Here is a 71,048-nt window from a genome sequence, read left to right on the forward strand (position 1 = left end):
GAGTCCGAGCCCTGGGTCGGGCGGAGCGGAGTTCGCCGTCTTCAAGGGCTTAGCCCAAGTCCGAGCCCTGGGTCGGGCGGAGCGGAGTTCGCCGTCTTCAGGGGCTTAGCCCAAGTCCGAGCCCTGGGTCAGGCGGAGCGGAGTTCGCCGTCTTCAGGGGCTTAGCCCGAGTCCGAGCCCTGGGTCGGGCGGAGCGGAGTTCGTCGTCTTCAGGGGCTTAGCCCAAGTCCAAGCCCTGGGTCGGGCGGAGCGGAGTTTCCAATGGTGCTTGAGGCCGGGCCTGACTGCCTGTCAGCCTCACTCTGTCTAGTGGCACTGCAGCCGGTGCGGCGCAGGCAGCGCTGTCCCTCTATCAGGTCGGTCAGTGGAGCGGCGAAGTGACTGCGGTCACTTCGGCTCTGTCGACTGAAGGGTGCGCGTCAGGATAAAGGTGTCAGGCCACCTTTGCATTAAATGCTCCTGCAATCTGGTCGGTTGGCGCAGCGATTTGGTCAGGGTTGCTTCTTGGCGAAGACAGGGCCTCAGGCGAGCCGAAAATGTGTTCGTTGCTGGAGGGGGGCCTCGGGCGAGACGGAGATCCTCCGGGGCCGTCTGCCCTTGTCCGAGGCTAGGCTCGGGCGAGGCGTGATCGAGTCCCTCGAATGGACTGATCCCTAACTTGACCGCACCCATCAGGCCTTTGCAGCTTTGTGCTGATGGGGGTTACCAGCTGAGAATTAGGAGCCTTGAGGGTACCCCTAATTATGGTCCCCGACAGTAGCCCCCGAGCCTCGAAGGGAGTGTTAAAACTCGCTTGGAGGCTTTTGTCGCACTTTTTTGCAAGGGGACCAGCCTTTCTCGGTTGCGTTTTGTTCCAGTGGGTGCACGCGAGCGCACCCACCGGGTGTAGCCCCCGAGGCCTCGGAGGAGTGGTTTGACTCCTCCAAGGTCTTAATGCCTCGCGCAATACTTTGGCTGGTCTGGTCGTCCCCTCATGCGAGCTGGCCGTAGCCCGGGTGCACGGTCGGGTCCCAAATTCTCGGGCTGGTATGTTGACGCTGTCAACGGTTTGGCCGGGGCCGGGTTTGCGAGAGCAGCCCCCGAGCCTCTGCACAGGGCGAGAGGACGATCAGGAACAGACTCGACTTTTTTACATACGCCCCTGCGTCGCCTTTCCGCAAGGAGGAGGGGGGAAAGCGCCATGTTGCCCTCGGTGGGCGCCGAACATGGTGTCTCCGGTGAGCTGCTGGCGGGTAATCCGAGCGGACGTCCGTGCCCCATTTGCTAGGGGTCGGCTAAAGGCCTAGAGGCACGCCCAAAAGTACCTGCGGGTGATCTGCCGGACCCGGTCCCCTGTCGACGGGGTCCGAGGGCTCGATGCCTCCCTCTGATGGGATTCCGTTACAAGATCGTTCCCGCTGGTCTCGGAAATGTCCTAGGGTACCTCGGGAGCGCAGCCCGAGCCTTGGTTATGTATCAAACGTACCCATGGTCATCCCTCGCTCTGCGTCTGAGGCGGCTGTGAACCCTTCGAGGGCCAGCCTTCGAACCCCTAATCAGTAGTGGGCGCGGAGCCCGAGTAGCCCGAGGCAGTCGTTGAACCCTTCCGAGGGGCCGGCCTTCGAACCTCTGACTAGTAGTGGGTGTGGAGCCCACGCGCTCTCAGGCGGCTGTTGAACCCCCCCGAGGGGCCAGCCTTCGAACCTCTGATCAGTAGGGAGGCTCGGAGCCTGGTTCCTTCACGGGGAAGGATCCTTTTCGGGGTATCCCCCTTTCTCGGTCCCTGTTGTAAGAGAGAGAAAGAGGAAAAGGAAAAGGATACGAAATTGAACGACGTGGCGTACCTTTTTTGACGCGGTCATTATGGCGAAGGAGAAGCGTCGCTCGCTCCCCCTGCCAGAGGCGCCGCCTTTCCCGCCGCGGAGTTAATGCGACGGGGCGTGCGGTTCGCGGGGCGGCCGTTGCGCGCGCGCGAGCCGTTCGAGGAACGGTCGTTTCGCTTTGGGTTTTTTGAATCCCGCGGCGGGTCCTGACGAAACGTTGAACGGGTCTCGTCTTGGCCTTTATATACTCGGAGGAGGGTCTGGCGACGGTTCTTTGCTCCGCTTCCCCCTTAGGTTTTCGCAACCTGAGAGGTTTAACCAGAGAAAAGGGAACCGCTTACCCAGTCCTTTCCGCCGCCACCCCTTTTGCTCGGTGATGGCCGACCGGGTGACCATCATCTCGCCGCGCGATCCATGGCCTTTCTCCACGGTCACGGCGGGTGACCTGGAGGATCTTGTTGCCGAGGGTTTACTTTGCCCTCTCTCTGATGAGAAGCGGCCGGAGTGGATTCCCCCTGCGAGCGGAGCTGCTCCGTCCCCGCCGCCGGGGTACGTCGTGAGCTTTGTCTCCTTTCATGAGCGGGGATTCAATGTGCCGGCGAGCCGCTTTATGCGGGCGATCCTGCACAACTATGGGGTGGAGTTGCTGTCACACCCGGTTTTAGAAGGCAAACCGAATGCAAACCATGTACGTGCCAGGATCAGTTATTCACGTACACAGCAGTTACATAATATGGACATCATCACACAGTGCTCAAAATAGTATTAAAAGGGAATAATAGTCGATTACATCGTACGTCTGAGACGTCCATATAGTTCTTACAATAAATCAAAGTGCGGAAAAGAAACGTAGATAACCGCGGCCTTCACAGGCAGCCGACTGGGGGTTGCCGCTAACCCACACCTAGAACTCGTCGTAGTCTTGGAACTCCTGGAAGTCTCCTTCCACAGCTTCATCTTCGCCTGAGCAGTGGTTGCAATGCTGACAACCTGGGGGGGGTTTGGTGTGTAGAGCAAGGGTGAGTACACATCAACATACTCAGCAAGTATCCTGTTTGGCTGTAGTGGACTAGCTTTATGTGGGGATAAGTCAAGCAGTTGCTTTTAGTTGGTCAGATTATTATTTACTAGTAGAAAGCCAAGTTTTAGCATTAACCCAAGTTATTAACCCGATGTACCCTTTCCAAACGGAAAGAATACCACTTACCAGCACCATAGTCATAACCAAAACCATCAATCTCATAACCACCTGTACCAAAGTATCTCTGATCAAGTACCACTAATCACTGGAGCTCCCTTGGCCGCTCATAACCGCGAGCACGGCTGATATATCAGTTTTCAAACACTCTGCAGAGGTTGTGCACTTTACCCACAAGCCGTGATTCCCATTCTGCCCGGAGATCATGACTCTCCATTGATCACTACCAAGGTGACCCAGCAGGGCATCACTACGTAGCCTTTACAAAGATTCCCCGGGGCTGTAGCCACCCGTTAGGTTTCCTAAATGTACCGCACTCCTCCCCAAGGGACAAATCAACCTTGGCAGAGCGAGCCGCATACACCGAGCCCCATTGACGGCACGACGGCTAAGTGAACTACACCCCGGATCCTCTAATTATTCAGCTAAGGGCACCCCATTCTACCCTCATGGTTGCACTGTTTTCCCGGGCGGTCATCCATAGAACAGGTCCTTACGGAGAGGCACTCGAGAAACCGCTCGAGCCCCCTTGAAGGTCACAAGTACAACATCATAATAAGAGAAGGGAAAACAGCGTATCATATATAATCTCATCATGTTCATTGATTAGAGTTTGAGCAATAGCATAAAGCTAAACAATAATAATCCAACCCAAGTAGGTGAACAAGGACATGGATCACAAAAGCTAGTCAATCCTTAGGCATAAATGTGTAAAGCGGGAGGTGAATTAAAGAATGAATAGGACAGAGATAGGTCAAAGGACACTTGCCTCCACCAACCGACTGCTGCTCAGGGGCTTCTCCCGCGAGTTCCTCGGGCTCTTCAACCGGATCGTTCTCTATGCGAGCGCAAACATACATACATCCACATATTTAATACAAAAGAACAGTACACCATACAATAGAATGCAATAAGTAAACAGACGTTCTACGCGGGCTCGCGAGTACGGTTAAGAGAGAAAGAGGAAAAGACAGTCGAGAAACGATCACGTTACATGATTATAAATTAACCACTCGCTTAATGGAAGGAAATTTAATGTAGACACTATGTTTAGCGTAAAGTAAAGTCATGTTTCATGTCTAATTATTATCAGCAGGTGGAGATAAATAAAAAGGTGGTCGCGCGGCGAGACGCGCGACAAAGCTCTCTAAAACAAATTAAGAAGTTAACGACTCGTCGTGCGACCGAGCACGCAACGAGACACTTCGCCTTAGTTACGAGGAGACGTTAAACGTCGCGCGACGAAGCGCACGACGGCATACGTCGACTAAACTGAGTCCAAAGTGGAACGTCGCGTGAATACACACGCGGCGTTACACCTTAAACAACCTGAAACAAAAATGGATCATCGCGCGACGAAGCGCACGACGCAACACAAGATAGAATCTGAATTTAGACAAATCCGTCGCGCGGCGAAGCGCGCGACGCAACACGCTAATTAACGAATAATCACCACGAGCGCGGGCGAGCGAAGATACGGTCGGGCGAGGCCGGGACGGGAACGGGCGGCCGAACGGGGGGGGGAGGGCGGTTGAACCGGTCCAGGGGCGGTTGAACCGGCCGGGGCCGCGCCGGGGGCCGGAGGCCGCGCCGGGGTCGCGCCGGCGAGCAGGGGCCACCGGGGCCGCGCCGGGGCCGCGCTGCACGCGAGCAGGGGAGGGACAGGGGCGGGCGGACGCCGCCACGGGGCCGGGACGGGCGGGCGCCGCCGCAGGGCCGAGACGGGCGGGCGCCGCCGCGGGGAGGGGCGGGGAGCGCCGCCGCGGGAGGGGGCGGGCGGGCGAGGCCGGCCGCGGGCCGGGGGAGGGCGGGCGCCGCCGCCGCGGGCGGGGAGGGGCGGGGAGCGCCGCCGGGGCCGGGGAGGGGGCGGGCGAGGCCGCCGCGGCCGGGCAGGGGCGGGGGGCACCGCGCCGCCGGCGAGCAGGGGCGGGCAGGGGGCGCGCGCGAGCAGGGGAAGAAGGGGGCGCGCGCGTGGGGAAGAAGAGGAGGGAGAGGGAGAGAGAGAAGAGAAGGGGAGGGGAGCTCACCTCGGGGTCCAAAATCCGGTGATCGCCGTCTCCAAACCCTAGGGCACCACGGGGAGAGAGAGGTGGGAGAGGGAGAGGGAAGTTGTTGCGCGGGAGATCCAAATGAGGGAGAGAGAGAGGATGGGGGGCGCAGGGGGGGGGTTGGGCGCTAGGGGCGCGCAGGCCGGGGCAGGCCGGGCCGGCTGAGCTGGGCTGGGCTAAGTTGGGCTGGGCCGAGCCACTTCGCGGATTGAAAACCCACGACGCGCGCGGACCACTAAACGGACTTAAAACGCGAATCAAAATCCGGAACGGAATGAGACGAACACTCAACCTCAGACAAAGGAATGTGCTTCGGCATGATGCAACACCCATGACACTTAGGTTTTGGTTTATACATGACACGGACACCTGCCGCTATACTGGTTTGAAATTGGGAAGAAGGAGCAAACGGGGAAAGATAAGAGAGAGTAACGCCCGAATTTGGTGAGAGAAAAGAAGAAAAAATTCTACCCCCAAATTCAGGGCGTTACAAACCTATCCCCCTTAAAAGAATCTCGCCCTCGAGATTCAGGGTTGGCTAGCAAAGAGCTCAGGGTATTTAGCCATCAGATCATCTTCACGCTCCCAGGTTGCTTCTTCTTCAGAGTGGTGATTCCATTTGACTTTGCACATTCTGATGGTCTTCCTTCGGGTGACTCTGTCTGCAACCTCAAGGATTTGCACTGGCTTCTCAACGTAGGTCAAGTCCTCCTGGACTTCAAGACCTTCCACTGGCAACTGCTCTTCTGGCACACGCAAGCACTTCTTCAACTGAGACACATGAAAGACATCATGCACAGCAGACAATTTCTCGGGCAAACTGAGCTGATAGGCCACTTCTCCACGTCTTGCAAGAATCTGATACGGACCAATGTAGCGGGGTGCTAGCTTGCCTTTCACTCCGAATCTTCTGACTCCTCTGATCGGTGACACTTTCAGATAGACAAAGTCTCCGACTTCAAAACTCAGCTCCCTTCTTCTTATGTCTGCATAGCTTCGCTGCCTCGATTGTGCTATCTTCAGATTCTCTCGAACCATCTTGATGTTCTCTTCGGCTTCAAGCAAAATGTCTGGCCCAAACACTTGCTTCTCTCCAGGCTGATCCCATTGCAACGGAGTTCTGCAACTCCTTCCATAGAGCGCCTGAAATGGTGACATCTTCAAACTGGCCTGGTAACTGTTGTTATAGGAAAACTCTGCATAAGGCAATCTCTTATCCCATCCGGACTGATCTTGCAACGCACAGGCTCTCAACATATCTTCAAGAATTTGATTGGTCCTTTCGGTCTGGCCATCTGTCTGCGGATGATAAGCTGAACTGAAATTCAGATGCGTGCCCAAGGCTTCATGCAACTGCTGCCAGAAATGAGAGGTGAACTGCGTTCCTCTGTCTGACACTATCTTCTTTGGCACACCATGAAGACAAACGATCCGAGACATATACAATTCTGCCAATACGGCACTGCTATAGTTGGTCTTGACAGGTATGAAGTGGGCTGACTTGGTCAAGCGGTCCACTACTACCCAAATGGAATCGTAGCCGGCTCGAGTGCGAGGCAATCCGACTATGAAATCCATACCAATTTCATCCCATTTCCACTAAGGGATCTGCAATGGTTGCAACAATCCAGCAGGTCTCTGGTGCTCTGCCTTAATTCTTCGACAACTATCGCACATAGCCACATGCTCTGCGATTTCCCTCTTCATTCCGTACCACCAGAATTTCTTCTTCAGATCCTGATACATCTTCTCACTGCCAGGGTGAATCGAATAGGCTGTCTCATGAGCTTCCTTAAGGATCAACTCCCGAATGGACTGGACATTGGGAACACACAAGCGGTCTTTGAACCATATCACGCTTTCTGCATCTTCTCGAAAATCTTTGCCTCTGCCATCTAGAATCAGTCGCCGGATCTCATTGATCTTCTCATCATTCTTCTGCGCTTCTTTGATTTCGCGCTCCAAGGTAGGTTCCAACTCGACTGTGACTCCTCGTGAATTGTTCAGAAATCCGAGACTCAACCTGTCAAACTCCTTGGCCAACTCATAAGGCATCGGACGAGCAACCATCAGATTGACTTGACTCTTTCTGCTCAAAGCATCTGCCACTACGTTTGCTTTGCCTGGATGGTAATGAATCTCCAACTCATAATCTTTGATCAACTCCAACCATCTTCGTTGCCTCATGTTCAACTCTGACTGAGTGAATATGTACTTCAGACTCTTGTGATCTGTGTAAACATCGCATTTCTGTCCATACAAATAGTGCCTCCATGTCTTCAGTGCGTGAACCACTGCTGCCAACTCTAGATCATGGATTGGGTAATTCTTCTCATGAACCTTCAACTGTCGGGACGAGTAAGCCACAACTCTTTCCTCTTGCATCAACACACATCCCAAACATGTGTAACAAGCATCACAATACACCGAGAAGGGCTTGTGCACATCAGGCAAGACTAGGACAGGCGCTGTAGTCAACTTCTCTTTCAGCGCTTCAAAGGCCTCTTGACATTTCTGGGTCCACTTGAACTCAACCTTGTTGCCTAGCAACGCTGTCATTGGTTTCGCAATCTTCGAAAACCCTTCAATGAATCACCGATAATATCCGGCCATTCCAATGAAGCTCTTGATTCCTCGAGCATCTGTTGGCGCTTTCTAGTTCAAAATGTCTGCCACTTTCTTCGGATCCACAGCCAATCCTTCTTTGTTGATTATATGACCCAAGAACAGGACTTCACTGATCCAGAACTCACACTTGCTCAACTTTGCATACAACTGGTGCTCTCGCAATCTCTGCAATACCATCTTCAAATGATCTGCATGCTCTTCTTCGCTTTGAGAATAAACCAGAATGTCATCAATGAATACTACCACAAACTTATCAAGGTAATCCATGAATACACTGTTCATCAAGTTCATAAAAAACGCTGGCGCATTGGTCAAACCAAAAGACATCACTGTGAACTCATACAAACCATACTTGGAAATGAATGCCGTCTTCGGAATGTCCGAAGGTCGGATCCTGAGCTGATGATAACCTGACCTCAGATCAATCTTGGAGAACACACTGGCTCCTCTCAACTGGTCGAACAGATCTTCTATTCTGGGCAAGGGATACTTGTTCTTGATCGTGACCTCATTCAAAGCTCGATAATCGATACACATCCTCTTGGTGCCATCTTTCTTCTCCACAAATAGGACAGGGGCGGCCCAAGGCGAGGTGCTTGGCCGAATGTAACCTTTCTCTGACAGCTCATCAATTTGCTTCTTAAGCTCAACCAACTCTGGTCCAGATATTCTGTAAGCTCTCTTGAAGATAGGGGCGGTTCCAGGAAGAAGCTCTATGGCAAACTCAACTTTCCGTTCTGGTGGCATACCCGGTAAGTCCTTTGGAAACACATCCGGGAACTCGGACACAACCTTGATCCTCTCGATTGGGTCTGCTTTACTGCTATCAATAGCTATCTGATAACAACTTCCTTTCTTTGGCTCAGGCGGGACTAACTTGGTCACCACTTCCTCTCCTAGTGGGGACACCAACTTGATTGTCCTCTTATCACAACTGATAACTGCCTGATACTTATCTAGCCAATTCATCCCTAGGATGACATCTATTCCCTGAGTACCCATTACTATAAGGTTGGCGGGAAACGCTATCCCCCTTATTTCCACACTTATATTCAAACAAATGCTATCGGCTCGAATTCTACCACCGGCTGAGTCAATTTGAATGGGGTTTGACATGGTAGTAATTGGAAGATTATGTGCTTCTACCCATGATGCAGTAATGAAAGAATGCGTTGCTCCGGTATCAAATAACACTTCTGCAATATGGGAGTCGACTGGGAACATACCTACTATCATGTCGGGGGTCTCCTGAACTGCTTCCGCCTCCAAGTGATTCAGCCTTCCATGATTATAGCGCGGCTGAGAGCGATTGCCTGCTCCAGGCTGAGGCACATTCTGCTTTGCTGGGGCATTGGGGCCTGACTGCTGCTGGGCTGCCTTCTTCGGACATTGCATCACCCAATGGCCTTGCTCTCCACAGTGGAAACATGCTCTGTTTCCAACCTGAGCTGGTGCTGCTTGACTGTTCTGCTGATTTGCTGGGGCAAGAAGACGAGGTGCTTGCTGATTCTGCCTCTGAAACTGACCTCCTGACTGATTGCTCTAACGGTTCTGGTACTGATGCTGAGGATACTGCCTTTGGAACTGCTGATGCTGAGGTGGACGCTGGTTCTGCCTGAACTGCTGAGGTTGATTGCCTGAGAAACGAGGACGACTGCTGCTTCCAGGCTGGGGTCCACTGATCTTGCGCTTACGATCTTCCATCTCCTTACGCTTCCTTTCTGTCATGATTGCTCTATCAATCAGGTGCTGGAATGTTGGGAAGGTGTGATTCATCAGTTGGTACTGCAGAGGGTCAACCAAGCCTCTCAGGAAACGGTACTGCCGCTTGGCGTCGGTGTTGACATCTTCAGGAGCATAGCGAGACAGCTGCAGAAATCTGTCTCGGTACTCACTGACAGACAATGGCCCTTGCTTGAGAGCCAGGAACTCCTCCTTCTTCACTGTCATCAGACCTGCAGGAACATGGTACTGACGAAAGCTTCCTCTGAACTCTTCCCAAGTGATAGCGTCAGGGTGGGCATGGATGGCGAGGTAAGACTCCCACCATGACTAGGCTGCTCCTCTCAACAGACGGGGACCATACAGAACTTTCTCCCTGTCATCGCACTGAGCGGTATGCAACTCCCGCTCCACAGTGCGCAGCCAATCTTCAGCATCCATAGGGTCAGAAGAATGAGCGAACGTTGGTGGATGACCTCTCATGAATTCAGCACGCTTGTCTCTGGGCATCTGGGGCATCTGAGGTTGAGGTGGGGCCTGCTGTTGTTGCTGCTGCTGCTGCTGAATGGCGGCCAAAGTCTGACCGATGGCTTGAACTGCCTGAGTCTGCATCAGAAACATCTGCTCGATGGACATCGGGGGCGGGGGCGGCAGGTGCTGCTTCTGGGGCACCTCATCCTGCTGAGCGGCTCGCTCCTGTTGAGCACGCCTTCCTCCTCTACGCCTGTTCTCTGACATCTGCAGAATACAACTACACATCAGAACTGATCTGGCAAATCTTGCAGCATAAGAAAAGAGTATAGAATTCTTCAACAGCACTGAACAGATGAGCATCTTCACTGATCTCCAACACAGACCACACAGCTTCTCAGATAAAGAGGAAAGTGGAATAAAAGGTTTCCCAATTATATAACTAACTCCATTAACATAATAGACAAACCAAAATGCAGGGGATACCCACACTCTGGTGACAGTCATTACAAAGATCCAAACCAAACATAGTTCATCATGACAAACATAAATGCACAGGATATAGCAAACTACCCTGTCTAACTAAGACTAACTAAGACCGAGACTAACGCTAAGACTGTAGCTTCTTTGTATATATATTTCGTATTAATTACAAGATCCAACTCTAACGATCTATGGTTCTAGAGTTATCTTGGTCTTGCAGGCGGGATTGCCATAAGACTGGTGTCCACGCTGAGGTGAGCGGTACGGGTGCTGAGTCCCGACGGGAGCGGGGGAACCACCATCCAAGTGACGACGTTCCGCGCGCTCAGCCCGCAGCAGGGCGATCTCAGCACGAGCCCTACTCAGCTCGTCTAATGCATGGTCCAACTCCGTGTTTAGCACGGCGGCTAGGTTGACTGTGCTGCTCAACCTAGGATTGCCCTCACCGACAGGTGAGACAATCACGCCTCCTGTGCTGCCGGATGGACGGCGGGGGTAATACTTCAGGTCAAGACCGTCAGCTGCCCCACCGAAAACCGAGCAGTAGTGCGAAAGCGCACGCCGTGCAGCATCTTGCATGGCTGCCTCAGCTGAGTCCCGCTCAGAAATAGAATAGTGCTCTGAGCAGACCTCAGCACCCTGGAGACTGTTCTCCGGGCAGCGCACCAAGCAGGTTGCCTCCCAGCGGTCCGGGTAGACCCCGCGACTGTGCTGGTAGACCACACAGCGATACTCGACGGACCAAGTATGTCGGTCAAATGCCCGACGTAGCAGGGTGTCGAGCGCATCGTGGAAGTGACACCCGCGAGCAGCGTCGAGAGTGATGGGTCGAGCAACCCATCCTTCCGGCTCAGGGTTAGCAGAGAAGTCGGTGTCGTGGCTCGAGCTGTCGTCGCCACCTCCGTCGTCTGGATCTCCTCCAGCAGCTGCTCCGGAGGCTGGGGCGCCCAGTGGTGGTGCAGGGGGCGCCTCTAGAGGAAGCACAGGGGAGCAGCTCCTCACAGACTCTATCTCCTGGTGGAGCGAGAAAGAAGAGCCCTGCTGCTCCTGTCGTCGACGTTCCTGCTCCTCACGCAGGCGGTGGTGTAGTCTCTCCAAGTGGCTGGACTGTCCGGCCACGGGACGGCGAAGCAGACGCTCAGCAAGGCGGGAGGGTAAGAAGGGGATGACTGACTTTCGTGCAGTGTGTCTAAGTCGAGCCATCTACAAAAGACATCGCAAGCAAAAGGGTGAGAACAGAATTAATAGGACCAGCAAATAATGAATCATGAGTGAATGAAGGATTAGAATAAAACATGATTTTCAGCAAGGTATAATGTATAGTAGAACATAGGTTTGGTCGGTATGACCAACTTTTGAAGGGATATCAAAGTCAAGGCAGGGACAGAGGTCTGTAGTCCTTAGAACGACCATTCTATTCTAGGTTAGCGGTCCTACAGTCAGCACGGCTTTGATACCACTTATGTCACACCCGGTTTTAGAAGGCAAACCGAATGCAAACCATGTACGTGCCAGGATCAGTTATTCACGTACACAGCAGTTACATAATATGGACATCATCACACAGTGCTCAAAATAGTATTAAAAGGGAATAATAGTCGATTACATCGTACGTCTGAGACGTCCATATAGTTCTTACAATAAATCAAAGTGCGGAAAAGAAACGTAGATAACCGCGGCCTTCACAGGCAGCCGACTGGGGGTTGCCGCTAACCCACACCTAGAACTCGTCGTAGTCTTGGAACTCCTGGAAGTCTCCTTCCACAGCTTCATCTTCGCCTGAGCAGTGGTTGCAATGCTGACAACCTGGGGGGGGGGGGGGGTTTGGTGTGTAGAGCAAGGGTGAGTACACATCAACATACTCATCAAGTATCCTGTTTGGCTGTAGTGGACTAGCTTTATGTGGGGATAAGTCAAGCAGTTGCTTTTAGTTGGTCAGATTATTATTTACTAGTAGAAAGCCAAGTTTTAGCATTAACCCAAGTTATTAACCCGATGTACCCTTTCCAAACGGAAAGAATACCACTTACCAGCACCATAGTCATAACCAAAACCATCAATCTCATAACCACCTGTACCAAAGTATCTCTGATCAAGTACCACTAATCACTGGAGCTCCCTTGGCCGCTCATAACCGCGAGCACGGCTGATATATCAGTTTTCGAACACTCTGCAGAGGTTGTGCACTTTACCCACAAGCCGTGATTCCCATTCTGCCCGGAGATCATGACTCTCCATTGATCACTACCAAGGTGACCCAGCAGGGCATCACTACGTAGCCTTTACAAAGATTCCCCGGGGCTGTAGCCACCCGTTAGGTTTCCTAAATGTACCGCACTCCTCCCCAACGGACAAATCAACCTTGGCAGAGCGAGCCGCATACACCGAGCCCCATTGACGGCACGGCGGCTAAGTGAACTACACCCCGGATCCTCTAATTATTCAGCTAAGGGCACCCCATTCTACCCTCATGGTTGCACTGTTTTCCCGGGCGGTCATCCATAGAACAGGTCCTTACGGAGAGGCACTCGAGAAACCGCTCGAGCCCCCTTGAAGGTCACAAGTACAACATCATAATAAGAGAAGGGAAAACAGCGTATCATAGATAATCTCATCATGTTCATTGATTAGAGTTTGAGCAATAGCATAAAGCTAAACAATAATAATCCAACCCAAGTAGGTGAACAAGGACATGGATCACAAAAGCTAGTCAATCCTTAGGCATAAATGTGTAAAGCGGGAGGTGAATTAAAGAATGAATAGGACAGAGATAGGTCAAAGGACACTTGCCTCCACCAACCGACTGCTGCTCAGGGGCTTCTCCCGCGAGTTCCTCGGGCTCTTCAACTGGATCGTTCTCTATGCGAGCGCAAACATACATACATCCACATATTTAATACAAAAGAACAGTACACCATACAATAGAATGCAATAAGTAAACAGACGTTCTACGCGGGCTCGCGAGTACGGTTAAGAGAGAAAGAGGAAAAGACAGTCGAGAAACGATCACGTTACATGATTATAAATTAACCACTCGCTTAATGGAAGGAAATTTAATGTAGACACTATGTTTAGCGTAAAGTAAAGTCATGTTTCATGTCTAATTATTATCAGCAGGTGGAGATAAATAAAAAGGTGGTCGCGCGGCGAGACGCGCGACAAAGCTCTCTAAAACAAATTAAGAAGTTAACGACTCGTCGTGCGACCGAGCACGCAACGAGACACTTCGCCTTAGTTACGAGGAGACGTTAAACGTCGCGCGACGAAGCGCACGACGGCATACGTCGACTAAACTGAGTCCAAAGTGGAACGTCGCGTGAATACACACGCGGCGTTACACCTTAAACAACCTGAAACAAAAATGGATCGTCGCGCGACGAAGCGCACGACGCAACACAAGATAGAATCTGAATTTAGACAAATCCGTCGCGCGGCGAAGCGCGCGACGCAACACGCTAATTAACGAATAATCACCGCGAGCGCGGGCGAGCGAAGATACGGTCGGGCGAGGCCGGGACGGGAACGGGCGGCCGAACGGGGGGGGGGAGGGCGGTTGAACCGGTCCAGGGGCGGTTGAACCGGCCGGGGCCGCGCCGGGGGCCGGAGGCCGCGCCGGGGTCGCGCCGGCGAGCAGGGGCCACCGGGGCCGCGCCGGGGCCGCGCTGCACGCGAGCAGGGGAGGGACAGGGGCGGGCGGACGCCGCCACGGGGCCGGGACGGGCGGGCGCCGCCTCGGGGCCGAGACGGGCGGGCGCCGCCGCGGGGAGGGGCGCAGCGGGAGGGGGCGGGCGGGCGAGGCCGGCCGCAGGCCGGGGGAGGGCGGGCGCCGCCGCCGCGGGCGGGGAAGGGGCGGGCGCTGCCGCGCGCGCGAGGGGAGGGGCGGGGAGCGCCGCCGGGGCCGGGGAGGGGGCGGGCAAGCCCGCCGCGGCCGGGCAGGGGCGGGGGGGGCGCCGCGCCGCCGGCGAGCAGGGGCGGGCAGGGGGCGCGCGCGAGCAGGGGAAGAAGGGGGCGCACGCGTGGGGAAGAAGAGGAGGGAGAGGGAGAGAGAGAAGAGAAGGGGAGGGGAGGGGAGCTCACCTCGGGGTCCAAAATCCGGTGATCGCCGTCTCCAAACCCTAGGGCACCACGGGGAGAGAGAGGTGGGAGAGGGAGAGGGAAGTTGTTGCGCGGGAGATCCAAATGAGGGAGAGAGAGGATGGGGGGCGCAGGGGGGGTTGGGCGCCAGGGGCGCGCAGGCCGGGGCGGGCCGGGCCGGCTGAGCTGGGCTGGGCTAAGTTGGGCTGGGCCGAGCCACTTCGCGGATTGAAAACCCACGACGCGCGCGGACCACTAAACGGTCTTAAAACGCGAATCAAAATCCGGAACGGAACGAGACGAACACTCAACCTTAGACAAAGGAATGTGCTTCGGCATGATGCAACACCCATGACACTTAGGTTTTGGTTTATACATGACACGGACACCTGCCGCTATACTGGTTTGAAATTGGGAAGAAGGAGCAAACGGGGAAAGAGAAGAGAGAGTAACGCCCGAATTTGGTGAGAGAAAAGAAGAAAAAATTCTACCCCCAAATTCAGGGCGTTACAGTTGCACAACCTCAGCCCCAACTCCATCTCGCAAGCCGCCATCTTCGTAGCGGTGTGCGAAGGGTATTTGGGGATCGCCCCCCACTGGGACTTGTGGACTCATCTCTTTTCCGCAGAGCTTTTTGCTTCGCCGACGGGGGAGAGAAGGGTCCGCGCGGCAGTGCGGGCCGGCGGCTGCATCCTCCAGCTGAGGCAGTCGCGAGCGTTGCTGTACATTCCCGCCATCCTTGCGTCCTCGAATAAAGGGTGGCAGCGCAGGTGGTTCTACCTCCGGAACAACGGCGAGATGCTCCCGCCGTTTTCCCAGCGAGTGGTTACTGTCGCCGCTGATGCTTGGCGCCACGGGACCCCGCACGACAGACAGAAGAACCTCGAGCCCCTTCTCAAGGCCCTGGAGGCGCTGCAGAAAGGGGGACTCACCGCCGCGGGAGTGATTGCCGCCATCCACCGCCGGAGGGTGCTTCCCTTGGCGGAGCGGCGGTTGCTGCTTTGGGAGATGATGCCGGAGGGTGACTTGGAGGGCTCGCGGATGTCCTCGGATCCTCTTCCCGTCGACGTTCTCCACGGGCGGGTGGTCGTCGCGTTGGGGAAACCGGACGCTAGCGCCCTTTCCCAGCCCTTGATGCGCCCTGACCAAGGGTGCGTGACTCTGGTGAGTGTCCGCTCCTTCCTTCTTCTTGTGTCGGGTTGCCCCTGGTTCTTACGGTCAGGATTTCCATCCGTCTCCAGGAGGTAGGGTGGCACAAGCCTTCCCTGCCACGGGTCCCGGAGGATGCGGTGGACCGAGCAGCGCGGCGGGTTGCCGCGGAGGAGAAGAAGAAAAAGAAGGACACGGAGAAGGCCCGGGCCCGCGAGCGGATGCGGGCTCGAGACGCCTTGGAAAAGCTCCGTCGTCGGCAGGAGAGGGAGGGGCTCCCGAGGGAGCCGTCGCCGGAAACGCCTGATGACGACGACGATGATGAAGATGATGACGAGGAAGACGACATGGCTGCCCGCCTCGGCTTCAGCCCTGGCTTGAGGTTAGGCCAGGAGCCGTCAAGCCAGCCCCCGAGTGGGCTGGTGCCGTCAGTCCTCGGAGTCGGGACACCGAGGTCCCGGCCCGAAGAGTGGGGGCAGACCGAGAGGGTACTTGACCCCTCGGCCGGGGGAGTTGAGGTGACCCCGGGGAGCCAGGCCGAGGCGTCTGTTCCCCGAGAGTCGTCGCCCACGCCGGCAGCGCAGGAGAGCGACCCTCAGGTCGCCGTGGCAGTGCCTGGGCAGTCCGTCTCCCGGGCATCCAAGGCGCCCAAAGCAAGGGTGGTGCCGAAGCTACCGGCGAGGCGGACCTCGGCGGCGCCTTCGGGGGTCGAGATCCGAGAGACCTCCCCTCAGGCACGGTTGATCATGGCCCGGAGCGGGTAAGTATCTTGGAACGTCTTCGTCCTGGCTTTTCATTCGTATGTCCCGACCGCGATTTTTCTTTCCTCCTCAGCAAGCGAAGCCATGGCCTGACCGACCTAGCTCCCCGAAAGGCCCTTAAGACAGCGTCGGCTTCCGCAGCCGGCGCCGCTCCGGGCCTTGCCGTTCAGCTGACCTTCTCGCAAGGCGCTCCACAGCAGAGGGCTCAGGCGGCACCAGTCGCCATGGAGCGAGTTCCCGAGGTCGGCTCTTCTGCCGAAGCGGCCATTGTGCTAGAGGAGGCGGCTGACGCGGACGTGGCCCCGGCCCCACCGGACGTGCCGGTGGTGCTGGCACCTGTTGCTACTGAAGCCGCTGCCATCCCAGTCGGGGAGCGACCTGTTGCTGCCGACGCTGAGATGGCCGAGGCGTCGGCGCTCGGTGCCTCGGAGGAGGGGGCGTGGAGACACTATCCGTCCCGCCGAGCGGCAGCCTTGTCGCTGTGCGGCGGAGCTCCGAGGGTCGGCGCCAGTTGCTCCGGTTCCGGACCCGTGAGACCTCGGATCCCTTCTTCGTTCTTGACGATGAATGGGAGGAGCAGTCTTGGGACGAGCTCCGCGAGTGTGCCGAAGCAACGGTGGGGTCGCTCCGGTCATCGCTGGAGGTTTTCTGCAGGGACGTCCCCAAAATCCTCCAGGTAACAGTTTCAGGCATACCTTTTTTTGTGACCAAGGCGTCTTTTGTGACGCCCCGCTTCCTTCCCTCAGGATCTGACGGATCTGAGCGCCGCTAAGTCGTTGTTCATCCGCCACGAGGTCGACGTTTGGGGCTCGCTGTGATCCCTGAGGACCTCGCTCGCCGGGGCTACTGCGCGCCTCTCTCAGCAGGGCGCCGAGGTGGCGGACCTTCGGTTGCTCTGCACCGATCTAAGAGCCGAGGCAGCAGCGGCACGCGTAGAGGCGGCAGCGGCACGCGCAGAAGTGCGACGACAGCAGTCGGAGTTCGACCAGGTCGTCAATGAGCGGGACCAATCTCGGGGCCGGGCTGCCGAGGCCGAAAGCCGGGCTGGAGCCCTTGCAGCCGACCTAGTCGTAACCCATGTCGCAGCCTCAGAGCAGCGTGCCCGAGCCGGAGGTACGCCCTGGCCATTTTCGGTTTTCGTTTCAGCTTGTTTCCTCCACTTGTGTTTGAGATCTTTCGTTCTGGCTGTTCGCAGAGCTCGAGTCCGCCCTTGATGAGTCCGCCAAGGCGCTTGCCGAGGCGCTTGCCGGGGCGGCCGAGCAGAGGGAGGCCGACCACGCGGCCATGTCTGAGGCCGTCTCAGACTTTTGCCGGGTCCTTGGCTTCGGCGACGTCCCCTCGGGAAGCTCCCCTCAAAGTCGCCTGCAGGCCTTGGGCGATCATGTGCGCGGCAGACTCCGCGAGGCGCTACACCACGGCGTCAGGCGGGCCTTCGCCGTGCTCGCTTCCCACTACGTCGTGGACCTGGAGCGGGTCAGCGAGGGGTATTGCCTTCCTGACGAAGATGAAGCCGCCCTAGCAGAAATCCAGAGGCTCGACGCGGGCGCCGCGGGTCCGAGCGCAGTGCTGGCGACCACCTTCGAGGCAGAGATCCTCCCGCCTGCGCCGTCGTCTGAAGCCGGGATGGACTTTGCCGAAGGCGGGGACGAAGCCGAAGGCGCGGCTCCTTCCCCGGGCGACGCCTAACTCTGTCGGAGCAGTTTCTGTTGGATGCACGTGTGTCTTTCTGCGGCCGCTGAGGCCTGAACACTTTATTACCGTTGCATAAAGTCGGGCTCCTTTCCCTTTCATTTTGCGTGTCCGGCCCCGCCCGTCAGTAGCAGGGTGGCTTCCCCAAGTAGGAGTCACTTTTCATGGTGGGTGACGAGTGAGGTGTCCATAACCCAGAGGCGTAGGAGTCCCTCGGCTCAGTCAGCCTTGCCACTTACATGCACCCGCGTTCGCTCCTTGGGGTCCTGCTTCCGACATAGCCGGGGGAACGCAAAAGCCTTTTCGATTGAAAATTTTGACGCAGAGGGGTTCCCCCCTTTTTAGCCCCCGAGGGAGGGTCGGGCTCTGCCGAGGCAAGGCTGACCCTTCCTTGATGACTAAAACTTGCGTGGGGGCGAGGTATGCGAACAACTTGAAAGCATCTTAAGGGTAGAGGCGACGTAGCTGTTAGACGTTCCAAGTGTTGGTGCAGACCTCGCCTTGACTGTCGGCCAGTTTGTTTGTTCTGGGCTTCAGAACTTTGGTGATGACGAGCGGCCCTTCCTAGGGGTGCGTGTAGCCCCTGGGTGTCTCCAACAAGGGCTCGGGGTGCTGCGCGATGGTCGCAAGCCCCCGAGTGTACCTCTCGTAGGGGCTCCTGGCCTTTGGCGATGGAAACGCATCACTGGAGGAAGCCTGAGGGGCTGCGATGGTGGAGCTCCTTCCCATCTCCCAGCAAGACGAATGACTTGGCGCACCGCGCCAGCCGCCGAGCTTTGGCTCGGTCGAGGGGTAGCTCTCCTCGGTGGAGATATTGCAGGTACGGGGTCTGCCAGTTTCGATTAGGCGTGACCCCGTTTCGCTCCTCCTCGACGCGCAGTGCCTCACCCTCGAGGGCCGAGGGTACCTCGGGCCGAACCGTGGGTACCTCGGACCGAGCCAAGGGTACCTCGGGCTGGGCCGAAGGTGACTCGGGCTCGGACGTGTCGTCGATCTTGACGGAGGGTTGATGCAGGTCTCGGGAGAAGGCTTCCGGGGGAACCGTTATTCGCCCCGAGGCGGTACAGAGGCAGGCCTCTTTCCCCGAGGTGCGAGATGGAACGGCTCAGGGCCGCAAGACATCCCATGACTCTCTGTACGCCTTTCAAGTCCTTGATGGGCCCCATGCTGGTGATGGTTGCGATCTTCTCCGGGTTGGCTTCGATGCCCCGCTCGGAGACGATGAACCCCAAGAGCATGCCTCGGGGTACCCCGAAGACACACTTTTCGGGATTGAGCTTCACGCCTTTCGCCTTGAGACATCGGAATGTCACTTCAAGGTCAGAAAGGAGGTCGGAGGCTTTCCTCGTCTTGACTACGATGTCATCGACGTAGGCCTCGACCGTCCGGCCAATGTGTTCGCCGAACACATGGTTCATGCACCGCTGGTACGTCGCGCCCGCATTCCTCAAGCCGAACGACATGGTGACATAGCAGTACATGCCGAAGGGTGTGATGAAAGAAGTCGCGAGCTGGTCAGACTCTTTCATCCTGATTTGGTGATACCCTGAGTAGGCATCGAGGAAAGACAGGGTTTCGCACCCAGCAGTGGAATCCACGATTTGATCGATGCGAGGCAGAGGGTAGGGAACCTTCGGACATGCTTTGTTCAGACCAGTGTAGTCTACACACATCCGCCATTTCCCTCCTTTCTTTCTCACAATCACAGGGTTGGCAAGCCATTCGGGATGGAATACCTCTTTGATGAACCATGTCGCCATTAGCTTGTGGATCTCCTCGTCTATGGCTCTGCGCTTCTCTTCGTCGAATCGGCGCAGAGGCTGCTTGACGGGTCGGGCTCCGGCTCGGATGTCCAGCGAGTGCTCGGCGACATCCCTCGGTATGCCGGGCATGTCCGAGGGACTCCACGCGAAGACGTCGGCATTCGCGCGGAGAAAGTCAACGAGCACTGCTTCCTATTTGGGATCGAGCTCGGAGCCGATCCGGATCTGCTTGGAGGCGTCGCTGCTGGGGTCGAGGGGGACGGACTTAACCGTCTCCGCTGGCTCGAAGTTGCCGGCGTGACGCTTCACGTCTGGCACCTCCTTAGAGAGGCTCTCCAGGTCGGCGATGAGGGCCTCGGACTCGGCGAGGGCCTCGGCGTACTCCACGCACTCCATGTGGCATTCGAACGCGTGTTTGTACGTGGGGCCGACGGTGATGACGCCGTTGGGGGCCCGGCATCTTGAGCTTGAGGTAGGTGTAGTTGGGGACGACCATGAACTTCGCGTAGCATGGCCTCCCTAGTACCGCGTGGTAGGTTCCTCGGAACCCGACCACCTCGAACGTAAGGGTCTCCCTTCGGAAGTTGGAGGGCGTTCCGAAGCAGACGGGAAGGTCGAGTTGTCCGAGGGGCTGGACGCGCTTCCCGGGGATGATCCCGTGGAAAGGCGCAGCGCCTACCCGGACCGAGGACAGATCGACACGCAGGAGCCCGAGGGTCTCGGCGTAGATGATGTTGAGGCTGCTGCCTCCGTCCATGAGGACCTTGGTGAGCCTGACGTCGCCGATGACGGGGTCGACAACGAGCGGGTATTTCCCCGGGCTTGGCACGTGGTCGGGGTGGTCGGCTTGGTCGAAAGTGATGGGCTTGTCGGACCAGTCAAGGTAGACTGGCGTCGCCACCTTCACCGAACAGACCTCCCAACGCTCTTGCTTGCGGTGCCGAGCCGAGGCGTTCGCCGCTTGCCCACCATATATCATGAAGCAGTCGCGGACCTCGGGGAACTCTCCTGTCTGGTGATCTTCCTTTTTGTCGTCGTCACGAGCCCTGCCACCCTCCGTGGGTGGCCCGACCCTGTGGAAGAGGCGCCGAAGCATAGCGCACTCCTCAAGGGTGTGCTTGACGGGCCCCTGATGATAGGGGCACGACTCCTTGAGCATCTTGTCGAAGAGGTTGGCACCTCCGGGGGGTTTCCGAGGGTTCTTTGTACTCGGCGGCGGCGACAAGGTCCACGTCGGCGGCGGCGCGTTTCGCTTGCGACTTCTTCTTGCCCTTCTTCTTGGCGCCGTGCTGAGTTGACGCCTCGGGGGCATCTTCCGGTGGGCGGCCCTGGGGCTGCTTGTCCTTCCGGAAGATAGCCTCGACCGCCTCCTGACCAGAGGCGAACTTGGTGGCGATGTCCATCAGCTCGCTCGCCCTGGTGGGGGTCTTGCGACCCAGCTTGCTCACCAGGTCGCGGCAGGTGGTGCCGGCGAGGAACGCGCCGATGACATCCGAGTCGGTGACGTTGGGCAGCTCGGTGCGCTGCTTCGAGAATCGCCGGATGTAGTCCCGGAGAGACTCTCCCGGCTCCTGTCGGCAGCTTCGGAGGTCCCAGGAATTCCCAGGGCGCACATACGTGCCCTGGAAATTGCCGGCGAAGGCTTGGACCAGGTCGTCCCAGTTGGAGATCTGCCCCGGAGGCAGGTGCTCCAACCAGGCGCGAGCGGTGTCAGAGAGAAACAGGGGGAGGTTGCGGATGATGAGGTTGTCATCGTCCATTCCACCCAGTTGGCAGGCCAGCCGGTAGTCCGCGAGCCACAGCTCCGGTCTCGTCTCCCCCGAGTACTTTGTGATAGTAGTCGGGGGTCGGAACCGGGTCGGGAACGGCGCCCGTCGTATGGCCCGGCTGAAAGCCTGCGGACCGGGTGCTTCGGGCGAGGGACTCCGATCCTCCCCGCTGTCGTAGCGTCCTCCGCGCTTGGGGTGGTAGCCTCGGCGCACCCTCTCGTCGAGGCGGGCCCGACGGTCGCGGTGATGGTGCTCGTTGCCGAGGCATCCCGGGGCCGCAAGCGCTGTGTTGCGCGTGCGCCCGGTGTAGACCGAGGCTTCCCGCATGAATCGGGAAGTCGCGGCATGATGTTTCGAGGGGTACCCCTGCCTTCGGGAGGCGGAGCTTTCGGCCCGCCAGACCGCGGCGCCCTCCAGGAGATTCTTGAGTTCTCCCTGGATTCGCCGCCCCTCGGTGGTCGATGGCTCCGGCATCGCGCGGAGAAGCATTGCCGCCGCAGCCAGGTTCTGGCCGACCCCACTGGAAGCGGGTGGCGGCCTTACCCTGACATCGTCGGCAATGCGGTGCTAGATTCCCTGGGGTAGATGACTCATTTCTCCGGCCGGAGGCTGGCCCGCCCATTCCTGCCCGACGTCCCGGCGGATCGGCTCAAGCGCTCCTGCTCCCTCGTCAAGCCTGGCCTGCACCCCGCGGATTTGCTCGAGCTGTGGGTCATGACCCCCCGCCTGAACGGGGACCACAGCTAGCTCCCGTAGGATGTCAACGCGAGGCGCAGGCCTAGGGAGATCACTGTTCTCTGGCATATCGAGATGGTTGCCTTCGGAGGGACCTCCTAGATCGACGTGGAAACATTCGCGGCTTGGGCCACAGTCCTCGTCGCCGAGGCTGCGGCTACCGTCGGAACAGTCGGAAAGGCAGTAGTCGCATGCGGTCATGAAGTCCCGCATGGCACTGGGGTTACCAAGTCCGGAGAAATCCCAACAGAAATCGGGCTCGTCATCTTCCTCGGACCCCGAGGGTCCGTAGGTCGAGACGTCCGTCAGCCGGTCCCAGGGTGACCGCACATGAAACCCCAGAGGGTTTGGACTCTCCTCTACGAGAGCGTCCGCCAAAGCGAAGCCGCTTGGCGGGTCGAGGCTGAATCCGAAAGACGTGAGATGGGAATCGGTCGGTACCTCTTGGTCGACGGGCGGTGATGAAGTCACGTCGGGGACTGACTGCACCGTCGTCTCAGGTACGAGGGTGACGTCCAGCAAGCCTTTCGCGAGCGTGCTGGCGTCGTCCGTTTGCTCGGAATTGGCGTGTCACGGGGAAACGACGCTCGTCTTCGTCTCAAACGCGAGGTCGATGCCCGACGTGCCCCCCATTGGGGCGCTGGCGCCGTCGACCCGCTCGACAGCCAACGAGGCGCTGCCTCCTGCTTGGCCTTGGTTGCCCCTCCTCCTCCTCCGTCGGCGGGGGAGAGGACGGGGCGAGCTCGAATGTTGTTCTTCCACCACGCGGGGAAGACGTCGTCGATTCCGCCGCTGGCGGGCGGGCTGTCGGCCGCCATTGTCGTTGTCGCACGGCGGTGGAAGGAGTATCATGTTGTAGTCGTCGTCGAGGGACATGAACTCAAGACTCCCGAAACGGAGCACCGTCCCGGGCCGGAGAGGTTGCTGAAGACTGCCCATCTGGAGCTTGACGGGAAGCTGTTCATCAACACGCAACAGGCCCCTACCTGGCGCGCCAACTGTCGGCGTTTCGAGACCGGGGGGTCCCTAGGCCGACGAGTGAAATGTCGCCGCGTGCCCCAGCCCAGATGGGTCGGCGCCAGGCCGAGCGCGAAGGGGGGAAGAAGGTGGCCAGAGATGGGCGTGAGAGAGGTGGAAATCCCGCGGCCTTCGTGTTCGTCCCGCGCCCAGGTCGGGTGCGCTTGCAGTAGGGGGTTACAAGCGTCCACGCGGGAGAGGGAGCGAGCGGCCTCACGCGAGCGCCTGTCTCGTCCTCGTCACCGCGCGGCCAACCCTCTGTAAGAGGGCCCTGGTCCTTCCTTTTATAGGCGTAACGAGAGGATCCAGGTGTACAATGGGGGGTGTAGCAGAGTGCTACGTGTCTAGCGGAGGAGAGCTAGCGCCCTAAGTACATGCCGTCGTGGCAGCCAGAGAGGTTTTGGCACCCGGTTCGTGTGGTGTCGTGGCCATCGGAGGAGCGCTGGAGCCTGGCGGAAGGACAGCTGTCGGGGCTGTCGAGTCCTTGCTGACGTCCTCTTGCTTCCGTAAGGGGGCTGAGAGCCGCCGTCGTCACAGAGCGTGCGGGGCGCCATCATTGCCTATCTGGCAGAGCGAGCTAGATGGGACGCCGGTCTTATTCCCCGTAGCCTGAGTCAGCTTGGGGTAGGGTAATGATGGCGCTTCCTGTCGACGTGGTCGGTCTGCGCCCTAGGTTGGGCGATGTGGAGGCTCCTTCGAGGTCGAGGTCGAGTCTGTCTTCCGTGGCCGTGGTCGAGTCCGAGCCCCTGGGTCAGGCGAGGCGGAGACCGTCGGCTGAGGCCAGGGCTGAGTCCGAGCCCTGGGGTCGGGCGAAGCGGTGTTCGTCGTCTTCTAGGGCTGAGCCCAAGTCCGAGCCCTGGGGTCAGGCAAAGCGGTGTTCGTCGTCTTCTGGGGCTGAGCCCAAGTCCGAGCCCTGGGTCGGGCGGTGCGGAGTTCGCCGTCTTCCGGGGCTTAGCCCAAGTCCGAGCCCTGGGTCGGGCGGAGCGGAGTTCGCCGTCTTCTGGGGCTTAGCCCGAGTCCGAGCCCTGGGTCGGGCGGAGCGGAGTTCGCCGTCTTCAGGGGCTTAGCCCAAGTCCGAGCCCTGGGTCGGGCGGAGCGGAGTTCGCCGTCTTCAGGGGCTTAGCCCGAGTCCGAGCCCTGGGTCGGGCAGAGCGGAGTTCGCCGTCTTCAGGGGCTTAGCCCGAGTCCGAGCCCTGGGTCGGGCGGAGCGGAGTTCGCCGTCTTCAGGGGCTTAGCCCGAGTCCGAGCCCTGGGTCGGGCGGAGCGGAGTTCGCCGTCTTCAGGGGCTTAGCCCAAGTCCGAGCCCTGGGTCGGGCGGAGCGGAGTTTCCAATGGTGCCTGAGGTCGGGCCTGACTGCCTGTCAGCCTCACTCTGTCTAGTGGCACTGCAGCCGGTGCGGCGCAGGCGACGCTGTCCCTCTATCAGGTCGGTCAGTGGAGCGGCGAAGTGACTGCGGTCACTTCGGCTCTGTCGACTGAAGGGCGCGCGTCAGGATAAAGGTGTCAGGCCACCTTTGCATTAAATGCTCCTGCGATCTGGTCGGTTGGCGTAGCGATTTGGTCAGGGTTGCTTCTTGGCGAAGACAGGGCCTCGGGCGAGCCGGAAATGTGTTCGTTGCTGGAGGGGGGCCTCGGGCGAGACGGAGATCCTCCGGGGCCGGCTGCCCTTGTCCGAGGCTAGGCTCGGGCGAGGCGTGATCGAGTCCCTCGAATGGATCGATCCCTGACTTGACCGCACCCATCAGGCCTTTGCAGCTTTGTGCTGATGGGGGTTACCAGCTGAGAATTAGGAGCCTTGAGGGTACCCCTAGTTATGGTCCCCGACAGGTCTTTTATTTTGTTTTAGCCGTACTATAAAGAGGGGTTGTCGATGAGTAGTTTGACCAAGAGAGTTCTAGTGTAGTGTTGGTGCATATTCACACTCACATATAGTGCTAGGTGACACTCTAGAACATACTCACAAGTTAGAACGAAAACCGATTTGAAAAACAACAGAAAATAGAAATTAGGGTTTCTGTCTGTGGGCCACCGGACTGTCCGGTGCGCCCTCTGTCAGGTGGGGCCAAGTTGGCCCAGGGAAGGGTTTCCCCCTCGCACAAACCCGAGAGCGCAGGGTTTGAGAGTTGAATTTTAGTGGCACACCGGACCGTCCGGTGCGCACCGGACAGTGATTGTTCACTGTCCGGTGTGCCATCTGCCCAACGGCTAGCTGTCAGAACTAGCCGTTGGAGTCGACCGTTGGCGCACCGGTGGCGCACCATTGGCGCACCGGACTGTCCGGTGCACCCATGCGCAGCACATTGCTGGTAACGGCTAGTTGGTGGGTGAGAGCTATTTATACCCCCTCCACCCACCATATTCATTGTCTTGCTGCCCACATTTACTCCTACACTTTGGTAGAGCATTGCAAGCACCACAAAGCCTAGTGAGATGATTAGAGAATCTTAATCCCGCATTTGGACCTCATTAGCGCTAGCGAGAGCCACCTAGAGCACACACCACTTGCATTAGGCTTCTCTTGGTCAAGCGGAGGTCTACGGCTTGTTGCTCTTGGTGATCGGCATCACCTAGACAACTTGGTGGCGTTAGGAGTTCGGTGATCACCGTGGAGATCTTGTTAGTGACCCGACTCAAGTTTGTAAGCAGTCATGAGGGATCCACCGCGTCGGAGTGGCAAAGGATCATCTCGTAGTGAGCACTTGGTTCTTGCGAGGACCAAGGGGGAGCGTTACCCTTGCGCGGGTGCTCCAACAAGGACTAGGGGAGAGTGCCGACTCTTCGATACCTCGAGAAAAAAAATGGAGGAGTCTTCTAAACCTTGCTTTACATTCCGCACTTAATTCAAGCATTTTACATTGTGTATTTGTTTAGCAAGTATTTGAAGTATTGTCTTAGCATTATTGTATTTCTAGTATTATTCTCTTAATGCTAGTTGTTGGGGGTGAATTTGAGCTCTTGCTTAGGTTTTAACTAGTGTTGATTTTTAGAAAAGCCTAATTCACCTCCCTCCTGGGCATCGTGATCCTTTCAATGGGCCATGTTCATGTTGGTACAATAGATTAGTAGGCATACATAAAAGGTTTTTCGGATATATGCCATCATGAAAATCGAGGATTTTAAAGATGTCATTATAATTTGTGACATTTGGTGGTTGCCATTATTAAATTCTAAAAATTTGGCTCATGTCATTATATACGCTTCACACGTATAGGACTCTCCTAAAAAAATGCCCTCACTGGAGACCTGCTCGTGCATACCAATGACAGTAAAAACAGTGCCTCACTCTCATGTGGAAGGAGATGGCCAGACTGCACGCAGGCCCACGCACTCCATGCTTAGAGAGCGACGACGGCGGGTTATGCTACCTCACGTCGGTGGAGGAGTAGCCAAACAGATCCTCAATGAAGACATTTTTGTCAGTGTACGATTGAAACGTAGATAATGTCATGAACCAAAATTTTGAAATTGATAACAGTAACCACCTAGAATACTCGGTTTTTTACTTTTTATACATAAAATAGGCTATGCAGCACCAGATCTGAACCGTGCTATTTTGTCCGGACCTGTGTCAGCCCAACGACCCTGGGCCGTTTGGACAACTCTAGTCTGTTCGGGCGATGCAGTTGGCCCATATACCACGGGTCTCTCGAAGCTCGTTTGCTTCTCTCGCGCTCCGCCTCTCCCTTGACATGGCGGCTGCGACGGCGGCAGGGGCCGCCGCCACGGCCGCCGCCGTATCCCTAATCGCCTGCTACATCCTCCTCCACAAGAGTAGAGCCAAACTCTCGTGGTTCCCTACGGTTGGGTTCTCCCGCGCGAGCGGCCGGCGGGTGCGACGGAGGGGTCTCGTGGAGGCCATCGGCAACACACCTCTCATTCGCATCAACAGCCTCTCCGACGCTACAGGATGCGAGGTTCGCGCGTGGACTCTTGCTGATGTTGCTCTGCTTTTATGTTTTGAGTAAAGTTTGGAGGTAGTGAATTGTAACGCTCTCCCTATGGTATGGTTGCAGATTCTGGGGAAGGCTGAGTTCCTGAACCCGGGTGGCAGCGTGAAGGACCGCGTGGCGGTTAAGATCATCGAGGAGGTAAATTTTCCATCCTGATTAGATAGGATATGGTTATTATGCGGGAGGGTATTAAGAACTGCAAAATAATGGTTGTGGTGAGAAGTTGCAGAACTGGACTGTTGGTACTTCCGTACTTGAGGTACTTTGAGCATGTAGATCTTCACTCAAAGATTTGATTGATCCTTTTATGGGGTGTTCTGTTTGAGGAATGAGTTAATCCATCATCCGCACATTCCTCACTTGTTTCTATCATTCTATGGTTTGTGTGTTGGAATCACTCCACTCGGCAAGTGCTAATCACAAGCACTTGAAAAACTAGTTTGCTTTCTGGTGAACACACACACGCACGAGACAAGCTAACAGGAGAGAGTTTTCTGGCCGAACAGACTCACTGCCTTGCCTTTTTTTCATTGATTTATAGACCCAAAGTACATGCAAATGCCCAGCCGACCCAGCCAAAAGACTCGGCCAACACTCAAGCCATGATCCTAAACTCATGCCATGATCCTAAGCAGACGCCACCACTAATGACCATGCACACTAATCAGGAAACTAACTGCTGCACAACATGGTTGGTTCATCGTTGCTGTCCACCGTGGCTAAAATTCAAAAACATGATTAAACATGCAAATACTAATGACAAGATTATTTCTAACATTCACCCCCTAATCTTGGCATGCCTCACAACAAGGTTGGTTCATCGTCGCTGTCCACCGTGGCAAGCAGCGATGTCTCCGCCGTCTTCTTCTTGAGCGGACACTCGTATGCAAAGTGTCCTAGCTCTTGACAATTATAACATGGAAATTTTTTACTGTTGTCGAATTTCTTCTTACCACCACTGCCTTGTGCTCTTGCCATGAGAAGTCGGTGCTCTTGTGCTTAGTCCTCACGTCCCTTGAGAATCTCTTCATGTGCCTTCAACGACCCAATTGCCTCCTCCATGGTCATCTTGTTGACGTCATTGAACAACACCATCGACGAAGCATGTTTATAAACTTGTTGGGAGACAGATCGCAGCAGCTTCTTCACAACGTACTTCTCCTCCATGGCATCTCCAAGCTCACGAATCTGCGCAACAAGCGTCATGAACTTCTCCGCGAAGTCATCCATGGATTCTGCATCATTCATCTTGAGGTTATCAAAATCAAGACGCAAGGATTGGATCCTTGCCTCTGGACGTGCTCAACGCCCACATGCATGGAGCGCAGTGTATCCCACACATCAGCAGCGGTCTCCTCCACAATGCGTAGCAGTGTGTCGTCGTCGACAGCTTGGCAGATGATCGGCAAGGCTAGTTGGTTCATGCCATCATCTACGGCCTCAGCAGCCCCACGAACAGCAGCACCCCATGCACCGCTAGTTTGCAGGATATACTTCATCCTCACTGCCCATACCGCGTAATTCGTCCTTGTCAGCATCGGGAGCGGGAGCCTCCTCGTTGTCATTGTCGCCGGGTTGCCGAAGCTTCCACTCGCCTTGGCTTTGCTCGACGGTGAGTCGTTGTCGCTGTTGCGCTTGGGTGGTGGTGTGTACAGCCCTCCATCCTTGCTGCCGTCACTTGACATCGCCACAGGATCGCTAGCTCTCTCTGGTACCAATTGTTGGAATCACTCCACTCGGCAAGTGCTAATCACAAGCACTTGAAGAACTAGTTTGCTTTCTGGTGAACACACACACGCACGAGAGAAACTAACAGGAGAGAGTTTTCTGGTCGAACAGATTCACTGCCTTGCCTTTTTCCATTGATTTATAGACCCAAAGTACATACAAATGCCCACCCGACCCAGCCAAAAGACTCGGCCAGCACTCAAGCCATGATCCTAAACTCACGCCATGATCCTAAACTGACGCCACCACTAATGACCATGCACACTAATCAGGAAACTAACTGCTGCACATGCTAACAGACGAGTCTCACGCCACTTCACACTACATGTACGCATGTAGGCTTCGTGCTTCAGCACGCACGTCGTATCACACGGCATGCTGGCCTCTCTCCTTGCGTACGAATACGCCGGCTCAAGTGAACAGCAACTCACACGTCTCACATGATTTTTGCTGCCCCGCACTTGATCTGCCGTTGCACACTTTTCTGGCTACATGCATACACAAAAACATAATTAAACATGCAAATGCTAATGACAAGATTATTTCTAACATTGTGGAACCGAATAGGTCGATGCTTCATCACTTAATTGCTCACAAGCTTATAATTAATACTAGCATGGTGACTGGAGTCCAGAAAATTTGAGAAATGGATTCGTGATGCACCATCTCACCTAGGATGTAATGATTCTTTAAACCAAATACACCATTAGTTTCTGGAGCAAGCAGCCCATAGAACCTGATACGTCCAACTCAGAATGTTCCACTAAGCACAACTATTTCCTATCTTCTCCCTCCAATCCAAATTATAAGACTTTCTGCCTTTTCTAGATACATAGCTTTTGCTATTTCCCTATATTTACATTATATCTAGATACACAGTTGCTATGTATCTAGAAAAGCCAAAACATCTTATAATTTGAAACAGAGGGAGTAACAGATTATATGTTTATCGACTAATGAAATCCTTATGATATACTTCATCCGTTCCAAATTGTCAGTCGTTTTGATTTTTCTAGCTATATAGATTTTGCTATGCACCTAGATATATGTTATTTATAGTACATAGCAAAAACTATGTATTTAGAAAAGTCAGAACGACTTACATTTTAGAAAGAAGGGAGTAGTATATACTCCTTTATACTTTGTTTTCAACTTTTCATTTACAGTAGAGCTCTTATCATTCCCAGGCTCTAGAATCTGGAGATCTCGTATATGGTGGTACTGTAACAGAGGGGAGTGCTGGAAGCACAGCAATTAGCTTGGCTACTGTTGCTCCTGCCTATGGTTGTAGGTGTCATGTTGTAATACCCGATGATGCTGCCATTGAAAAGGTAACGTTATAACCTGTCCAATAATTTGTTTTGCTTCCTACAACATTCTATCTTCTAGCATCTGGAACTGCATTGATGATGACCAACTGGTGTGCTAAATTGTGTTACATGCTTTACTTGAATATTTCTGCTACGACTGTAACATAACATTTGCCATAGTTCCATTTAATGTATTCAACTTAGCAGCCAGAACTCCTTTTGTCTGTCTGTTGCCTTTCTCCTGTATATGCAATTTACTTGAAATAATATTGTTTCCAGTCTCAAATAATTGAGGCGCTTGGAGCTACTGTTGAACGAGTGCGCCCTGTTTCAATAACTCACAGAGACCATTTTGTCAACATTGCCAGAAGAAGGGCTTTAGAAGCAAACAAGTTAGCAGCTGCACAGAGAGAATCAAGCGAGAAACAAACTAATGGTTTAACACATGTCGATTCTGAGATGCTGGATGACAAATTAGCGGTTATGCAGAGGGAATCAAACAAGATGCAAAATGGTGGTCCAGCACATGTCAATACTGAATTTTCACACTGTGGGAAATGCGATGTGAATTCTGATTCAAAGGGAGGTTTTTTTGCTGACCAGTTTGAGAATTTGGCAAACTATCGAGCACATTATGAATGTACTGGTCCTGAGATTTGGAAACAGACTAAAGGTAACCTGCATGCCTTCGTTGCAGCAGCTGGTACTGGCGGTACAATTGCCGGAGTCTCACGATATCTTAAGGTTAGATGCTTACTATTTTTTTGTTTGTATATTTTATCCTAGATAAACATCTTTTATGACTATGGTACTCCTTATGTAGGAAAAGAACAGGAGCATCAAATGTTTTTTAATGGACCCTCCTGGATCTGGTCTGTTCAATAAGGTTACCAGAGGGGTGATGTACACAAAAGAGGAGGCCGAGGGGAAGCGGCTTAAGAACCCTTTTGATACTATTACTGAAGGAATAGGAATCAATAGGGTCACTAAAAATTTCATGATGGCGGAACTGGATGGAGCCTATCGAGGATCAGATAGGGAAGCTGTTGAGATGTCAAGGTACATGGTTACGAGTGAAATTTTTGTTGTTATTTAGAAGTTTTGATCTGTAATAACAATAAGTGTGCATAAGTTAGCCCTGCACCACAATTTTTATTTACTACATTCTACAGTATAGTCTGTGGACTGACATATTAGACTAAGAACATTTTTTTCCTTCTTTTATTGCATCCCACTTCTCTTCACTTGTTGCACTGTACCTTTATCTTGTCAAACAATGCTATTAGTCTTGTGATGATTCCCTGAAACTGAAATTCCACTTGAAAATTGATACTCCCTCCGTTTCTTTTTAGTTGTCGCTGGATAGTTCAATTGAACTATCCAGCGACAACTAAAAACAAACGGAAGGAGTATTAGTTTTGGACTTTTGAGTTCTCATCGTGTCTTATATGTCACTTTAAGCTTCAAGGGAAGCCTTACCCTTAATCAACTGTTGGGTTAAGCATTTTTAGAAACATAATCATATCCACATCTCATATTTAAAATATTTTGAGCGATGAAGGGAAAATTGTATAGTTAGCAGATAGTTAGTACTTCATCTTACAAAATTCTAAGCGAAAATCCAGATTAACTGACCTCATTTTATTTGAAACATAACTTAGGTTCTTGCTGAAAAACGATGGACTATTTGTTGGCAGTTCTTCAGCCATGAATTGCGTTGGCGCTGTAAGAGTTGCTCAAGATTTGGGTCCAGGGCATACAATCGTGACAATTCTTTGTGACAGTGGGATGAGACATTTAAGCAAGTTCTTCAATGAGCAGTATTTGGCTGATCATGGATTGACACCAACAGCTACTGGTCTGGAATTTCTTGATAAATGAGCATTTCACAGGGACTTTTCAATTTCAGGAAGTTGGCATCCTCCCTGTGACTGCGATGATACCTTGACACAAGGGTGAACGCTGAATAGGTCAAAGCATGAATATATGCCATACAAATGGTGAACCTGATGTGTTTTAAGTACTAATTGTAGTCTAGTATAGGCATTGCCATTGGATAGGATTGGGATAGCCAGTGTTTTGATCCTTGTTTTGATATATATCTATTGAGGCTCAGGCTGTTACCAGTTAGAATGCTGCACTGAGCATCTTTGCTGTAAACAACTGCAACATATGCATTTTTTTTGTTAAAAAATGTTTCAAGAACAATTCACCCGTATTGATCTTTTGTGTTGTACATAGGCCATGGCATCACTCTGCTTAGTTTAAGTTGGTCTGTTTTTTTCCCCATTTTTTCTCACTTCGTGTTGCTGGATGACATTAAATTCAGCTGATCAAAGATCCAGCCCAGCATATCCGGTATCCCTCCTTCCATACCAGTCTGCTGATTAAAGTTTTGCTTCCCCATTTGCTTGTCGATATCTAGCGGTCAAACATTTGTTCTGAAAAATACTGGCTCTTTCTTCTACGCATACATGTAACATGCTGACGTTGATGTTAAATAGGAGTTACCACTTTTCAAATGAACGGAGTCCAAACCGCTGTTGCTCTGAGCTTTGGGGCGAAATGAATATATAATCGCACGTTTATAATCGTGTATTTTGATATTAAATTAATTACTAGAGTAATTACTATATAAACAATGGATAAATCACACATAATAATAACATGTTCACATTATTATCACTCCAATCTAATTAAAGATGAGTTCGTGGTATCACTAAAGTTCGTAGATGTCGTAGTGTATATCAAAGATGAGTTCCTGGTATCATTAAAGTCCCTAGATATCGTACTATATATCAACTCATGTCGTAGTATATATCAAAGATGAGTTCATGGTATCATTAAAGTTCGCAGATATCGTAGTGTATATTAACTCGGTTAGCAGTCATACGATCGCTATCCAAAAGTTTGATTTGTCCTAACCGGTTATCCTATAACCAGTGCAAGTTCTTCAGCGGGGCAAAATTGTAGAGACGTTGCTCTCATCAGAAATTAGCCTCAGGATAATCACGCGCAAAAGATAAGTTTGTCTCTCAGCTAAAACCCTAAGTTTGTCTCTCGAACCTTTTGGAGAGATCGTCATCTCTATTATACAGGAGATTAGCCTCAGGATAATCACGTGCAAAAGAAAAGAAATTGACCCAGTTACAATCTTCACAATCCGATTAATTCAGTTCCGAGCTTGTCACTCAAAACAAAATCAGATTATTGTAGAAAACGACAAAAGATCAGTCGTCAAGTCACAAGTCACGTGAAATATGTACATATGGTTTAACTTTCTCCCTTTTTAAGGAACGACAAGATTCAAGACCATGCACAAGTAGGTATTTAAGATCTATTTTAAATTTCATTATAAATCATAGAGTGAAATTTGAATATAGGTATACGGATGAGTAAGGTCGGAGATAGGCTAACTCAACATCTTCACCTGCATATATCGGAGAACACATGTAGCTTACACGGAAAAATAATCCTATGTACGCGCCAGAGTAACCAGTTTACACAGTTACTAGTTCTGATGCCGCCTTCGACTCCAGCCATTGCTTAGCAGCAACGTTCGTCGTCAAGAACCAGCCTGCCTTGTCGGGTGCCTCGTGGAACGGCGCGTCGAGCTCCTTCAGATGCGCCTCGAACATAGCAGCCAGCCCTCTGTCCGAGTACGTGTTCTTCCCCTGCCCCGTGTGGATTCCAAGCAATGGTGGCAGCCCTTCGTTGCCGGTCTGTAGAGACGTATACAGATCGTTCATCCAGACGTGCAATGTGGTCAGTGCCGCGCCGACGGAGAGGCCCCTGAGGTGCAGCGACCACTGTGTCTGGGTCCTCGTCTGGATGTTGGCGTAGATGCCGAGCTGCTGTGCGGCGTCCAGGAGCGCGCAGGCCTTCTCCATCTGGTTCAGGTTCACGCATAGGTCCATCAGGCAGTTGCAGTAAGGCATCTTCACCACGCCGCGGGAGCTCCTCAGCAGTTCACGGGCTGCTTCTCTAAAAGATTCAGAGGAGCTCCTGTCCACAAGGAGCTTCACTACGGCACCAAGCTGGACGTTGCTTCTCTCAATGCAGCTGATCACCTTGCCCAGTTCTTCCGCTGGTGTGTTTGCTGCCACGCTGAGAAGGCAGCCACAGAATCTGTCATCGGGGATGATACCAAGGTCCTGGAGCATGCCGAATGATCTGACCACATCGTCAGTGCGCCCCACCTTGCCATAGCATCGGATGAGTGAGGTCAGGACAAAGATGTTTGGCTTGAAGCCGGCCTCCACCATTTCATTCAGTATGCCCTCTGCACTCAGGACGTTGGCAGTGGATGAGTACAGCGTCACCATTGATGAGTAGCTCCAGCTATCAGGCTTGGAATGGGCACCCATGGACGCCTTCATGTCTCTGAAGATCTCCTCAGCCTCGTCAACATAGCCAATGTCTGCACACATGGACAGAAGCATGTTGTACAGCATCACATCGATGCCCATTGCCTCATCCTTCATCAGTCGGTACACGGCCATGGCATCCTCGCCATAGCGTGCCCTGGTGTATGCGTGCAGGAGACAACAATAGGTCGCCCTGCTGGGCTGCACCTGCTGGTCAACCATCTCTCTGTGGATGGTCTTCACCACCCAAGGTCGCAATGCGCGGCCCATGGCATCCAACATGGTATTGTACACGACCAGGTTTGGCCTCACACCGATTGCCTTCATTTCCTCGAACACGTTGAGTGCACCGTCGAAGTTGCCACTGGTCGAGTGTACCTTGATCACTGTAGAGCAGATCACAGGGTCCAGCTGCCATTTCTCCGCGCGAGCGCGATCGTACAAGCGGAGGGCCGCCTCGGAGTTCCCAGCGTGGCCGTACGCGTCGATCACCGCAGAGTATGTGAGCATGTCCGGCGAGCAGCCGAACTCCGGCATCTTGTCGAACCACTCGACGGCCTTGCTGTGTAGGCCGCAGGCGCGCGCGCAGCTGATGACGGTCGAGAAGGTGGCGTTGTCGGGCTGCACGCCGTCCCGCAGCATCTCGGCCCATAGCGCCTCGGTCTCACTCCAGAGCCGCTTCTTGCGCAGCAACTTGAGCACGACGTTGTAGAGGATGACCTTCTTCCGGACCTTGGCGTTCCCCAGGAACCAGCGGAGAGCGAGCACGGCGGTCTCCGCCCTGGTGGCGGCAGCCGTGTTGAGCACGATGACGGCGTCCTGCTCGGAAGGAGGCTCGGGGAAGGCCGCCTGAAGCGCGGCCTCTACAGCGGACTCGGTGGTCTCGCACGCGCCGAGCGCCGCGGCAGCAGAAGCGAGACGTGCGCGGCGGCCAGACCCGGCACGCGCGCGTGCGACGTCGGCGGCGCGCGGGCTGTTGGGGTTGACCCACAGGAACCTCGTGTTGCTGCTGCTGCTGGGCCTTGTGCCATTTGGGTTGGAATCAGAGGGAGGCGACGGGTCTTGAGGTTGGGGAGGCGTCTCCTGGACGGAGACGTGAGCAGCGACAGGGGAGGAGGGATTCTTTGGGTTGAAGGAGGCGGAGATTGGCCGGTGAGGCCATGAGGGTAGTAGGGACGACGGCGAGCGGCATAGAGGCAGTGAAGCCATGGGTTCCTGAGCCCCCTGTGGAGTGGATTGGGCTAGGAGAGCAGGAGCGGGACAACTGACCAGTGACGACGCAGCGGCGCCTCTCTGTCCGTCAGTTCGTGGGACCAGCGAACGTTGGGTTGGAATAAGGGGTGCTAATGTACTCTACATTTTACGCTATAAATTTTAATTATCAAATCGAATTAAAATCAGACAATATTTTATTTATTTTTTAATTAAAATTATTTAAGGGTTCTAACTTTTTGTGAATGGGTATTCGGATCGTGATCCATTACCACCTTAGTTGGAATATGATCCAAGAGAGGGTTGGTGACGAAAACAATTTTAGAATTTTTCGATATTCTAGAAACTTATTTTGATTTTTTCATCAAATTCACCGTTATTGGCATTTTTAAAAACAGAGTTTTTGGAATTTTCTGTCGGAATCAGTATCGAAATCGACGTGGTATCTCAGAATTTTTCGGAAATTTGTCTTGGAATCTTTCATAATTTTTCGAAAATTTTCAGCACACAGTTCACAGACAGCCTAGCCAGGTTCTCCTCCTCCCACTGGTGATTTATCGTACCACCTATACGTCAGAATTACTTCTTTTTTAATTTTTTACGCATATGAATTTTTTGGGACAGATGGTCTTGAGAGAAAGTTGGGATTGGTGATTTAGCCTCTCGAACGAATCCACCATTTTCTATGAAGATATTATGTATTAGTAATATATAATGATAGAGAGTCGGTGGCCTGCCTTTTCTACAGACTAGGTTCTAGGGTTTCCCTGTGAGGCTACGACTGATAACTCTTTATCCGAGAAAAAATATCTCATGAGTAAGCATGCCATGTCACTAGAGCGAGTAGATATTGTGAATTGTAAACTTGTCAGCTTGTTAACTTTGAGCATGTAAACTTATGATCTTTATGAACTTGTTATATTGTGAACTTGTGATCTTTGTGAACTTGTTATATTACATATTTGTGATCTTTGTGAATTAGGATTAGACCAGTGAGAGACAGTTCTTCGGACCAGAAATTATACAGGAAGCCGAGGAACCAGTTTGAATGATCAGGGAAAACTTGAGGATTGCACAGTCAAGGTAGAAAAGCTATGCAGATACCCGAAGGGGACAACTAGAGGTTGAGGAAGGTGATCACGTATATCTGAAGGTGTCACCAATTTGGGGTATAAGAAGATTCAAAGTCAAAAGGAAGTTGTCCCCTTGCTTTATTGGACCCTTCAAAATCCTAAAGCGTGTCACGAAGTGTCTTATCAACTGGAGTTGCCCAGCCATGTGGCAGATGTACGTGATGTATTTCATGTGTCCCAGTTGAAGAAGTGCCTCAGGATGCCAGAAGAGCAACTATCTATGGAGGAACTCGGTGTGCAGGGTGATCTAACCTACACGGAGTATCCTATCAAGATCATTGATACCTTGACTCGGGTCACCAGGAATATAGTGATTAAAATGTCCAAGGTACAATGGAGTCATCACGCAGAACATGAAGCCACCTAGGAACAAGCACATGAACTACGAGTAGAATTTCCCCACCTTTTTCCTAGCTCGTCGTAATCTCGAGGTCGATATTATTTTTAAGGGGTAGAATTTGTAATAACCAAAAAATCTATAAATAAATGAATGAATAAAAAGTTATGCCCAATGTGGATACGTATATCTTTGGGTTCCTTCTTTTCATGTTATAATCATAATTGAAATGGACAACATAACTAACTAAACTTTATATATAATAAAGTTGCGCATATATGATGGACCCTTTTTGAATGGTGCACTTAACTCTAAATTTGGAGCTGAGACACAGATTTGAATTTTGAATTTACAAATTCAAATAAAAAAATAAAACAGAAAAGGAAGTGAAGAGAATAATGAAAGAAAAAAAGAAAATTAAGGATGAGCTAGTCGCTGCTTGGGCTGAAACCTGCCTGGCCCAATTACACCTTTGCCTGCTAGTAGCCCTCACTGCGTGCAACTATGACGACAGGTGTGGCACCCGCACGCTAGGGTTATCTTCTCCCTCGCGCGTCGTCGCGAACGCAGCCGAACTATGGCTACTGCGCGCACCTGCCGGAGACCGACAGTGCCCCATTCGCTCGCCCTCACGACCACCTCTGGCATGTGGGCCTCGCTCCACCGGAAGCTTCTCCGGGTTGTTACACTTTTGTAGCCGTCGCACGCTCTGCGTAACAAACTCCGCCGCTTGCGGAGGGGATCGTTGTGACTTCGGCTCGGCATCCACATATCTAGGTCCCTCCGCGCACCTCGTCCCATTTGAGCCAGCGTGAACGACCCTAGGTTTATCCATCGCCGAGAGAGGAGCCGAGTGTCCATCATCGGAGAGCAAGGACAGGCTTGTGGCCGCCATCGTGCGTTTTCACCTTCAGTGTCGACCGGAGACCGTGATCGGCTCAAAGTGGCGCACAATATCTTGGGGACGTAATCCAGTGGGTAATTGTGCATGGGAAGCCGAGGGTCTCACGCAATTGGTCGCCGGAGTTAGGGCGCATTCGCGAAGCCAGGGAACGCTGTGGGCAGCACCGTATTCTCCACGGCCGTCGGTAACGACACTTTCCTCTAGTCCACCCTACCTTCCATTTCGTGTAGCACTCGTTCACATTAGGATTCTATCACCGGAGCACCGGGGCCTATGTGCGCCGGTGATGGCGCCGCCGCAACAGGGCCTGCGCCGCCGGGCTGAGCTCGGGGTGAGGAAGGGTGGCGCTAGTACGTTGATTCGAAACGAATGGCTGGGTTTAGATATTGCTTAGGCCTTGTTCGTTTATATCGGATTGATGGGTCGGAACGAATCCTAATCGGATTGCTTCTCTAATTTATATAAACTTTGATTAGCTGGAATGATTCCGGGTGCAATCCGACACAAACGAACAAGGCCTTAACGGTTCGCAGGTGCCGTGGATTTTGGATCAGGCGGTCCAGGTTAAGTTAGGCCTCATAAAGTATGAGCCGTCAGGTCTCGATTCTACAAAGAGAATTCCATACCGGTTCGTGTCTTGTTTAATTTAAATCGAGACCATGCGTACTCGATCTAGCGGCTAGATCATGTCCATACCCCTTCGACCATGGATTTATGTTAAAAAGCCCTCACATTTTTGAAAATCAACCCGTCATTCACCATAGTATAAAGAATATGACGCTAGAGTCCAAAACTTTGCAAAACAGGCCCTAAACCATTGGTCCTGGTGTGATTAAATAAATAAAATAAAATATAAAATCACAAGAAAACCTCTGAAAAATTGTTATTAGTATAAAAATAAATGCAAAAACTTCCAAAATTTATATCTTATTTACTTTAACTCCAATTTTAGTGGTTCTCGAACCTACGAATTCGTTGCGATGTATAGAATACTACTATGCAGATTATTTCTATGTTGATGTGATGTTAATTTCTGCCCATATATTGGTTGTTTGTATTGTGTGAGTAGACGAGCAAGCGACCGAGGAACCCGGTGCTCAGCAGGTGGAAAACTCTAAGGAGGAGCTCGCCGAAGGCAAGTTGTGCTCTTGATCACTCTTCTTTACCCAATAATGTTCTAGTTAATCACTGTGATCTGCTTAGGCTAATTTTGATGGGACCCAATAGGTCACCCTAGTTTTGTTTATCTTACATCTTGCTTACCACTCAACTTCTAGGTAGTATTTGCTATTGGTCTATGTGGTTTTGGGTGTTAAGATACATATTAATCATGATGTTGGACGCCTTCCTCTTCCGAAGGTCCTAAAAACGTGACTAATATGTTTTTCAGAGTAACATACATTGTTACAGGAGGCTTCAGCTTTGGGATAAAGATATACGTGGTAAGGATATGCAACCCGAAGGTAGAATGAACGGACACCGAAGTTGTGGCTGAAGGAGCTTCGGCTTAGTATAATGACAAAGGCAGAAGATGAAACCGACTTAAAGGGGAAAAACTACTTAGTCCTTGACGGCTCACCTTAAGATTAACGGTGAATGTCAAAGACATGAATGTAATTTCGTCCGGGATGCGGCCCAAGCCTATAAATAGATGAACAATAACACCGTACTGTTCATGTGGATTGTAATCACCCTTGCGTCACTCTCGCATTTTCACCTTCTGCCGAGTAGAAGGTATCAATGTAACATAAATATTATGGATATTTATTCATGTTTATAAAATGAGAATGCAAATAATTTACTTGTATATCATCATTATTTGCATTCCTTCGTATTTTATGCACTTTCGTTTATATTCGTTTGCTGAGATGATGAAGGTATGTCCTTCATGACTTTCGTCTGAAGATCATTATATCCCAAAGGAGATAATGCTTTAAAGGACGAAGGTCTTTAATCATTAACAATTGTGTTGCTTTGTTCTTGATGTATAGCACTTGAGAATAAGGACCAACATTGGCGCCCACCTCCGGTGTACTCACTTTCACAACTTTCGGCAAAGCATCAACCTTCGTCATGCCACCGAAGAAGACAACAGCGCCAGGGGCTGCACTGCAGCCACTGGACACCAACCAGGAGAAAGTATCTCTCCGAGAAGCCAGAAGCCAGAAGAGAAAGGCTACCAGCCCAACACTTCAGGAGGAGGAACTAGACCAGGAGATCAGGGACCTGGAAGTCATTCATCAATAGGTACAAATGAAAAAGGAGAAGATGGCCCGGCTGGCCGACCTTCAGAAGAAGATCGACGAAGCCGCTGAAGAAATGCGCCATCTTACCCAAGATGACCATGATCGAAGGCCTCAGCACATGGAGCTTCATCAGGATAGCTCATTCAACGAAGAAGAATGGTATGATGACTTTCATCATGGCAATTTTGCTTTTGATGATGCTTCTCCCTTAGTAGCAGAATTGCAGGCTACCCCGTGGCCGCCGTCATACAAGCCACATCAGCTTCCTATGTATGATGGGCACTCAGACCCGAAGCAATTCCTGATGAGCTACGAAGCAACCATATCCTCATATGGGGGCAATACTGCAGTCATGGCAAAATCCTTCGTCATGGCAGTCAAAAGCATAACTCAAACTTGGTACTCCTCTCTTCGGCCAGGGACAATCACGTCATGGCATAAGCTAAATGATATGTTAGTGACCAGCTTTCAAGGTTTCCAAACGAAGCTTGTCACTGCCCAGGAGTGTACGCAGGACCAGGAGGAGTATTTGCAGGCGTATGTCCGAAGGTTATTGCGACTGAGAGCTCAAGCACCTATAGTGCCCAATGAGATCGTCATTGAGGCCATGATCAAGGGGCTATGGCCAGGACCTACGGCGCAATACTTTGCACGAAAGCCACCATAGACTTTGTAGAAGCTTCTCTAGAAAATGAATGATACATTAGAGCCGACAATGATTTTTGGCAAAAAAAGGGAAGAAGCCTAGAGATACTCTGAAATGGCCAGGGGCTTCGGAGGGAGATTCCACCCCAGGCATGTTAGGTCAATCCATAATGCCAGCCCAAGTGACGACAGGGGAAACCAAATCCAAAGGCAGAAGCATAGCTCCCAATCATCAGGGGCGCAACAAAGTTCCTTAAGGCCACCAGCTCCAAGAGGCAGAGGGGGCAGAAGCTTCGAAGGAAGATATGGAGATCAACCCAGGAGACTATTTTGTTTGTTCTGCGGCGAAGACAAAGGGCATACCACAAGAACGTGCCAGGTCACGATTCAAAAGCAGAAAGAGATTGCCGAAGCTGAAGCACGACAGAATTAGCCGAAGCAGGTTCTACATACCGCTTCATGCTATTCTCCCTACGTCCCAGAGTATGTAGGCAATCAACAGCCTACGACCTCTATCGCTTCGACAAGCCATTCTGAAGTTTCTTGGGCCCAACTGCCACCACCACCACCGCTAGCACCTACTCTGGTTCGCAGTAAACAACCAGAAGGGCATGAACACACTCAACAACATCGCGATTTTCGGGAGGAGTCCGAAGCTCGCACAGTCAATAACACTGTGCCCAAGTCCAAGCACATTTACTAAAGAATATCCTACTATGGTGTATATTTTCTGCCATTTTATTTTCTTGTATGAAAAACAATTCACGAAGAATTAAATTCCAATTTGATGTAATAATATTGTGGTCACACCATCGAGTGTGGGGCGCATCCCCTTAACAAAAGTTCTGAAGCTAGAAAGTCGTTCTTAAGGGAGCGCAGAGTAAGTTTCGAAGCTACAAAAGTCGTTCCTAAGGGAGCGCAGAGTAAGTTCCAAAGCTACAAAGTCGTTCCTAAGGGAGCGCAGAGTAAGTTCCGAAGCTCAAAAGTCGTTCCTAAGGGAATGCAGAGCTAAGATACCACCAAAATAAAAGGTGAAGAAGCTCAAAAGTTGTTCCTAAGGGGATGCAAAGCTTAAATACCACCGAAATAGAAGGTGAAGAAGCTCAAAAGTCGTTCCTAAGGGGATGCAGAGCTTAATTGCCACCGAAATAGAAGGTGAAGAGACTCAAAAGACGTTCCTAAGGGGATGCAGAGTCTGGGTGTATTTTCGTGTGGGTATGTGACTTCGGCATAAACATCATGCTGCATCATATCATCGCATCATTTTGCATAGCATTACATCATACATCATGGTGCATCAGCAGCAAGATTATGGAAAAGGAAAATTGCTTCTTTTAAAATATGCGATGAATGGAACAATGTGCTGGAGCACAAAGTGTACCTTCAGCAATTATAATTTTACAAGTCAAGAAAATCTTCGTCGACAACAATGTTATACAACAGTTATACTACAGAAGGGCCCTTTTTCTTTACGAAGCATGAAAAGAAGGAAATGTGTTTTTTCGCCGAAGGCTCAAAAATGGTATGTACGCAAATTTCATGCATCGCAAAGAAATATATTACATTAATATACACATACATATTCAATGTTTAGCTCATGTACGAATATTACATTTCTTAATTGCACAATAAGTCAGTCCTCTTTTAAAACCTTCTCGGCAGCTTCATTTAGTAATTTGTCGACAACTTCATCAATGGCTTCTTCGGCAATCTTTATTGTTTCTAATGCGGCCTTCATGGCCGGATCAGCCTCGGGGTCATATGGCTCGGTGGCGGTGAAAGTTCAGCTATAGTAAAGAATAAATTGTTAATCCAAAGCCAAAAGCAAACAACGAAGTTTAGATCCAGTAATAATACATATAGGCCTTGCGCGCTCAGCAGCCTCTTCGGCTCGCTTGGCTTTTGTAAGGAAAATGGATCCCGTGCCATTTGGCTAATTGAGTTTTGGTGTTTGATGATCAACACAATCCGTGAACTAATAAGTTTTCCAATGTTTGTGTTTGTAGTTCACAGGATGCAAGATTAACTTGAACTAAGGAATCGAGGAAAGCAACACCTCAAAAGAAGACATTAAAAAGATCCAAGAAAAGTCCAAGTGTGTTGCCTGTGGACTGTCCGGTGCCCACACGCCGGACTGTCCGGTGCACCAGGGAACCGCAGCCCAACGGCTAGTTCCAGGTGGCACCCGGAGAGAAGACCACCGGACTGTCCGGTGTGGAAAGCCTGCGGCGCCAACGATCACCTGCTCTGACAGGGCAACGACTAGACGCACCGGACAGGCTACAGTGCGCTGTCCGGTGCACCAGCGGACTGTCCGGTGTGCCGCAGAAAGCAGCAGCTTTTCTCTAACGGCTCTATTTGTGTTGGGGCTATAAATATACCCCCAATCGGCCATTTCCAAGTGTGGGAGCCCAAGATACATACCAAGGCATATAGTAGACATTCTCAAGTGCTCTTACACCCAAGTGCTTAATAGAATCACTCGGTGATTAGCGTAGGTGTTTTGCGAAGTTCTTAGGTTAGTTAGACCGCTTTAGCGCTTGCTCTAGGTGAATCCTAGTTAGTTGAGTGAGTTTAGACAAACCACACAACCCCTCGGCTCTTGCGTGAGCCGTTGTAATTGTACCGAGTGGGGCGAGTGTCTTGCGAGACCGTGACAACCGCGTTTGTGTCACGACCGCCACCGTGTACCGGAGGGAACAAGGCCCACGGCGTTTCGGCCGGAAGCTCGATAGTGGAGACGGCGGGGAGCGTCCGAGAGGAGCCGGAAGCGAAGCACCACTTGCGTGTGGAGAAGGCCCGTGGCTCTCTACGGAGTTACTAGATCGAGGTGCTTGGCCCTTGCATGGGCTTCCCTTTGCATAGGGGCACCAACGAGGATTAGTCGGAACCTTGCGCGGTTCCGGATACCTCGGTAAAAATACCGGCGTCATCCACGAGAGTTTGCTTCTCTACTTTGCTCTTTAAGTTTCCGCATTTATATTAAGAATTTAAGTTTCAATCTTGTAGTCATACTTATTTAGTGTAGATTGAAACTTAGCCATTGCGGTAGAGATAGCAACACTTATACAAAACCTAGTTGGCACATTCTAGTTTGACTATTTGCATAGGTTTTGCTCTAGGGATTTAATTGTGGCCTAGTTTAGTAAAAGTTTTAGAAGTCCTAATTCACCCCCCCTCTTAGGCATCACCCGTTTCCTACAGCTTCTTCTTGGGCATCATGGGATTCTTTTTCATTTTTCTTTATAGCTTCATTGGCTATTTCGCGGCCGCCTTTCATCCACACATTAGAATAGAATTTCCCGCCCATCAAAGTAGCTTCGGCCGAAGGCTCCTTCGTGTTCTCTATGGAGAAGACGGTTTCTGCCTGGGCTGCAACTTTAACATGGTCACAACCAGTTTTCTCCAAAATCGCTGCAACCCCACGGGCACCGGTGAAGGCACAGAAATCCCCACGGTCGCTAAGTATTTCGTCAAAAGCTTCAACTTCTTCGCCGATCTATTCAATGATTCCTTCGGGATTGCCTCTAATGAATTTTTGCTCCGATGAGTATGCACCCACCTTTGCAAAACTATCTTTCAACTTTTTATCACAATCCAAGGATTTCTCATAATACCTCTCCTTCGATTCACGAAGCTCATCCACATTCTTTTGCAATCTTGAGCTAGTCCATTCGCTTATTTCTTGTTTCGCTTTAGCCACTTCAAAATCCTCATTCTTTTTAGCAAGCTTTTTTCGAAGTTCTTCAACTTCGGCTTTATGAGCTTTGGACTGTGCATTAAGCTTTGCTTCGTTGCTCTTCAGCCTGTCTACCAAGGAGAGCAGAATTTTATCCTTTTCCCGGGCTTCATTTCTCAATCTAATAACCTCCGACCGAAGGTTTCCAGTGCAATTGCACAACTTTCGTCTTCATCATTCTTTTGTGCCCTTAAAGTACTGCTCAAGATTAAGCCCTACAAAAAAGGGGGGTCAGCACAATAATAAGAGATACAAAAACAATCTGTTTATAGGTCAAAACATCTTTACCTTCAGACTGTTGTAAGTGAGGCTGTCTGCAAGGTCATCCTTCGACATTGCAGATAGACCAAGCTCGAGCTTCGGAAACCCTATGTTCCTTGACATCTCCCTACAAACAGATAACTCCTTGTTGTCCGGAAGGCAGTACAGAAAGTCGTCTTCGTCAGTGCCATTATACACCAAGGATCCTTTCGGGTACTTTAAATCCCTAACATAGTGCTTAGCTTTGGCAATCTGCTCTTCCGTCAATTGTTTACCCGAAGCATGTCGTATAATAAAATCTTGCTCTTCAGTAAACGCTTTGGGGGTAGGAGATTTAACCTTATTGGGTGTGCCTTCTTTTTCCAAGACAAGAGCGACATCCGAAGGTTCTTGCTCAGTATTCTTTCCAACATTTATCGTCGGCCCTGTTTCTGCGGGAACTGAGGGCTCAACTTCAGCTTCAGCACGAGTTGTAACAGCTTCAACGACTTTCTCACTCATGCTGGGCGCTCCTGTCGAGGCAGGAGTTTGTACCTTTGTCGACTCCATGACAGCGTCTAGCACACTGGCCATTCTCCTCCTCTTTGGAGTTACTGCGGGAATTTTTGATACCTCTGCCAATTTCCTCAATTCTGGCTCTTCGGCCGTTTTTGCCCTAGCTTCAGCAGGACACTTCGGCACATCGGCTATTTCGGCCTTTGATTGCTCCGTTGTTGTCTTCGAAATTGGCTCTTCGGCTGATCCCGTTGTGGCTTCGGCAGGAGCGGGGAACTCTGGCTCAACAACGGAAGAAGGCCCCTCAGTAAGCTTCGGCACTCTAGCCGTTTCAATGTACCTGGGCCAGTGTGTCAAAACTTTGATCTTTTTACCCTTCGGCGTAGTAGAGATGGGAAGTGCTATCTCCTCCAGCCCTCACAATAGAAATATCGCGGAAATACCTTCCTTTCATGGAATCAATCTTACTCTGCTTGATGGTTGACTTTCCGAAGATGGTATGACTCGGCCGCCAGGGTCGATCTTCGACATCTTTGTTTCCACTTTCCAAGTCAAAATCTTCATTATCACTGGAACTTTCAGATATTCTAGCAAGTGTCTCACGGGTAATCTTTTCTGCATTGGTCACTTCCATAGCTTTGTAAAACCCGGCAAGAGCAGGGTCGTCAACCTTCTTCTCTTCAGCCATTTAGCCAACGGTTGTACAAATGCCGAAGCTCGCAATTTAATGAAAACTTGGCAGAGCAAGAGAATTCAGAATGTTTAAAATAACGCAAGCAGCTGAAATGGCACAGGAAATGCTATCAATGTGAGTCCCTATTTATATGTCCAACGCCTCACAACTTGGTGGGTCCTACATGTCAGTGCCTTTCGCTATTTTAGTGAAGAGAATGTGTTTTTTCGGACCTTCGGCTAAAGGTCTTCATTCACGTCGCAGTCTGAATTTGTTACAAAAAAACAAATTAATATTGCGAGGGGCTACTGTTGGAGGCCTTCCTCTTACGAAGGTCCTAAAAACATGACTAATATGTTTTTCAGTGTAACATATATTGTTACAAGAGGCTTCGGCTTTGGGATGAAGATATGCGTGGTAAGGATATGCAACCCGAAGGCAGAAAGAATGGACGCCAAAGCTGTGGCTGAAGGAGCTTTAGCTTAGTATAATGACAAAGGCGGAATATAAAACCGACTTAAAGGGGAAAAGACTACTTAGTCCTTGATGGCTCACCTTAAGATTAACAGTGAATGTCAGGGACATGAATGTAATTTCGTCTGTGCTGCGTCCCGAGCCTATAAATAGATGAACAGTAACACTGTACCGTTCACACTGGATTGTAATCACCCTTGCGTCACTCTCGCATTTTCACCTTCTGTCGAGCTGAAGGTATCAATGTAACATAAAATATTATGGATATTTATTCATGTTTATAAAATGAGAATGCAAATAATTTACTGGTATATCATCATTATTTGCATTCCTTCATATTTTATGCACTTTCGCTTATATTCGTTTGCTGAGATGATGAAGGTATGTTCTTCATGACTTTTGTCTGAAGATCATTATATCCCAAAGGATATAATGCTTCGTAGGACGAAGGTCTTTAATCATTAACAATTGTGTTGCTTTGTTTTTGATGTATAGCACTTGAGAACAAGGACCACACATGATCATGTTGTTTACTATTATTGATTTATTTACTGTTCATGATAGGACTATTGTGTTAACTCAAACATGGAGAACCATCCGTGAAAACAGTGCTACCACAAGGGTGGTATGAGATGCCCTTGGTTGACTAATTAGGAAAGATAGTGGAGGACTACCTTACCCGAAAGGGGCAAGGGCGGTAGGGAAGTTGTCGGTATAGGGAGGTTCTCGGGTTGATCATGCTGCGATGGCTTTTCAGACGGGGGTCCTTATATCCCTCTCCTCAGAAATCGTAGCGGGTTTTTTGAAGCTAGTGAAACTTTGTAAAGGCCTCGTAGTGCTACCCTGCCTCGTCTCCTTGGCAGAGATGAATGGGAAGTCGCGATCCCTTGGCAAATGGGTAACACAACTTGTGGGTAAAGATGTGCAACCTCTCCAGAGTGTAAAACTGGTATATCATCCATGCTCACGATCATGAGCGGCTCGGACCTTCACATGAGTAAATTATGGAATTAAACTTAATTTGTCATATGCATCGTATTGTGGGTTTTGTTATTAATTATGATCTCTCATTTTATTTGGGTTGGTATACACTTGTACTTAGTAACTGCTAATAAAACATGACTAACTTGTTAAAAGCAATGCTTTGCCTTCACCATTATTTGTTGATCAGCCTGACACTATACACGAGCCCCACCGTAAGTGAGCTCATGCACATTATTCCCCACACTTGTTTAGCAATGAACTTTTGTGAGCTCACTGTTGTGATAAATCCCCCCCACACACACAAGTAAAGAGCAGGTGGCCCAGGAGGAAGATTACTACAAGGAGTTTGATGACATTTATCTCTATACACTAAGTCATTGTGTGTGCTGGTCTCCTTTGACGCACATATGAGACACACCCGGGTTGTCCCTTAAATCCGGGTGCGACAAAAAATCTCTTAGGACTCTCATCGTATCCTACTTAGCGGGGCATACACAGTAATTATGTTCAAGACCAAATCACCCATGACAAGCTTGACTAAGATAATTCTATCTTCTTGCCTTCTCATGTCCACCATGTTGTTCTTGAGCCTCTTATCAATTAACTTCTACTCCATTTCTATTTGTAGTTGTCCATGTGTAGCAAAGCTTGATGTCTGTCTACCATGTTGTTCTTGAGGCTCTTATCAATTAAAACTTCTACTCCATTTCTATTTGTAGTTGTCCATGTGTAGTAAAGCTTGATGTCTCGGTTTTGTCCACCTCCTTCTCCTTTTGATCCTTTCTATTTAGTTTGTTTAATGCATAAGATATTTATATGCCATCTAGTCGTTGTCTCAATTAACTATCTTAACTTACTTTTAAACGATCCTACATTCTAATTGTCCAAAAAATCCTAGTTGGTTTGATTAGCTTCCTTACTCTTCACATCCTTCAGTGATATGAGTACCCTAGCTCATTTTTCACTACAATCGAGTGGCAATGCATCATTAAGGAAGCAGTGGTCCAATCCTTGTTCACTTAATTACGATATGACGTGTCACTAAGGGGTGATGTCTAGATCCTTGTCCATTTAACACTGTCGTAGAGCAAATCTCCAACCAGGTGGCGGAGTGCACCCGCCCTAAATCCTAAGATGAGGAGGGGCTTAGGCGTTTTGCTTGTCAGTTGGGAAAACGGGAAGAACACAAGAACACACAAGGATTTAGAGTGGTTCGGGCCGCCGGAGCGTAACACCCTACTCCACTGTGTGATGTATTGCTTGTGAGCTTGTATGAGTTTGTCAGCCTAAGATTAGATCTGCCTTGTAACGTCGCATGCCTCCCCTTTTATAGCTGAAGGGGGGCATGCACAAAGGCACTGGGCCCCGACATGTGGGCCTAGAGACATAAAGAATATAGCGCTTGGAGCTGCAAAAGCTTGCTGCTGGGGCAAGCTTCTCGTGCCCTGACACCCGAAATCTCTGTATCTTCGGCGTACAGGGGAAGCTTCTTGTAGAAGGGATGATGAGCATAGTGCGCCGCTCGGCACGGGCGCACTGCTTGTCAACAGACTGGACAGGCGCGCCGTCTGTTGGATGACCTTGACGTCGTCTGCTTGTAGATTGGACAGGGCGCATTAAATGCTGAGAGGGCACGTCGCCCGTCAGCGTGTTGCAGGCGGCGCGTCCTCTCCGCAATAAATGCAGAGGTTGTACGGCTGTATGGGCCTTACGTCAAGCTCGGCCCGTTGGCTTATGTCACGGGCCTCGAGCCACGCGCCAGCAGCGGGTCTCTGCCTGAGCGGGGAGCGTAGGGCAAGGTCTGGACACATGTCAGCACCGGACCCTTGCTTGCGCCGGGGTCCTCTCCACCCCGAGACCTTGCCAAGGCTCCGACCTTACTCGGGGGGACCTGGGGCCCACCCGAGGGACCCGACATGTCTTCTTGGGAGCTCCGGACTCGTACGCACAGGGGTCCGGTGTCCCTCTGCGGAGGTCCGGACCCAACGATGCATCCTGGGATGTATTATCTTTCCTCGCCACGTGGTGCCCTTAGACCTACCCATGTGGTGGGGTCGAGTGCCGCTCTCCGTGTGACCTGGAGGTGTCGTACGGGTGCAGCGTCTTCATACTGTAGAAGAGGGTACCCCTGATTCAGGGTACCGACAGTGGCCCCCGGGCCCGCCTCAGGGGAGGATGCGAGCCTGAAGGTGGGGCCAAAGTCTAATTAGCGGTTGGTCCGCTGCTCCTGCACGCCTGTTGACGCGATTACTGTCGGCCCGCCTATGGTTATGCCGACTGCCATGCCTATTGACTGGCCCGTGACCTTCATACTTAATGTCACTGTTGGGCCATGCGCGGGATGCCTCGAGTCGATGCACTGGTTCTAAAAACTTATCTTTTCAGTCTTCCGCGACGGCCCCGAGAAGACGTGGCATTGGCGCGAGCAGCGGTGCGATTTTTCCGCACTCGGTAACCGGCTCACCGGTTTGCATGACATGTGGGCCTGGGCCCCCATGTTGGACCGCCGGTTGCAGCGAAGCTGAGGGGGCGCACAACCACGGAGCGGTTGTACGCTTCTTGCGTGGCGGTTCGCCTTTTCGACCGCTGGTTTCAGCGAAGATGAGGGAGCTTTAACCGCGGGGCGGTTGCATGCTCCTTGTGCGACGGTTCGCCTTCCTGACCGTTTGTTGCTCCGCAAATGAAGGGGCGCATAACTGCGGGGTAGTTGCATGCTCCTTGTGTGGTAGTTCGCCTTCTTCGTGCTTCGGGTCAGACATGTGGGGCCTGGCCCCCGTGTCATAGGGCGGTGACACTGGTGCTCGTCGGGGGAAACTTTGCCCGTGATGCTTCAGGGCACGAGTGAAAGGGAATTAGGCTTACACCTAGTTCCTAATTGATTTTGGTGGTTGAATTGCCCAACACAAATAATTGGACTAACTAGTTTGCTCTAGTGTATAAGTTATACAGGTGCCAAAGGTTCACACTTAACCAATAAAAAGATCAAGAATTGGGTTCAACAAAGAGAGCAAGGGATAACCGAAGGCAGCCCTGGTCTGGCGCACTGGACTGTCCGGTGTGCCACCGGACAGTGTCCGGTGCACCAGGGGACTTCACGCTGAACTCCTCACCTTCGGGAAAATCCAGAGGCGCTCCGCTATAATTCACCGGACTGTCCGGCGTACACCGGATAGTGTCTGATGCCCCAGGGGAGAGCAACTCTGGAACTCGCCAGCTTCGGGAATTTGCTCCGCTATAATTCACCGGACGTGTCCGGTGTACACCGGACTGTCCGGTGAGCCAGCGGAGCAACGACTACTTCGCGCCAACGGTCACCTGCAGCAGCAATTAATGCGCGCCAGAGCGCGCAGAAGTCAGGCACGCGCGAAGTGGCGCACTGGACACTCTACAATGCATGTCATGTGTGCCACCGGACATCCAGGCGGGCCCAGAAGTCAGAGCTCCAACGGTCGGAACCCAACGGCCTGGTGATGTGGCTGGCGCACCGGACACTGTCCGGTGGCGCACCGGACTGTCCGGTGCGCCATAAGACAGCAGCCTCCACCAAACGGCTAGTTTGGTGGTTGGGGTTATAAATACCCCCAACCACCCCACATTCAAGTCATCCAAGTTTTCAACCTTCCAACCACTTACAAGAGCTAGGCATTCAATACAAGACACACTCAAGTGATCAAATCCTCTCCCAATTCCACAAAAGCATTAGTGACTAGTGAGAGTGATTTGTCGTGTTCTTTTGAGCTCTTGCGCTTGGATCGCTTTCTTCTTTCTCATTCTTTCTTGTGATCAATACTCAATTGTAACCAAGGCAAGAGACACCAATTGTGTGGTGGTCCTTGCGGGGAAGTTTTGTTCCCGGTTGATTTGAGAAGAGAAAGCTCACTCGGTCCGAGGGACCGTTTGAGAGAGGGAAGGGGTTGAAAAAGACCCGGCCTTTGTGGCCTCCTCAACGGGGAGTAGGTTTGCGAGAACCGAACCTCGGTAAAACAAATCCTTGTGTCTCACTTCCTTATACGCTTGTGATTTGTTTTTACGCCCTCTCTCGGACTCAATTATTTTTCTAACGCTAACCCGGCTTGTAGTTGTGATTAACTTTGTAAATTTCAGTTTTGCCCTATTCACCCCCCTCTAGGTGACTTTCAATTGGTATCAGAGCACGGTACTTCATTAGAGCCTAACCGCTCGAAGTGATGTCGGGAGAACACGCCAAGAAGGAGATGGAGACCGGCGACAAGCCCGCTACAAGCCACGGGAAAGCTTCATCGGAAGAGTCCCGCAAAAAGGGAAAGAGGAAGGAGAAGAAAGCCTCTTCCCACAAGTCGCATCGGAGTGGGGACAAGAAAAAGAAGATGAGAAAGGTGGTCTACTACGAGACCGACACCTCATTGCCATCTACCTCCGGCTCCGACACGCCCTCCGTAACTTCTAAGCGCCATGAGCACAAGAAGTTTAGTAAGATTCCCTTACACTATCCTCGCACTTCTAGACATACTCCATTACTTTCCGTTCCATTAGGCAAACCGCCAACCTTTGACGGTGAAGATTATGCTAGGTGGAGTGATTTAATGAAATTTCATCTAACCTCACTCCACAAAAGTATATGGAATGTTGTTGAGTTTGGAGCACAGGTACCATCCGTAGGGGATGAGGATTATGATGAGGACGAGGTGGCCCAAATCGAGCACTTCAACTCCCAAGCCACAACTATACTCCTCGCCTCTCTAAGTAGGGAGGAGTACAACAAGGTGCAAGGATTAAAGAGCGCCAAGAAAGTTTGGGACGTGCTCAAGACCGCACACGAGGGTGATGAACTCACCAAGATCACCAAGCGGGAAACGATCGAGGGGGAGCTCGGTCGCTTCCGTCTTCGCCAAGGGGAGGAGCCACAAGATATGTACAACCGGCTCAAAACCTTGGTGAACCAAGTGCGCAACCTCGGGAGCAAGAAATGGGATGACCACGAGGTGGTTAAGGTTATTCTAAGATCACTTATTTTCCTTAACCCTACTCAAGTACAATTAATTCGTGGTAATCCTAGATACACACTAATGACTCCCGAGGAAGTAATCGGGAATTTTGTGAGCTTTGAGTTTATGATCAAGGGCTCACGGAAGATCAACGAGCTTGACGGTCCCTCCACGTCCGAAGCACAACCGGTAGCATTTAAGGCGACGGAGGAGAAGAAGGAGGTGACTACACCAAGTAGAACACCCATCGACGCCTCCAAGCTCGACAATGAGGAAATGGCGCTCGTCATCAAGAGCTTCCGCCAAATCTTCAAGCAAAGGAGGGGGAAAGATTACAAGCCCCGCTCCAAGAAGGTTTGCTACAAATGTGGTAAGCCCAGTCATTTTATTGCAAAATGTCCTATATCTAGTGACAGTGATAGGGGTGACGACAAGAAGGGGAGAAGAAAGGAGAAGAAGAGGTACTACAAGAAGAAGGGCAGCGATGCCCATGTTTGTCGCGAGTGAGACTCCGACGAAAGCTCTAGCGACTCCTCCGACAACGAGGACGCCTCCAACATCGCCGTCACCAAGGGACTTCTCTTCCCCAACGTCGGCCACAAGTGCCTCATGGCAAAGGACGACAAAAAGAAGAAGGTTAAATCCAAATCCTCCACTAGATATGAGTCTTCTAGCGATGATAATGCTAGTGATGAGGAAGATAATTTGCGTACTCTTTTTACCAACTTAAACATGCAACAAAAAGAGAAATTAAATGAATTAATTAGTGCCATCCATGAGAAGGATGATCTCTTGGACTCCCAAGAGGACTTCCTAATCAAGGAAAACAAAAAGCATGTTAAAGTTAAAAATGCTTATGCTCTAAAAGTTGAAAAATGTGAAAAATTATCTAGTGAACTAAGCACTTGCCATGAGACTATAGACAACCTTAGAAATGAGAATGGTAATTTGTTAGCTAAGGTTGATTCTATTGCTTGTAATGTTTCAATTCCCAATCTTAGAAATGATAATGATGATTTGCTTGCTAAGATTGAAGAATTGAACATTTCTCTTGCTAGCCTTAGAAAAGAAAATGAAAAAATGCTTGCTAAGACTAAAGATTTTGATGTTTGCAATGCTACCATTTCCGACCTTAGAAGTAAAAATGACATATTACATGCTAAGGTTGTAGAATTAAAATCTTGCAAACCCTCTACATCTACCGTTGAACACACTACCATTTGCACTAGATGTAGAGATGTTGATATTAATGCTATACATGATCACATGACTTTAATTAAACAACAAAATGATCATATAGCTAAACTAGATGCTAAAATTGCCGAGCATGAACTTGAAAATGAAAATTTTAAATTTGCTCGTAGTATGCTTTATAGTGGGAGACGCCCTGGCATTAAGGATGTCATTGGCTTCCAAAAAGGGGACAATGTCAAACTTAATACCCCTCCTAAGAAATTGTCTAATTTTGTTAAGGGCAAGACTCCCATGCCTCAGGATAACGAGGGTTACATTTTGTACCATGCCGGTTATCCTCAGAGCAAAATTAGGAGAATTCACTCTAGGAAGTCTCACCCCGGCCCTAACCATGCATTTATGTATAAGGGTGAGACATCTAGTTCTAGGCAACCAACCCGTGCTAAGTTGCCTAAAAGGAAAACTCCTAGTGCATCAAATGATCATGACATTTCTTTTAAAACTTTTGATGCATCCTATGTTTTAACTAACAAATCCGGCAAAGTAGTTGCCAAATATGTTGGGGGCAAACACAAGGGATCAAAAACTTGTGTTTGGGTACCCAAAGTTCTTGTATCTAATGCCAAAGGACCCAAAACCATTTGGGTACCTAAAGTCAAGAACTAAACATGTTTTGTAGGTTTATGCATCCGGGGGCTCAAGTTGGATCATCGACAGCGGGTGCACAAACCACATGACAGGGGAGAAGAAGATGTTCTCCTCCTATGAGAAAAACCAAGATCCCCAACGAGCTATCACATTCGGGGATGGAAATCAAGGTTTGGTCAAAGGATTGGGTAAAATTGCTATATCTCCTGACCATTCTATTTCCAATGTTTTTCTTGTAGATTCATTAGATTACAATTTGCTTTCCATTTCGCAATTATGTCAAATGGGCTACAACTGTTTTTTTACTGATATAGGTGTCACTGTCTTTAGAAGAAGTGATGATTCAATAGCATTTAAGGGAGTGTTAGAGGGTCAACTTTACTTAGTAGATTTTGATAGAGCTGAACTCGACACTTGCTTAATTGCTAAGACTAACATGGGTTGGCTCTGGCACCGCCGACTAGCCCATGTTGGGATGAAGAATCTTCATAAACTTCTAAAGGGAGAACACATTTTAGGATTAACAAATGTTCATTTTGAGAAAGACAGGATTTGTAGCGCATGCCAAGCAGGGAAGCAAGTTGGTGCCCATCATCCACACAAGAACATCATGACGACTGACAGGCCGCTGTAGCTCCTACACATGGACCTATTCGGCCCGATTGCTTACATAAGCATCGGCGCTAGTAAGTACTGTCTAGTTATTGTGGATGATTATTCTCGCTTCACTTGGGTGTTCTTTTTGCAGGAAAAATCTCATACCCAAGAGACCTTAAAAGGATTCTTGAGACGGGCTCAAAATGAGTTCGGCTTAAGGATCAAGAAAATTAGAAGCGACAACGGGACGGAGTTCAAGAACTCTCAAATTGAAGGCTTCCTTGAGGAGGAAGGCATCAAGCATGAGTTCTCTTCTCCCTACACGCCACAACAAAATGGTGTAGTGGAGAGTAAGAATAGAACTCTATTGAACATGGCAAGAACCATGCTTGATGAGTACAAGACTTCGGATCGGTTTTGGGCCGAGGCGGTCAACACCGCTTGCTACGCCATCAACCGGTTATATCTACACCGAATCCTCAAGAAGACATCATACGAACTCCTAACCGGTAAAAAGCCCAATATTTCATATTTTAGAGTCTTTGGTAGCAAATGCTTTATTCTTGTTAAAAGAGGTAGAAAATCTAAATTTGCTCCTAAGACTGTAGAAGGCTTTTTACTAGGATATGATTCAAACACAAGGGCATATAGAGTCTTTAACAAGTCCTCTGGACAAGTTGAAGTTTCTTGTGATGTTGTGTTTGATGAGACTAACGGCTCTCAAGTAGAGCAAGTTGATCTTGATGAGATAGGTGATGAAGAGGCTCCGTGCATCGCGCTAAGGAACATGTCCATTGGGGATGTGTGTCCTAAGGAATCCGAAGAGCCTCCAAATGCACAAGATCAACCATCCGTCTCCACGCAAGCATCTCCACCAACTCAAAATGAGGATGAGGCTCAAGTTGATGAAGGAGAAGATCAAGCAAATGAGCCACCTCAAGATGACGACAATGATCAAGGGGGAGATGCAAATGATCAAGACAAGGAGGATGAAGAACAAAGACCGCCACACCCAAGAGTCCACCAAGCAATCCAACGAGATCACCCTGTCGACACCATCCTCGGCGACATTCATAAGGGGGTAACTACTAGATCTCGTGTTGCACATTTTTGTGAACATTACTCTTTTGTTTCCTCTATTGAGCCACACAAGGTAGAGGAAGCACTACAAGATTCGGATTGGGTGGTGGCGATGCAAGAGGAGCTCAACAACTTCACTAGGAATGAGGTATGGCATTTGGTTCCACGTCCTAATCAAAATGTTGTAGGAACCAAATTGGTTTTCCGCAACAAGCAAGATGAGCATGGTGTGGTGACAAGGAACAAAGCTCGACTTGTGGCCAAAGGATACTCCCAAGTCGAAGGTTTGGATTTCGGTGAAACCTATGCACCCGTAGCTAGGCTTGAGTCAATTCGTATATTATTGGCCTATGCTACTTACCATGGCTTCAAGCTTTATCAAATGGACGTGAAAAGTGCTTTCCTCAATGGACCAATCAAGGAAGAGGTCTATGTTGAGCAACCTCCCGGCTTTGAAGATAGTGAGTACCCTAACCATGTTTATAAACTCTCTAAGGCGCTTTATGGGCTCAAACAAGCCCCAAGAGCATGGTATGAATGCCTTAGGGATTTCCTTATCACTAATGGCTTCAAAGTCGGAAAAGCCGATCCTACTTTATTCACTAAAGCTCTTGAAAATGACTTGTTCGTATGCCAAATTTATGTTGATGATATTATATTTGGGTCTACTAACGAGTCTACATGTGAAGAATTTAGTAGGATCATGACACAAAAATTTGAGATGTCTATGATGAGGGAGTTGAAGTATTTCTTAGGATTTCAAGTAAAGCAACTCCAAGAAGGCACCTTCCTAAGCCAAACGAAGTATACTCAAGATATTCTAAGCAAGTTTGGGATGAAGGATGCCAAACCCATCAAGACACCCATGGGAACCAATGGGCATCTCGACCTCGACACGGAAGGTAAGTCCGTGGATCAAAAGGTATACCGGTCGATGATAGGTTCTTTACTTTACTTATGTGCATCTCGACCGGATATTATGCTTTCCGTATGCATGTGTGCAAGATTCCAAGCCGACCCTAAGGAAGCTCACCTTACGGCCGTAAAACGAATCTTGAGATATTTAGTTTATACTCCTAAGTTTGGGCTTTGGTATCCTAGGGGATCCACATTTGATTTAATTGGTTATTCGGATGCCGATTTGGCGGGGTGTAAAATCAATAGAAAGAGCACATAGGGGACTTGCCAGTTCTTGGGAAGATCCTTGGTGTCTTGGGCTTCAAAGAAGCAAAATTTCGTAGCTCTTTCTACCGCCGAAGCCGAGTACATTGCCGCAGGTCATTGTTGCGCACAACTACTTTGGATGAGGCAAACCCTTAGGGACTATGGTTACAAATTAACCAAAGTCCCTCTTCTATGTGATAATGAGAGTGCAATCCGCATGGCGGATAATCCCGTTGAGCATAGCCGCACTAAGCACATAGCCATTCGGTATCACTTTTTAAGGGATCACCAACAAAAGGGAGATATCGAGATTTCATACATTAATACTAAAGATCAATTGGCCGATATCTTTACTAAGCCACTAGATGAACAAACTTTTAACAAACTTAGGCATGAGCTAAATATTCTTGATTCTAGGAATTTCTTTTGTTAATTTGCACACATAGCTCATACATATACCGTTGATCATGTCTCTTTCATATGCTATGACTAATGTGTTTTCAAGTCTATTTCAACCCAAGTCATAGGTGTATTGAAAGGGAATTGGAGTCTTCGGTGAAGACAAAGGCTTCCACTCCGTAACTCATCCTTCGCCGTCGCTCCGGGCAACCCTTCATCTTTGGGGGAGAGAGCATAAGTCCCAAGCAAAAGGACTCCATTTTGGTATAATCTTCACTCATATGTTTTATTTGCCAAAGGGGAGATAATAGTAAAAAGAGGGCTCTAATGATTCCGTTTTTGGCGATTTATGCCAAAGGGGGAGAGAGCATGAGCCCAAAGCAAAAGGACCGCACCACCACCAATTTATAATTTTTTTGGTTTTCAATTGGTACTAATTTTAGAAAGAGTTTTTCAATTTGGTATCTCCTTGTGTCCTTGTGTTCAAAAAGGGGAGAGAGTAGTATTTTCAAAATCAATATCTTAAAACCCTCTTGAACACTAAGAGGAGGATTTCATCTAGGGGGAGTTTTGTTAATCAAAGAAAAAGCATTTGAAACAAGGGGAGAAAATTTCAAATCTTGAAAATGCTTCGCAAAATCTTATTCATTTACCTTTGACTATTTGCAAAAGAACTTTGAAAAGGATTTACAAAAATTTTTTTGCGAAAACAAAACATGTGGTGCAAGTGTGGTCCAAAATGTTAAAAATGAAGAAACAATCCATGCATATCTTATAAGTATTTTTATTGGCTCAATTCCAAGCAACCTTTGCACTTACATTATGCAAGCTACTTCAATTATGTACTTCTATACTTGCTTTGGTTTGTGTTGGCATCAATCACCAAAAAGGGGGAGATTGAAAGGGAATTAGGCTTACACCTAGTTCCTAATTGATTTTGGTGGTTGAATTGCCCAACACAAATAATTGGACTAACTAGTTTGCTCTAGTGTATAAGTTATACAGGTGCCAAAGGTTCACACTTAGCCAATAAAAAGATCAAGAATTGGGTTCAACAAAGAGAGCAAGGGATAACCGAAGGCAGCCCTGGTCTGGCGCACCGGACTGTCCGGTGTGCCACCGGACAGTGTCCGGTGCACCAGGGGACTTCACGCTGAACTCCTCACCTTCGGGAAAATCCAGAGGCGCTCTGCTATAATTCACCGGACTGTCCGGCGTACACCGGACAGTGTCCGGTGCCCCAGGGGAGAGCAACTCTGGAACTCGCCAGCTTCGGGAATTTGCTCCGCTATAATTCACCGGACGTGTCCGGTGTACACTGGACTGTCCGGTGAGCCAGCGGAGCAACGACTACTTCGCGCCAACGGTCACCTGCAACAGCAATTAATGCGCGCTAGAGCGCGCAGAAGTCAGGCACGCGCGAAGTGGCGCACCGGACACTCTACAGTGCATGTCCGGTGTGCCACCGGACATCCAGGCGAGCCCAACAGTCAGAGCTCCAACGGTCGGAACCCAACGGCCTGGTGACGTGGCTGGCGCACCGGACACTGTCCGGTGGCGCACTGGACTGTCCGGTGCGCCATGTGACAACAGCCTCCACCAAACGACTAGTTTGGTGGTTGGGGTTATAAATACCCCCAACCACCCCACATTCAAGTCATCCAAGTTTTCAACCTTCCAACCACTTACAAGAGCTAGGCATTCAATACAAGACACACTCAAGTGATCAAATCCTCTCCCAATTCCACAAAAGCATTAGTGACTAGTGAGAGTGATTTGTCGTGTTCTTTTGAGCTCTTGCGCTTGGATCGCTTTCTTCTTTCTCATTCTTTCTTGTGATCAATACTCAATTGTAACCAAGGCAAGAGACACCAATTGTGTGGTGGTCCTTGCGGGGAAGTTTTGTTCCCGGTTGATTTGAGAAGAGAAAGCTCACTCGGTCCGAGGGACCGTTTGAGAGAGGGAAGGGGTTGAAAAAGACCCGGTCTTTGTGGCCTCCTCAACGGGGAGTAGGTTTGCGAGAACCGAACCTCGGTAAAACAAATCCTTGTGTCTCACTTCCTTATACGCTTGCGATTTGTTTTTACGCCCTCTCTCGGACTCGATTATTTTTCTAACGCTAACCCGGCTTGTAGTTGTGATTAACTTTGTAAATTTCAGTTTCGCCCTATTCACCCCCCCTCTAGGCGACTTTCAACGAGCGAGGACATCTGCCTTTAAATAGGGATCGATCTCCCGGGCAGTAGCCATGCCTTGCTCCTCTCGCATTCATCGCGCCCTTCCGCCTTCCGGGCGTCCAGATGGGGGGATCCGCGTCAGGGTCGCCCCCTCCGGCAATCTCACCGCCGGAGAGCTCGCGTTCGCGGTGGTGCTGCCGGTCTTGTCTTCTTCTTGCTGCTATTAGAGGAGCGCAACCCCGTGGGGGTTGGCGCTCTTCCGCCATCGCTCGACTTCAAGGATTTTCATCATGCAGCCCGGCCGCAACCTCTGGCCGGTGGTCATCCACAAGGATGACTACCAGACTTGTGGTGGAGAGAAGCGAGCCAGGCTGCGGCCTCCCCCCTATCCTCAGCTTCAAGGATGTTCATCATCCACGCTGGGGAGGAGGGCGAGCCGAGTTGGGGCCCTGCCCTCCGCATGGGCTGGCGACCCGCTTCTTCCTCCAACATTGGAGGGAGAAGGGCGTTCACTAGCCTTGTGGAGGAGGCGAACTTCGGCTACGCGGGGCCGGCCGGATGCAGGCGCCGTCAGCTGCCGCGTGCCTGGCTCCTCGGCCTGGATGGCTTTGGTGCCGCCTTCGGCGCTGCCTCCTGCTGCTTGGTCGGGGCGTGGCTTCCCGTTCACCGCACGGGCGACGGTCGCACCATGCGCAGGTCAGCCACATCCACGGCTTCTCCTGCGCCGCCGGCCGCACTGGGGGGTCATACAAGACGTCGTACGCCGCGGGGGTAGCGTCCGCGTTCTTGGATGGTCTTGTCCTCACTCCCGCAGTGAGGACAGGAGCGAGGACCTCTTCGCACGCGCTGGGGCGGCCGCCATTCGCCGGTACGGCACTGCTGCGCAGGTGGCCGCTGTCGTCGGTGCTGAGGTGGTCGCTGCCGCTGGTGAGGCTCCCCACTGCAGAGGTGGTTGCCTCCGCTGGCGAGACCGTCAGTGCCACCTGCCGCTGGACCTCCAGCTCTTTGGCTTTAATGGCCTCGTTGTCGCCCCCCATAGGAAGACGGGGGCGAGGACCTTTTCGTAGTGGTGTACGTGCTGAGGTGATCGCCACTGCTGGCGGGTCGTCGGTGCAGAGGTGGTCGCCGCCGTCGGTGCTGATGTGGTCGCCTCCGCTGGCGAGCCGCTCGGAGCTAGTTATCTCGCGTCCCTACCGGTGTGGAGGTAGTTCATACCTGTAGAGTAGAGATGGAACTAGGGCTCCACTTGAAAACAGATGTAATACTTTTGCTTCTTGTAAGGTACTCAAGAGTACTATTTATTAAGCAACATTAGCACTTATCTATTTTCAACTTGTTTCCGCTGTGTGCGATATTGTTGACTCCTCCCTGGTACTTGGCCCCCCGCCTGGGATGCAGGCTTGATGTGTTGAGGTTGGATACCAGCACATCTGAGAAGGTTGTCAACAATTCTCGAGAGGGAACCTTGCCGGGACCTGGATCTGTACGCAGCTTCAGCTAGGGAGCGTTAGTAGTACACCCATAGGGTTCCTGTCTGACATTTGCCATCCTTTGATACATGCTCGGGACTCGCAGGTTTCAGTCCGGGTGGCCACGTTGCGTCTCCGGACCCCCTTGGGTCGCGATTCTAGATACTAGGACACTTGTCGCAGGGCGGTGGAGTGTGCAGGCCCACGGTACGGGACCAGGCTGAGCGGCTGCACGGGCTCCGGACCACCCCAGGAGACTAATGCCCATTCTCTAGCTCCGGTCCCGAGGTTGTCGAACCCGCAGGACTTAACCCCAAATACTAGGTACCCATCACGGAGTGATGGATCGTGAAGGCCCACGGTACGGGACCAGGCTAAGCGGCTACACGGGCTCTGGACCACCCCATGGAACGAGGTCCCGTTCTCCAGAGCCGGCCCCTAGGCTGTCGGACCTCCCAACTTTCGTATCAGGGGCCCTAAACTGCAAGCCTGGCTGCTCAATTCGGATGTCGTTATGCCAGACAGATGGAAATCGCACAGGTGGGTTAGATAAAAAGTACTATCTGAAAGACTACAAGGTAGGACCATGGAGCAGTAAGATGGTACTATCATAGGGGCACAACTGAGGGGGTAGTTTTTCTTTATAACTCGTCATGCAAGCGTGCAGACCAATAGGCCGGGTTTACGGGGACAGACCCCATCGGGTTGTCGTAAACGTATGCGTGACCTAGTTACAAAAAGGGAAACAAATTCGACCCCTCAGACTTGCTCTATGAATAGAACTTACAGAGATGTTTCGGCATCGTGGTAAGGTACTCCTCCAGTCGTAGCTAGATGGTTGCCCTTGGGTCGGTGCATTCCCGTTACCTTGAAGGGTCCTTCCCAGCTGGGGGAGAGTTGCGGAGCCCTTCTTGGTTTGGTACTTGTCGTAGGGCTAGGTCCCGACCTTGGGTTCCCATCTGCATTAGACATGGGAGCCTTCGTCTTTGGCTGTGGCCAATTCCGCGTGTACCTATCGGCAGCCTGGACCCGTGGGGAATCTAGAAGGGTTTCCGGAGGAAGGCATGCTTCCGCTCCATAGACCGGGGAACATGGGGTCCCTCTGGGGTCCGTCTAGTTGTCTTCACCGGAGTAGGAGCCTCCGGCGAAGACATCCTTCATGTCCCCCTCGGGCGACTGATACCCGAGGTCCCGCTCAGCCGCGGCCACCTCGCCATCGTCCACCCTTTCTTTGCCAGGTCGGCGGCGAGGTGGAGAGCCGTCTTTGGAAGACTGCTCGCGCCGCTCACTGACGCGTTTCGCAAGGTCAATGATCTCGTGACACTCCGCAGCACCGTGGCGACCGTTGGGGTGCACAGGGCATGAGCCGCTGTTACCCTTCTGCGACCGTGGGCGTTTGTTGCGGTCGCCCTGGCCTCTGGTCGTGGCTGCAACCACCAGAGCGGTGGACCATGGCTTCTGGTAGTCGCGGTCCTTCTTCTTTTTCTGCTTTCTGTCCCGGGGGACGGCACCCGAGCCACCCGACTGGGCAGCTCTGGCTTGTGGGGCCGAGTGCCATGCACGGCCCTCGGCGTTTCTGGCGCATTTATCGGCCAGAGCGAAGAGCGTGGGGACAATTTCTACGTCATGTGTGGCCAACTTCTCCAGCATTTTCTCATCACGTACTCCCTGTCGGAAGGCCGTGATGATGGAAGCATCAGAAATGCGGGGTATGGTACCTCGCACCTTGGTGAAGCGAGAGATGAACTTTTGGAGAGTCTCCCCGGGCTCCTGCCTCACCGCATGGAGGTGGGCCTCCATACCGTGCTGCTGGTAAGCGCTGGCGAAGTTCGCAACGAACCGCGCGCAGAGCTCCTCCTAGGAGTAGACTGATCCTGGGGTGAGGTTCATGAGCCAGGTCTGGGCTGGTCCAGACAAGGCCACATGGAAATATGTCGCCATCACAGCGGTGTTTCCACCTGCTGCCGTGATGGCGGTGACGTACACTTGCAGGAACTCCGACGGGTTCGATGTTCCGTCGTACTTTTCCGGTAGGTGCGGCCGGAACTTGGGTGGCCATGACGCCGTGCGGAGATGATCCGCAAGAGTGGCGCAGCCCATGCCGCCCAAGGGGACACCCGTTTGGGACCGGGTGCCCATTGGTGTCTGCAGTGCAACCGCAGCGAAGTCTTGATCGAGGTTGCAACCATCGATGTTTTGGCGACGCTCGCGCGCCCTTTCCAAAGAGAGTCGGGCATCCTCTCCCGCGCGCCTGCGGTTGAGTTCTACCCGAAGGTCGTTGGTCTGTGCACCCCTTACTGAGGGTGAGCGCACAGATGCTGACGCCTCGTGTTGGCGCCGGGATGACCGCGTCCTCGACCTGGTTGAGGTAGAATGTGCCATACTGAGTAGTCGGTCGACGTCGTCCCGCCATTGCTTCATGGCCCCCAATGAGGCCGTGGAGCTTGGAGTGTGTCGCAACAACTCCCTGGCTGCCGATAATGCCCCCGAAGAAGCCCTTGATGGAGTCTGGGATGTTTGCGCAACCGTGTGCTGCCGTGCGGCATGCACTGTAGCAGTGCCTGACACTGGACGGTTGGGAACCTGCGGTGTGGAGGAAGCAGCTTCTCCCTCCACCGCGAAATCTACCGAAGTCTCGGCGCGGTACTCAATGATTTGCACCATCATACTTGGGCAAGGAAACAAGCAAAAACCTAATGCCTAGCCCCTACCTGGCGCGCCAAATGTCGGAGAGCAAATCTCCGGCCGGGTGGCGGAGTGCACCCGCCCTAAATCCTAAGATGAGGAGGGGCTTAGGCGTTTTGCTTGTCAGTTGGGAAAACGGGAAGAACACAAGAACACACAAGGATTTAGAGTGGTTCGGTCCGCCGGAGCGTAACACCCTACTCCAGTGTGTGATGTATTGCTTGTGAGCTTGTATGAGTTTGTCAGCCTAAGATTGAATCTGCCTTGTAACGTCACATGCCTCCCCTTTTATAGCTGAAGGGAGAATGCACAAAGGCACTGGGCCCTGACATGTGGGCCCAGAGACATAAAGAATATAGCGCTTGGAGCTGCAAAAGCTTGCTGCTGGGGCAAGCTTCTCGTGCCCTGACGCCCGAGATCTCCGTATCTTCGGCGTACAGGGGAAGCTTCTTGTAGAAGGGATGATGAGCACAGTGCGCCGCTCGGCACGGGCACACTGCTTGTCAACAGACCGGACAGGCGCGCCGTCTGCTGGATGACCTTGACGCCGTCTACCTGTAGATTGGATAGGGCGCATTAAATACTGAGAGGGCACGTCACCCGTCAGAGTGGTGGCAGGCGGCGCGTCCTCTCCACAATAAATGCAGAGGCTGTACGGCTGTATAGGCCTTACGTTAGGCTCGGCCCGTTGGCTTGTGTCACGGGCCTCGAGCCACGCAGCAGCAGCGGGTCTCCGCCTGAGCGGGGAGCGTAGGGCAAGGTCTGGACACGTGTCAGCACCGGATCCTTTTTTGCGCCGGGGTCCTCTCCGTCCCGGGACCTTGCCAAGACCCGAACCTTACTCGGGGGGACCTGGGGCCCACCCGAGGGACCCGACATGTCTTCTTGGGAGCTCCGGACTCGTACGCACAGGGGTCCGGTGTCCCTCTGCGGAGGTCCGGACCCAACGATGCATCCTGTGATGTATTATCTTTTCTCACCACGTGGTGCCCTTAGACCTACCCATGTGGTGGGGTCGGGTGCCGCTCTCCGTGTGACCTGGAGGTGTCGTACGGGTGCAGCGTCTTCATACTGTAGAAGAGGGTACCCCTGATACAGGGTACCGACAAACACCATACTCAATTTCGATATGATACGTAGCTAAGAGGGTTACGCCACAACGGATTTCTTTCGAGTTTCGTCTCTATTAGAATGGCTAGGTTCATGATTGTTGGCTCATCGAGGCTATAACAGTCCTCCTTTATTAGAGCTTAGAAACTGCTATGTTGAGACAGTGTAGGAGTTATATGATGATAACAGATAAGCATAAACTGAATCGCATACCGAGTTTTTCACTGAACAGAATGAACCACTCGTTGCTTCCATATCCCATCCAAAGCATTTAGATGTTGGGCAATATATGTGCGGGCGCATCTGGACGTATAAGTTGAACTTTTCTGATTTTCTTATATTGTGATGCTGGCCTTAAGTGGTCACAACAGCACACAAGCTTAGCCGTCGAAGCTTTTAAAGCTGAAAAACGACTGCATCACTAGAAAGTTGTTTCGAAGATGAGTAGCTAGTAAGAACTGCATACAATGACATCTGCCGCTCAACCTCCTTTCAGTGAAATGAGTGGCTATCAGGACATCGAATTGACAGAAACACTTCTCGTCACTGTACTCACTTTCACGTGACTTGTTCCCTTCCGTTTCTCTTAGAACTAGTAAGCAGTTATTCGGTTTTCTCGTGTCCACGCAGAACAGAACACACGTACGTCGCTGTGGAAGAGCTGCATTCATTCGCATCACATCGGTCACCCGCTGGAGACAGCACTGCCCTGACAGGGGGTTGGTGACCATTACAGATTCGTGTTGCTACTACGGTAAGCAGCTGCTAACTCTGCCCTTAAAAGTTAAAACACACACACCTGTTCTGTTTTGTTGCGAGATGGAGCTGGAACATAAGATCGTTTCGGTGTCAGGAGGCGCTGTGTGGGTTCGTTCTCTGCTTCTCCCTGTTTAACTACCCAGCCTTTTGTGTGTGTCTCGGGCAGAAGAACCAGGATTTAACTGCTGCGCCCTGCTGCGCCAAAGCCTGCCGTCTCGCATAGCGTTGTACAATTTGCATTGTCATCTTCCACTGCCTTTGATGAATTTGCCAAGCCCTTTTCTTTTGGGGGGCTCACATGATCGATCCATGCCATGGCTCTTGCCTTCAACTCGCAGTGTCCATACTTGCCAGGAGGGTCTAACGCGTACTCAATCTCAACGAGATGTCCAAACGGGCTGTCCGGTCTAAACCTGTTGGAGCACAACCCGTTTAAACATGACACGGTTCGGCCCGATTAATTATTCGAGCCAAGCTGCCCAAGAGACTCAACTCTCTGAATGAGTTACACACGGGATGGGCCTAAGGCCGGGCAGACCCGGTAAGTTTGGCCCGAAAATGAACATTGTGCCGTCCCAAGCCCGCCAACGCATAAATCAAGCTTAAAACTATATCACCATAAAAAATGAACACATTAATAAATCATAACTAGTCGGTTACCCGTGCGTTGCGACGGCTCACAACAATACCTACGTAAACTATCTACTAAAAAGATCTCAAGATTTTTTATTGGCTGTCTCCGCTCTCTGCATAAAATTTTTTGATTTGACTAACTGATGTTGTTGTTTACTGCACCCAATATATCTTGGTACAACACGACTAATGAAGGGAGCGATTAAAAGTGAGTTCACAACGATTGACTGAACGAATAGAGATTATAGAATGACATAATTTCACCATACAGAGACCAAATACGAGGAAGTTTGTGAGCTCAAGTTTCTAAAATAAGTTACATGAACTCAAACTTATAAAAAAGATAGATCCAAATATGAAGTGATTGCTAAAGTCAGGCATCAATAAAAATTGGATGTGCTCCATACAAATTATGGTACTTCATAGCAATTACTAACGTTTAAAACCAACAAATAAAATTTCCTTTTTACTGTTAGTGTGACAAATCATTGTTGCTCCATCCAATTCAGCAACCTCAAACACCATGGAATCCATTGCGCCAAGATGGTCTCAAAAACGACCTAATGGATGCAAGAGCCCATAACACAAGGGACGAACATCATGTGTCTCAGCTAGAGATTTTAATGTTTTTTTAATCCTCATCTTAAATTTTGCTCCTACAAAGAGTCAAATCTAGTTGTACTCGAGCCCTCTAACCGTGTCTCAGCTAGAGATTTTTAGACTATCTTTTAGACTATCTCCGGCAGTCTTTCTATCCCACTTTTATCTCATTTTCCATTTCAAACTTCACCATGTAAACAGTATAGTATACAGTGCAAAACATATATGTTTGACTACGTTTGGCTGGAGATAGCCTTAGTACCTCCGGTATGACATGGTGGTAGTACAGTTGTAGCACACACAGAAGCTATATATTGGGCAATCTAGAGCTGCAATTTCGATCTAGCCTTGGAAACTGCTGGTGATGACCTGATGGGAGGTCTGTGCCTGAAATGTGAAATGCTGCCTCTAGGTGTTTCTTTCTTTTCCTCGCTATGCTGTCAAACTCCACAATTTTACGAGCTTTGGATTATTTTTTTAATCTCACGGTATCGACGGCAAGTTTATTAACTGAAACAATAACTCGTTGGAATTTGGCAGTTGAATGTATATATGTATTGAAGGCGTTCATTAATTTCATTGGTGATTTTACTTAACAAAAATGTCGTTGCATATGCACAAGCTCGAGAAACCAGTACAAATGCTGTCTAGTCTGCATGCAAGATAAAAGTGCTAGATTCTGTCCCCGGCATTTTTGAATTATGCGCGGGGCAGTTCGTATTTTCGTGCAGGAGGGGAGAAAACGACACATCGTGGAGTTGCATCGGATCTATCACCAACAACGGTGACAGGAACCGCAGTGTATGTAGCACTAGCAGCAGCAGAAACAGGAGCAGCAACATCAAAAACGATAGCATTGCACATTTAAAGCCCTAGGCCAGGATACTGAAATACTAAACGCAGAGACAGGGTATTATTTGGCCACTTGCTAAACGCAGACAGGGTATTTGGCCAGCTACGGAGCTACTCGTTCGTCGCATGCATGCTGCCATGGTTGGTAAACGTTCATTTACTCCAGAGCCGATCATTTCCATCACACATGTATATGTACAGTTAAATAAATGACGGACTATTACCAGACTATATACTAGTCCACCTGATAAAGTAACAGCTCTTCTGTGTTTTTACGAGAAAGGCGTTATTCACATTGCTAGCACTCAGTTGGTTGTTTTTCCATTAGTTCTTATCGTTATCTCTTTATGTGCGCGCGCTCACGTGGACGTGGGCGTGTGTTGTAATAGTACTGCAGCTTCCTTCCTTAATACCTATGCTGTTGTTTGGTTCACCAAATATAACTAAATAGTAACATTAATGATTCACTCGATTACAAGCGGTAACGAGTTTGAATAGACCGGTATCAAATTCTAGTGCGGTATCTGATTACAATTAGACGCAAACAAATATGATTTAATATTATCAGGTACCCATTATATTATAAATATGTGAACCAAACAACATCTAGGATGTGAGGACATGCATTTCATGCATGCATTTCTCCTGCAATTTTTAGAATAAGTAAAACAACAGTTTTTCAGCTAGAGCTGATAGTGGACCGCAAACACTGATAACAGTACAGAAACGATATCAGTGGCGATGATTCTTTACTGGCCACGTTCCTGAACAAGGTAAACATAAGGTTATATACTCTTGTTAGTAAGCATTAACACAAGGTTATCCTTCCAGCGGACACCTACAGCTAGCTTCATCAAGGGCGAAACCCTAGCTGGGACAACATCAAGCCGTGATCCAAGTTATATGGCAGTACTTCTTATACTAACAATATATAATCAAACCCCATTTTGGACGGAATTAGTGTGGGAGTAACTTGGGGGGCGGCCTTTTCAGATCAGGTCTTTTTTTTCCCTGACCAGTTTGATCTGTCATTTCTCATGTGGCTAGTCTTTCTGCGCTAGCTCTTTATCCATTCTGCTCCCTCTTCTCATACTCGTACTTGGCTCGCCTTTCTTGCTGCAACTTGCAAGTGTGTGGGCACTTTACTCTTTGCGTGTGATATAATATTAATTGACCCTTCTGTAAGACTGATGAATTTTAAAATATATAGCTGAACCTTTTAGATGTATAGTAGTCAACACTCTCTATATATCTCCAGCTTTTCAGACGTACGTTCCTATCTTTTTTTAATAAAAAAATCTTTCCAGTGGTCAACACTGATATATAGTGTTTTTTATGGTCTCTCTCCAGCCAGTTATCTTTATAATATATAATATATTTATCTCCAGCTACATTCTTAACGGCCTTACTGCGCATCCAAGCAGCAATAACCGCATATATATGGGACGTACGTACATATCTATACTCACGAGGTAAAACATGTGGTCCTTCAGTTTCTCTGTTACCGATTCCATCTTTATTTCTTTCATGTATATTATTTTAGCGTGCATATGGTTACAATACACACACCTGCGGACTATTAGCAAAGCAAAATAATAAATGAGAAGCACATATAAACATTTCATGATAAAAGAAACAGATTGCTTGTTTTCCATTTATATATGAGATATTTGTTCAGTAGTAGCTAGGGTATTTGAGAAAAATGCTGTAGCCTGCAATCTGCTTTTGAGGTTTGACAAGAAACCTTTTTCACATCCTTAATTTGGTGTATAGCATTGGTGTAAAAGTTCCATGAAATCTACACCTGATGCATTGATTTCTTGTGTTCAATTCAGCGACAAAATCCAAACCCTAACATATTGTCTGAATCTTTCTGTATATGTGTATGCACACAGACAAAAAGTTCCGAAACTTTGATAGATGAAATTCTTGTGCACCCGTGTCAGGAAACAAGGCATGCACAATCTGAATTCAGTGAAAATCTAGGCTCACACCACCGTCGTCCGCTAAAAGCAGCATAGACGACCAAAAGGAAACAATTATAGATGCAAATCTAGGCTCACGCCCTCGGCCGCAGTGGTGGCAGCAGGCTGCTCACAGACAAACTGACCTTGTGGAGATAGCAGCAAAGAGGAGGAAGAGGAGGGCGACGACGCCGCCGCCAAAAGAGAAGTGGAAGCCCTCGGATCGTCTCCGCGGAACACGGGGGACGAGGACGAGAGCGCGACCGGCCGGCGGCGCTCTCCGCCTGGTGACGACGGCAAGCTCGCGTTCCCATGCCCGGCAGCAGGCGGCGGCGGGCCCCTCCAGAGCCCGGCAGCCGTGAGGAGGGGGCTCCCGTTGATCGGCTGGGCGATCGAGCCGATCCCGCTGTAGAACTGCGGGCCGCCGATGGCGACGGCACCGGCACCGGCGCCTGCTGGAGCTGGAGGCCTCATTGTTGGCCACGAGGGGTACAATGTCGCCACCGTGGGGCCTGCGACGCCGAAGCGGTGCTGCGGGTAGCCGAGTAGGTGGTGGTGGTGCGCGCCGCCAGCCGCCGCCGCCGCGGCTGCGGCGGCGGCCATCGCGGACTGCATCTGCACGCGCTTGGCGTGCTGCCGCTCGCGTTTGTGCGCATTCTGGTGGCCCCCGAGCGCCTGCGACGTCGGGAAGTTCCTGCAGCAGTAGTGGCACTCGAACTTGCGGCTGCTGCTGCTGCTGCTGTCGGTGGTGGCCCCGCCGCCGCCGCTGCTCTGCGTGGCGGAAGCGGCGGCGGTAGTAGTAGTAGCGGCCGTGGCATCTTTATTAGAGTTTCTCTCCGGTGGGGAGTGCGGGACGTCGATGCCGAAGATGCGGATGCCGGAGTTGTGGGGGCTTCCACGGGGCGGGGCGGCGGAGCGCTGCAGGAACGGAAGCTCGGAGAAGGACGCGACGTTGCTGAAGTCACGAGCCGCCTCCCGAAAGCTCG

General features: G+C 51.0%; 3 protein-coding genes across 5 annotated transcripts in view; 1 reads left to right on the forward strand and 2 right to left on the reverse strand.

Moving 5' to 3' along the window:
- Positions 1–26,894: 26,894 nt before the first annotated feature.
- On the forward strand, positions 26,895–32,522 carry LOC100193476 (uncharacterized). Of its 3 annotated transcripts, none has more exons than XM_023300771.2 (6): positions 26,895–27,223; positions 27,323–27,397; positions 30,175–30,318; positions 30,577–31,041; positions 31,121–31,356; positions 31,995–32,522. In XM_023300771.2, the coding sequence occupies exons 1-6, from the start codon at positions 26,927–26,929 to the stop codon at positions 32,176–32,178; spliced, it is 1,401 nt and encodes a 466-aa protein (XP_023156539.2). In that variant the 5' UTR covers positions 26,895–26,926; the 3' UTR covers positions 32,179–32,522. The 3 variants fall into 3 exon arrangements, with proteins under 3 accessions (XP_023156539.2, NP_001338999.1, NP_001338998.1); NM_001352070.1 differs by having other exon boundaries at positions 26,931–27,223; positions 31,959–32,512; NM_001352069.1 differs by having other exon boundaries at positions 26,946–27,223; positions 30,666–31,041; positions 31,959–32,512.
- Positions 32,523–33,629: 1,107 nt separating this feature from the next.
- LOC100191483 (ATP synthase4) lies at positions 33,630–35,896 on the reverse strand. The gene has a single exon (NM_001136915.1). It carries the CDS (start codon positions 35,871–35,873, stop codon positions 33,798–33,800), a length of 2,076 nt encoding a protein of 691 aa, NP_001130387.1. The 5' UTR covers positions 35,874–35,896; the 3' UTR covers positions 33,630–33,797.
- A 33,991-nt stretch (positions 35,897–69,887) lies between these two features.
- The window catches only part of LOC100501225 (Zinc finger protein 8), a 1,697-nt gene continuing 536 nt past the window's right edge, over positions 69,888–71,048 (reverse strand). Inside the window, exon 1 of the mRNA NM_001196005.1 lies at positions 69,888–71,048. This exon is cut by the window's right edge and continues 536 nt beyond it. Within this exon, the coding sequence (NP_001182934.1) occupies positions 70,138–71,048 (911 nt within the window). The 3' untranslated portion in view covers positions 69,888–70,137.

Source organism: Zea mays, chromosome 1, assembly GCF_902167145.1.
Source record: "Zea mays cultivar B73 chromosome 1, Zm-B73-REFERENCE-NAM-5.0, whole genome shotgun sequence".
Lineage (NCBI taxonomy): Eukaryota > Viridiplantae > Streptophyta > Magnoliopsida > Poales > Poaceae > Zea > Zea mays.

Coding starts and splice junctions, on each gene's coding strand:
- LOC100191483 (NM_001136915.1), bottom strand. CDS start 35,873: ATGGCTTCACTGCCTCTATGCCGCTCGCCGTCGTCCCTACTACCCTCA.
- LOC100193476 (XM_023300771.2), top strand. CDS start 26,927: ATGCAGTTGGCCCATATACCACGGGTCTCTCGAAGCTCGTTTGCTTCT. Junction 27,398..30,174: donor CGGTTAAGATCATCGAGGAG/GTAAATTTTCCA, acceptor TATCATTCCCAG/GCTCTAGAATCTGGAGATCT. Junction 30,319..30,576: donor ATGATGCTGCCATTGAAAAG/GTAACGTTATAA, acceptor TATTGTTTCCAG/TCTCAAATAATTGAGGCGCT.